Source organism: Cannabis sativa, chromosome 2 (genome assembly GCF_029168945.1).
Source record: "Cannabis sativa cultivar Pink pepper isolate KNU-18-1 chromosome 2, ASM2916894v1, whole genome shotgun sequence".
NCBI classification, from domain to species: domain Eukaryota; kingdom Viridiplantae; phylum Streptophyta; class Magnoliopsida; order Rosales; family Cannabaceae; genus Cannabis; species Cannabis sativa.
Window position 1 is genome coordinate 32,712,185 of NC_083602.1, and position 72,089 is coordinate 32,784,273.

Here is a 72,089-nt window from a genome sequence, read left to right on the forward strand (position 1 = left end):
TTCTGAAGAGAGAAATTTCTGTCAGAAAAGCTTGTGAAAACTTGTGTAATTTGACTGAGCCATCACTTTCTATTTATAGGCAACTACTAGGTTTAGGTGAGGAATTATTTGGCATTAAAATAATGAAAATATTAATTTGAAAAAGCATATTAAGTGGCCGGCCATGGTGTAGTAATGGGCCTCACTTAATTTTGCAATTTTATCAAATTTTATCTCTATTTTCTCAAAAATGCCAATTTTCTAATTCTAACCTTTTAAATGCCAAAACTAATTATTTAATAACTAAAATAGATTATTAAATAATATTGTCATTTAATTTAATTATTAATTAGACATATAAAGTCCATTAATAAATAAATAAACCTAGAAACTCTTTTCTTTACAATTTCACCCCCAAATAGTGAAAATTCATAAAATTAGACATAGTCTAACTTTAGAATTATAATTGATCAATCACGAATCAATTAATGAGTCTTACAAGCGGGAATGTTCTCAACTAGAATGGGGACCATGGATCTATATGCCGAGCTTCCAATAAGTGAACCAAATTTACCAAGTAAATTCCTACTTATTAATTCTTCGTTGAATCCACTCTTAGAACTTAGAATTGCACTCTCAGACTTATATAGAGCATATTGTATGTTCCACGATATCAATATACTATCTCATTTAACCATTGTTATAATCTTATTGTGATTTAAAGATCCTCTATATAGATGATTTACATCGAGATGGGATTTCTTTACCGTTCTCACCCCTCAATGTATTTTGCCCCTTAAAACACTTAGCTACCTGTAAATGGTGTTTAGTGATCTAATAATTAGTCGGATTAAACAAGAGTTCATCCATTTACTTCTATTTGCTAAGCTCGAAGGGAATCATCACTTGACTTCTATACACCAGTAGAAGCTATAGATTCCATATTTATGTTCAGCACTCCCACTCAATCATACTATCATGTTCTCGAAATATACGTATCACCCTGACCCGAAAGTAGGCTTAACTAATAAATCTAAGAACATGAATAGCACTCCTGAGTTGAGCCTAAGCATATCAGGATTTAGATTCTTTTAATCTTAAGATCAACTACTGATATTGACTTGGAAAGATATGTATAACGGTAAGTTTGTAATATCTTAACTTAGTTGCAATATCGGTCCAGTCCAATGTATACTCCATACATTCGAAACTAGTATACTTTACTAATGTCCTGGAAAGAACATAACACTTACTCCAAGTGTAAGTACACATCATCGCTGATTATCACATTAGTGTAAATCCAATAACAACGATGAAACGAGGGGACCAAAACTTTTGATTCATATGATCACAATCACATTCCACTGTGTTGACGATACTCTAATTGTGAATAAACATATGATCTGGATTTAACTGATTTTGTGTGTATGAATGTAATAAACATATTAAACATATTAAACCATTAGCATGTAAAATTCATGCAAACATCAATCACTTCGAATTTCTTATATTGATAACTAATCAGATTGTAAAGAGTTTTATTTAGGGCATAAAACCCAACAAATTCTAGATCTGCTTATTGGAAGTTCGGTTATATAGGCCCATGGTCCCAATACTAGTTGAGACAAACTGTTTGTAAGACTGAGTTAATTGATTTTAGTTAACCAAATTTAATTCTAAAATTAGACTATGTTTAGTTTGTGAATTTTCACTATGTTACGGCTTGATTGTGAAGAAAGAAAATTTTAGGATTAATTTATTAATTAAGAGACTTTGTGGAGTCTAATTAATAAATATTATCAATGACAATTTTATTTGATAATTATTTCAATTATTAAATAAATACTTTTGGCATTTATAGGGTTGAAATTCCAAAAAAAATGGTATTTGTGAAAAATAGACAAATGGTTGAGAAAATGGCAAAAATCTAACTAATGTTGGGCCCATTCATGGCCGGCCACTAGGTGGTAATTTTGGTCCGTTTTTTTTATCACTTTTTATTTTAAATAAATCAACCCTAACCCTAAGAGAAGTAGTATAAAACGAAAAGAAAGTCTCATTATCCAACTAATGCTTCAAAGGCAAGAAAACCTAGCTTTCTTTCTCTCTAGGTTTTGTGACTTTTTCTTCTTCCTTTCTTCTCTTGATTTTCGAAATCCTTAGCCTTTCTTCACAAAACAAAATTCAGTCATTAGTGATTGAGTACATGCCACACATATCAAGTGAGTCCTCAATCATAGTATGTAAGACTGTGACGAATCCAAACAACAAGAAGGAAAATCGGGCTCAGATCTTGGTGATACTCTGCGACAAAAATGATACAAGGGTTAGAGATCTGAGCAAAATGAGTCATTTAATTCTGCTACAACCACTGTAAGGTTTCTCATACCTTCTAAGTGTTTATAATTTTCATCGTTTTAGAAATTCATATTAGGATGTTAAAAATATACTTGTTAGTAAATCTAGATCGTGATAAAATATATTCCAGCAGTTTCATACTTTGTAAACCTTATTCTGAGTAGTCACTGTTAGAGTGATCGTTATTAAGAATAAAAGATTTATAATAATACTTATCTTTCGAGATTCTATGGTGTTAAATTGCAAATGAATGAAAATTTATTAGGAATGAATCTCATTAAAACAAGAACTATGTAAAACCAACAATAGAGATCAAATATCCTAAAACTAAAGCTCATTATTTTAAAACTGTATTTTTATTTTGATATCTATTTTAATTTATTTATTTTAATATTAATATATTTATTTAATTAAAATTAGTAATTTAGATAAACCTAAATACAAATTTTATTTTAGTATTTATAAATTATATACTTAGGTTGATCTAAAAATATCCTTAGTATTAATTTTCAATAAATATTATGAAAATTACTTAATTTAAGTTGGTCCAAAATTAATTAACATTAATTTTAAACTTAAATCTAATTTTCTATAAATATATATTATTAAATTAAAAATTCAATGTATTTAATAAAAATATATTTTCAAATTTCATATTAAAATAAAATAAAATAATTTTGAAAAAAATTATTCTAATTTATATTAATCTAAAATTAATTAAAAAAAATTAATTTTAACATAAATATAATTTTTCTAGTTAATTAAATTTCTTGAAAAATATTTAATATTTAAGTGTCTTGAATAAAATTAACTTAAACATTAATTTTCTATTTAATCAAATACATCTAGAAAAAAATATAAAATAGTCTACTTAGAAAATAACTATCTAAATATTTCATAAACTAATTGTTGATTTTCTAACTTAAAATATAATATATTTTAGCCTATTTATTTTAATTAATTATTAATAAAAATTACTTGATTTAAATTAATCTAAAACTAATTAATAAATTAATTTTCAACTTTAATCTAATTTTTAAGATAAATAAATAAAATTTTGAAATATCTACATTTAAAATTAAATATATTTCGAAATATATGTAACAAAAATTATCAAAATAAAATAAAAAATATTTTAAAAATTATTTTAATTTGAATTGATTTAAAATTGAAAAAATTCTAACTTAAATGTAATTTTCTATTTTATTAAATGTATTAAAATAGAAATAAATAATTAAATATCTTTAATAAAATTAACTTAATTATTAATTCTAGTTTAATATCTAAAAAAATATTCTAATTTAATGTGGTCCAAAATTTAAAAATTAATTTTCAACTTAAATATATTTTTCTATTTAATTAAATATTAAAAAAAAATATAAATTAATTACTAGAAATGTCTTATCTAGAATTTATTTTATTAACCTAAGTGTATTTTTTCTAAATTAATTTTAAAATAATCTAATAAAAAATTAATTTCATTTATTTTAGAATTAATTATGTTGCTAATCAATTTTTAATTAGTTTAAACTAATATAATTAGCCTAAAATAATTATATAAATAAGGGAAATGGGCCTTCACAATTGGGGTAGTTCATGTGAGGGGGACTGAGTTCAGTATATCGTACACACTACTATGGCCCCCTAACTCTCACACAAGGCCCAAAAGAGAGAAATTTAACCTTTAATTAAATAATTATTATTAATTGAATAAGCCAAATACTAATTAGGCATAAATAAAAGGGTAAATTGCGGTATAAATACCTAATGTTTCAAATTTTATACACTCAAATACCTAGTGTTTATTTTTAAAGGCAAAAATACCTAATGTTACAATTCTCTTACACCGTTACTACCACTTCCGTTAACTTATCATAAATATAGACACATGAAAGGTTCAAATGCATTACATTTATTTATTTTATTTTAAAATTTAATATTTCTAATATCAAAAACTAAATACTACTTGTTTATGAGTTAACAAAAATAGTAGTAACGGTGTAAGAGAATTGTAACATAAAGTATTTTTACCTCCAAAAATAAACATTAGGTATTTAAGTGTATAAAATCTAAAACATTAGGTATTTATGCCGCAATTTACCCTAAATAAAACTATCAAAGTGATTATTTTATTTTAGCAACCTAGTTTATTTAAATATCCAAAATAAATAGGCTTCTTATATGCATCTAGGCCCAATTACAAATATATGTGCTCATATTCATTGGACCACATCTAATATTTTTAGGCATATCCAGATCCGATCCAATTATATATTGGATGTTAGATTTTATCATCCGATCCGATCCAATTAATTTCAGTCATCTAATGATCCAACATCCATTGGATGCTGGATTGGATCGGTTCTATTCGTTGGATGTATTTCATATATAATTATTGGTTTGATTTGGGTTTATTCAATATTTTAGACCTAGTAGCTTTTAGATCGAATTGGATCCATCTAATATAATAGGTCTAGTATGTATTAGATTAGATTAGATCCATCCAATCTAATGTTAATTTTTATATATATATTACGTATAACAATATAAAATCTAATTACTCATCCAAACTAAATGAAAATACTAATTAGTTCGATTGGATGTTGGATGTATTGAATTTTTGGACACCCCATCCAACATCTGATCCGATCCAATTGGATATTCAAAAATTACATCCAATTCGATCCGATCACAATTAGATATCTAATATTTAACAAGTCGGTTGTAATTGGATCGGTTGGTTGTCATTGGATTGGATAGATTTATGCACACTTACTCATATAGACAATTGATTATGATAGTCCTTATCATGTTACTATGTTTATCGCAGATGAAAGCAAATTAGAAAAAATTACCTGTTACAAATCATTTATTTGATCTATTGACAATTAGACTATGATTAATTTAGATTATTAGATCTATCAACAAGTTAATCATAGTAATTTAGGTCAAATAAATAATAGATTTATTAAAAAAAATTTGAATCAAACAGTTAAATAAATAAATAAATAAACATGTAACAAGACATGAAAAGTTGGTTAAGATATTTCTATTTTAATAAATAAAATATTATTAAAAAATATCTTAATTTGAATTCAAATTAGGTAGTTAGAAAATATTTTAAAAAATATATAAAATCTAAAATATCTCAATTCAACTTTATATATCCAACTAATTTTAAAAAATCTAACTTATTTAAATCAATTAAATAATTAATAAGATAATATAATATAATATTTTTTATTTGAAAATCAAAATATTTCTAATATTATATTTTAAATCTTATAATTTAATAAATTAAACTTAATATAATAAATAAATTTGAAAATAAGATATTTATGGTTAGGATATTATCATTTTATATTTAAAACATAATAAAAAAATATATATAAAATAATAAAACTTATTTTCAAAAAATTTAGGGTTAGTAAACCCTAAATATCTATTCAAAAGAAATATGAATTAGCTATAAAAAAATATATGTTATTTAAATAAAATATAATTTAATAAAATAAATATCTAATAAGATAAAATGCCAAATAATATCATTTATCTAACTTTATAATTTAAATTAATAAAATATATTTAACAATAACAAATTTTTGAAAAATTCATATTTATGGTTAACAATTTAAAAATATCTAGATTATCTTTAAATTTAATTACTATTTTAATGTCAAAATAAGATCATTTCATATTTTATTAATTAAATAAACAAAATATGTAATATCTGATCTCATAATTAAAATTAATAAATAAAATAAAAATTAATCAAATTTCAAAATAGCCATAATAACAAATCTGCAGAAAAATCAAATTTTCAAATTTAAAGCCTACTAATATCTAAAATCAATTTAAATTAATAATAAAATTAACAAAAATTAATTTTAATCTAATAATTAGATTTTTGTTTGACAAATTAGATTCTACACAAAATTCTACCTAAATTTAAATTTTATTTCATTGAAAAATAATTTTTAAAAGTTGAAAAAATTGAAAAATTGGACAAAATAGGGGAGTATGCACCGGGCACAAGAGGTGTCATGGTTGAGGCTTAAGGCTGCACTTCAAGGCGCGTGTGTGGCATTTCTCGATCAGTAGGCAGTTCAGACAGGCCCCTATCTAAGAAATCTCGGACAGCCCTTGTCTGAAACTGTGTCTCGACCGAGTGAGACACTTGAATCCGCAAGCGTAAGGGGTAAAACCCTAGCCCGATATTTTTAAAAATTTCAAAAAAATCATAACTTTTTCAATTTTAATTTAAATTAAGTTCTGTAAAAGTCAAAATTAGTTAATTTTTCACCAAATTTCTAAATAAAATATTTTTAGAATGAAATTAAAATTATTTTTCATAGAAAATTTTGTAATACACAATCAACCAACATGAGCACATCCAAATCATCCAAACATTGTTTTACTAGGATCTAGATTTACTAACATGTTTGTTGATTATAAAACTATAATCTAACATCTAAATATGAATTTCCTAAAATAGTGAAAAAAAAATACATATAAAGTTATAGAAAACCTTACTTTGGTGGCAGCGGAATATAATGTCTCCTTTCTTTTAGATTTCTAACCCTTGATCCTTTCTTTCATAGAGTATTATCAAGATCTAAACATGAATCTTCTTTTGTTGATAGAATTCTACACAATTTTCCACAAAAGCCTGAGTATTGACTTGAATTGTCTGGGCAATTTCTCAGTTCACTAAATGGGTTTCGAAAATAAGAAGAAGAAAAGAGGAGGATTTCGAATTCTAAGAGGCTCTTTCTTTATTTTCTAAGTTGTCCAACAAAGTGAAAAACTAGTTTTTTTATTCTCTTAAAAAATAAGAGCATCTTATTCTATTTATAGAATTTTATCTTGGGTTAGGATTAGAATTATATGGAATTAAAAAAAAAACACAGAAAAAAAAAAGATAAAGTAATGGCTCTTAATTGAACACCTTGGCTGACCTTAATAGGCCATAAAAGATTTTAATTTTGCTATTTTATTTAACAACTTATCTTTTCTTTCACAAATACCATATTTTAATTCTAACTCTATAAATATCAAATCTATCTATTTAATAATAATTAATTATCAAATAAAATTACCATTTAACTTATTTATTAATTAGACTTTACAAAATCTCTTAATTAACAAATAAGCCCTAAATCTTCTCTTCTTCTCAAATAAGTCTTTGCTGTAAAAATTCACAAACAAGACATAGTCTTATTTAGAATTCTAATTGATTAATTAAAACCAATTAATTAAGTCTACAAGATAATATTATCCAGACAATGTGGGGACCATGGGCCTATGTAATCAAGCCCTCAATAAGTAGATTCAAAATTTATCAATTAAATTTCCTATCTTAATAATTTCTCCTAACTCCACTATAGATTCAAAATTGTACTCCTGATGATATAGAACACTCTACATGTTCCAAATATAGATACACTATGAATTATCCATCGTTTCAATCCAAATAGTCAAAGATCCTCTATAGATTATTTACATTGAGTAGAGACAAATTTACCGTTCTACCCCTCAATGTATTTTATCCATAAAACACTTAGCTTTCTATAAATAATATTTTAGTAAACTAATATAATTACTGAAATAAGAGCTCTTCCATTTATGTTTGTTAAGCCAAGCTCAAAGGAAATTATCATTTCACTTCTATATAAATATAAAAGCTATAGATTCCATATCTATGATTAGCGCTCCCACTCAATTGCACTACCATATTCTCAAGATGTAAGTATTGGATCGATCCATTGCTTAGCTCTAACAAACAAGTCAAGGAATACAAATAATATAGTTAAGTCATAGCCTAACCATCTCAGGATTAAGATCTATTAATCTAAGATCAACTAAGTGATATTGACTTAGAAAGATATAACGATAAGTTTATGATATCTTTTCTACTATCAATATCGGTCCAGTCCGATGTTTATTCCATACTGATTAGTGGTTAAAAATACACTTTTATTTATTTTAAATGATAAAATAAATTGAGTTTTAATTAATATTTTCATGAAATTATTGTAATATATTTTATAAATGAAAATATTTAATTTTGATTCAATTTATGTCTTTCTTGTATGAATTAAAGTGTGTTAACTCAAACTTTTCGATCTCCTTGTTTTGATGATTAACAAATATTTGATTATTATTTGTTACTAATGATTTATTGATTTTGTAGCAAATTTAAAAGAGAAAATAAATATTTTGGTATTTTTACCAAACTTTTGAAAGCAACACTAAATGGATTCAACAAGCATATAAAGAGCAAAAGATTCATCAAGGGATCAACAACTCAAGACCCTATTCAAAAGAGGTCTTCAAAAGCCCAAAGTCAAAAAGTCAACCCGAAAGTCAAAGTCAAAGTCAAAGTCAAGGTCAACTCTCGGGAAAATTCAACTTGGGATCAAAATCATGCAAATCAAGCTAGGAGGCTCTTCTACATCAAGACTACTCAAAATTAAATGGTATAAATCTACTTTAGTCTTGTTAAAGTGATTTGCATAGCACACTAAGTTTTATAAATTTGAATTTTGGCTCATTCACTAACTTGTGCAACAAGTTTTCTCACACGATAATTCAAAAAAAAATTTTATTGAATTTCTAAATTACATTTTGTTTAACTAAGAGAACAAATTTGGAATTTCTGAAATCGGATAATCGAGTAAGAAGTTATGCGCGTTTAAGTCCCGAAAAATGGCACTTTTGCCACTGGTCATCCATCCAACCGGAATTCCGGTTGTAATCAATCCGGAATTCCGGTTCCCATCCGGACTTCCGGTTCATGGCTGACCTCACCTCGGGAAACGTGCTAACGGCTATAAACGGCTAGTTTTTTATCAAACACTATATAAACTCGATTTTTCTTTCAAAAAATAAGTTGGTTGAGCATTTATTACATATATCTAACCTATCTAAGTGAGATTAAGGAACTTCTAAGTTTGAAATCCAAACCAACACTTTTCACACACTTTGAGCCAAAATTTGATTTTATTCATCTTAAGTGTGCTTGCTTTTCACTCTAGGTTTCCATTGTATCATCATATTTCTAGAGTGATTTTAGCTTGTATATCAAACACATTTCCATATTGTGATTGAGGTGAGGTTGGCACCGGTTTTGTAAACAACCCGGTAATAGTGAGATTGGCACTTTAACAATCCGAGAAAGAGGTTAATAGTCCTCGGGAGTGCGAAACTATTGTAAGAGGTTTGGAAATACCTTGGTGAAAATTTCCCGGTTGTAAGGGTTAGTCAAGCCCGTTAACTTGGCTCGATATTGGAACTCAAAGCTAGGTCCATAACTTTAAAGACCAAGGACGTAGGTGGCATAGTTCTACCGAACCTTGTAAAAATTGAGAGTTTGCATTTTCTAATCCTTAAACTCTTTACTTTACAAGTTTAATTATTTGTCTTAATATATTGCTGGCCATACTACTTGCTTTTACTTGATTAATTGACTAATTGCATAATTTTGTGTTAAAAGTTTTAATTTTCCGAAATTAGTTTAAATTTCCAATTCACCCGCCCCCCCCTCTTGGAAACATATCTTGGGCTAACAATTGGTATCAGATCAAGGGCTCAAATTATTTGATTAGATTTCACAATCTAGAGCATGGCGTTTCCAAGTAATTCACAAAATAACATGTTAGAAGATTTTAGCACAAATAGAGCACCATACTTCAATGGAGTAGATTTTCCTTATTGGAAAATTAGAATGGAAACTTACCTTTAATCTATTGACTATGATTTGTGGCATATTGTGTCTAGTGGTCCTTATGTTGCTAAACATGTCATAAATGGTGTTGAAGTAATTAAGACTTATGAAGCATATGATGAAAATGATAAGAAAATAATTTCTAAAAATGCTAAAGCTAAATATGCTCTTTTATGTGGTTTGGATAGAGATATTTTTAAAAATATTGAACAAGCCTCTACCGCTTATGATATGTGGAAAATGCTTGAAGTTACTCATCAAGGAACTAGTGCTATGAAGGAAACTAAAATTCAAATTTATTCCACTCAATATGAGAACTTTAAGATGAAATCGGATGAAACCATTGCTAATATGTATACTCGCTTCACTACAATTACTAATGGTTTGAACCCTCTTGGCAAGGTACTTACTCAAAAGGATATGGTGACCAAGATTTTGAGAAGTCTCACCAAGGCTTATCAAGGAAAGGTGGTTGCCATTCAAGAAGCCAAGGATCTCTCAACACTTCCCTTGGAAGAACTAATTGGCTCACTCATGAACCATGAAATTTTCATGAGTGCTCGAAGAAGAGGAAGTTGAGAAGAAAAAGAAGACTATTGCATTCAAGTCTTCCTCCTCCCATGCCATTCGTGAAGAAGATGAGGAAAGCTTATGTAGTGACATGGAGGACTTGGCACTCTTCTCTAAGAAATACAAAAAGTTCATGAAATTCAAAAAGAACTTTGGGAAGAAGCCACAAAGAGGGAGTGACTCAAAAGAAAGAAAAAGCAAAGATGATCCACCAATTTGCTTTGAGTGCAAGAAGCCCGGACATATGAAGATGGATTGTCCAATGAGAAAGAAGAACAAATACAAAGGAAGGGCAATGTTGGCGGATTGGCTCAATAGTGACGAAGAGGACTTCGAAGAAGAAGGAAAGAATGAAGTGGCAAACATGTGCATGATGGCACTTGATGATGGGGTAAGCATTTCTAACCAAAATGATTGTGATAGCGAAAATGATGATGATAACTTAGATATGTCATATGATGAGTTGTCTAATTCATTTAAGGAAATATTTGATGATTTTGGTAAATTGCTTGTTAAAAACCAAACCCTTAGAGAGAAGACCAACATGCTTTTAAAAGAAATTGAGATTTTAAAAATAAATGAAAAAGAACTTATAGCTAAATCTCAATGTGCTACATGTGCTTCACATAAGAAAGAAATTATTGATTTGAAAGCCCATGTGAGAAGCCTAAAAAATGACATATATACTTTCACTAGAGGTAAGGAAGGCTATGATCTCATGGTGGGAAACCAATCATGTGGTTTTTCAAAAAATGGTATTGGTTATGATCCTAGTAAGAAACAAAAAATTTTGAGAAACTTTTTTGTGAAATCATCTAGTCTACCTCACTTTACATGCACATATTGTAACCGAGATGGTCATACTATTTCCTATTGTCATGTAAAGAAATTTGCATATCTAGGCAAGACTAAATGGGTACCAAAGGGTTCTAGAACTAACATGAATGGACCCAAAGTTATATGGGTACCAAAAGCCAACAAATGAACTTGTTTTTGTAGGAATCAACAAGAAAGAGCCAAAGCTTATGGTTCTTGGATAGTGGATGTTCAAAGCATATGACCGGTGATCCATCAATATTTTCAAGCTTTAAAAGCAAGGAAAGTGGCTTTGTCACTTTTGGAGACAATTCAAAAGGAAAAATCTTGGGCATTGGTGATATCGGTAACATATACTCTCCATGTATTAAAAATGTGCTTCTTGTTGATAATCTTAAACATAACTTGCTTAGTATTAGTCAATTATGTGATATAGGTTTTCGTGTTGTGTTTGAATCCTCAAAATGCTCCATTGAAAATGTTTCAACCAATGAAGTTATTTTCCTTGGAGTAAGGAAGGATAATGTGTATGTTATTGATGTTGATTCTTTTGATAGTAAAAATAAATGTTTAACCGTTATGAATGATAATTCTTGGTTGTGGCATAGAAGATTAGGACATGCTAGTATGGATTCTATTTCAAAATTGGTTAGAAAAGATCTTGTGATTGGTTTGCCATCTATTCCGTTTGTTAAAGATAAACTTTGTGATGCATGCCAATTTGGAAAACAAATTAAAACATCTTTTCATTCCAAGAAAGAAATTTCAACTACTAGACCTTTGCAATTGCTTCATATTGATTTATTTGGTCCTTCTAGAATTGCTAGTCTTGGCGGTAAATACTATGCATTTGTAATTGTTAATGATTTTTCAAGATTTACTTGGGTTATTTTCTTGACTCTTAAAAGTGATGTTTTGGAAAACTTTGTCAAATTTTGTAAAAATGTGCAAAATGAAAAAGGATATTCTATTACCTCCGTTAGGAGTGACCATGGTGGTGAGTTTGACAATGATGCATTAGAATTGTTTTGTGATGATCATGGTTTTAACCATAACTTTTCGGCACCAAGAACTCCACAACAAAATGGAGTTGTCGAAAGGAAGAATAGAACAATTCAAGAAATGGCTAGGTCAATGCTAAATGAAATTTCATTACCAAAATATTTTTGGGCCGAGGCCGTCAATACCTCTTGCTATATTTTGAATCGTGTTTTCATTAGGCCCAACATGAATAAAACCCCTTATGGGCTTTGGAAAGGAAGAAAACCCAACATTGGCTATTTTAAAGTTTTTGGATGCAAATGTTACATTTTAAACACCAAGGACAACCTTGGAAAATTTGATGCTAAATCCGATGTTGGAATTTTTATAGGGTATTCAACACATAGTAAAGCTTATAGAATTTATAACAAAAGAACTAATGTTGTTGAAGAATCTATTCATGTTGCTTTTGATGAGACTAACCCGCCTACAAGCAAAAGTTTAGATGATGATGTTGTAGGTTTGGGAGATGAGGTTCAAAATCTCGAAATTGGAGAGACTTCCAATGCTCCTTCACAAACTCCCAAAGAGGAACCACCCGTGGAAAAGGTAAATGAAAGCCAAGGTATGAAATCTAACCTTCCACATGAGTGGAAATTCAAAAGTGCTCATCCTATAGACCAAATTCTAGGTGATCCTTCTCAAGGTGTCACTACTTTTAGAAACTCCCTTAGAAACTTGTGTAATTTCATTGCTTTTATTTCTCAAATTGAACCAAAGAATTTTAAAGAGGCCGAAGTTGATGAATTTTGGCTTCTAGCTATGCAAGAAGAAATAAATCAATTTATAAGAAATAATGTTTGGGAGTTAGTTCCAAGACCGTCACATCAATCGGTGATTGGAACAAAATGGGTCTATAGAAATAAGGTAGATGAGCATGGGGTCATTGTGCGTAACAAGGCTAGATTAGTGGCCCAAGGTTACAATCAAGAAGAAGGAATTGATTATGAGGAAACCTTTGCCCCGGTAGCAAGACTTGAGTCCATTAGAATGTTGTTAGCTTTTGCATGCCACAAGAATTTTATCTTGTATCAAATGGATGTAAAAAGCGCATTCTTAAATGGGTACATTATGGAAGAGGTTTATGTCTCTCAACCACCCGGTTTTCAAAATCATAAATACCCTAACCATGTTTACAAATTGAAAAAGGCTTTATATGGTTTAAAGCAAGCTCCTAGAGCTTGGTATGAAAGATTAAGCACTTTTCTTATTTCGAATGGTTTTTCAATGAGTAAAGCGGATAATACACTTTTTATAAAAAGAAAATCCAAAGACATTATTATAGTACAAATCTATGTTGATGATATTATTTTTGGTGCTACTAATGATGCTCTTTGTGAAGAATTTTCTAAGTGTATGCATAGTGAGTTTGAGATGAGCATGATGGGAGAACTCAACTCTTTTTTCTTGGACTTCAAATCAAGCAACAAAAGGATGGCATATTCATAGGTCAAAGTAAGTACATTAAGGATCTTCTTCAAAAGTTTGACTTGGCAAATGCAAAGTCCATGAATACACCCATGAGCACATCCATAAAGATGGACAAAGATGAAAGCGGCAAGAATGTAGACATCACCAAGTATCGAGGTATGATTGGCTCTTTATTATATTTAACCGCTAGTAGACCAGATATTTTGTTTAGTGTTGGTCTTTGTGCTAGGTACCAATCTTGTCCTAAAGAATCCCACTTGAGTGTCGTTAAAAGAATATTTAGATACTTGATAGGCACAATGAATCTAGGACTTTGGTACCCCAAGAACTCAAACTTTGAAATAGTTAGCTACTCGGATGCCGAGCTTTGCCGGTTGTAAGACGGATAGAAAAAGTACTAGTGGAACTTGTCACTTTCTAGGAAATTCCTTAGTGTCATGGTTTAGCAAGAAACAAAAGTCGGTAGCTCTATCCACAACCGAAGCCGAATATATAGCCGCGGGTAGTTGTTGTGCACAAATACTTTGGATGAAACAAACTCTTAAGGATTTTGATATTGATTTTGAATGTACACCCATAAAGTGTGATAACACTAGTGCCATTAACCTCTTTAAGAATCCAATATTGCATTCTAGAGCCAAGCATATTGACATAAGGCACCACTTCCTTAGAGATCATATCCAAAGAGGTGATATTATGCTAGACTTTGTAAGCACCGAATTCCAATTAGCGGATATATTCACCAAGCCTCTTAGTGATGAGAGATTTAGTTTCATTAGAAGAGAGCTAGGCATGACCAACTTAAATGAAATATAAGGTTGGTTAGCTATAAAAAATTTCATATCTCTTTACTTACTTATTTATGCATAATTGTTCCAAATATGATATTAATGAGATTTATATGCATATATGAGAAAGTTTATTGATACTTGACCTATATGAACCATACTTGTTGAAAACTCAAGATTATAGGTCATAATGTGGATTTTTGGTGAACTTTGGACTTGTCTTTAAACAAGTGAACATGTGAATTTTTGCATATTTGATTTTCTTATGTGTCTATATGCTTGAATATGTGAAATTGAATGTATTTAGTATGCCTATAGGTTTATCTTGATTGAAATATGCATGAAACAAATATTTGGTACCTCACTTGTTGAATTTTTAGATTTTTAGGCCTAAAAGAGTGTTTTTCGCCAAACTCTCTCATTTTTCAACATTTTTCGATTCCGTAAGTTTGTACACCTCACATTTTATTTTATAAAACTGCTGGAAAAAGAATTTTTCAATTTCGTTGCATAAAACTCATTTTTGGTACGATTCTAGTTTTCTTGGCAATTTTCGAAAAACTTACGAAGTAAATCGTCATTTTTCATTATTTTTCAGATTTTCTTGTTTGAGCAATTTTGTTTTATCATATTAAAGGTATTAGAATTGGTTTGGGGTCATTTGGGTCAAAATTGGATTTTTTAGCACGTTTTTAGGAGCTTTTTTTCTGGTCTGCTGCACCAACCGGAATTTCGGTTGTACCATCCGGAATTCCGGATGGCGCAGGACCAGCAAAAGGGGCTTTTTTGTCTTTTTAATGCGATTTTTTCCCTTTTTAAACCCTACCACCGAATTTTTCCATCCTCATTCAGTTTTCAACCCTAATACGGCAGCCCACTCCTCTCTTTTTCTCTAAAATTCTCTCTTTCAATTCTTCACTTTCATCTTCCAATAATTAAAAAAAAAGAGAAGTGTGTTCTTCAATGGCTTCCTCATCAAGAGCTCCAAGAGAATGGCTAGTGCAATTCAACAAAGGGAAATAAGGGCAAAAGCAAGGCAAGAGCCCACTCTCTTCTTCAATGATGAAGATCACAACAAGTTTGTCAATGATTTCTCTTCTAGGAAGATTCTCAAAGGTAAAATTTGTGATCTCCCTAGCCTTGATTGTGTTGATTTTAGTCATCATTTTGATACCCTAGGATGGACATCTTTTATTCAAATTAATACTCCATTGTATCCTAGGCTAGTCCAAGGTTTTTATGCTTGCATTAAACCTACCGTAGAACCTTTAGGTGTTAGAGGAACCCTTAGAGGAGTAGCTTTTGAACTCAATGTAGCATCTCTCAATGACATGTTAGGAGCACCAAATAGTGGCATATTACTTGAACCCAAACTTTCTCTAAAAAATGATGCCATTTTTAACTTTGATGAGTGTTCTAGGAATATTTGTGGTGATGGCCCTTTTATTATGAGACCAAAAAGACACCAACTCACTTTAGAGGCTAAAATTCTCCACAAATTTATTGTTGCAAATCTTGCTCCTAGAAGTGGCCACCAAGATGAGATCAATTCCATTGATCAATTACTCATGCATCTCATCATAGCCAAAACTACACCCATCAACCTAGGCTATCTTATTTTAAAATTCATAATTGATGTGGACAAGCCTAATATGATTAAGGCACTTCCCTTTGGTTTTCTTCTTAGCTACCTTTTTCCTCTCTTAGGAATTCCTACCCTACATGAAAAGAAAAATGATCCTACCTCTAGTGACATTCTAGGATCCAAAACTTGCAAGGCTATGGGTTACAAATTCCTTAACAATGAATGGGTGCTCACACCAAAGAGAGGGCAAAGAATGCAAATTGATTTGGAGAGTGATGATGAGGAAATTAATTTGCCCGCAAGTGAAAGTGAAGAAGAAGAAGAAGAAGAAGAAGAGATGCCTCCTCAAGCTCCTCCCATGCCTACTTTTCCCCAATTCAACCTTGAGGAAGCTTTTACTCGTCTTCACACTTCGGTTGACAACCAATTTCAAACCTTGAGGAATGATCTCAACTCACAACTCACCAACCTCAACAATGACATCAACACCATGAGGAGTGACATGGTTCATGGGTTTGCTAATGTGCAAGAGGAGATGGCACAATGGAGGGCATACATGGATCGCTTTGGCCCTCCACCAAACTAGTTCTTGCATAATTTTTTTTTTGGCATATTTAGTTTCTTTTTATTTTTATTTTATTTTTTTTGGTTGTGTGCAAAGGCTTCATGCCTCTTGACTTTGTGTTAGTTGGTCTTTTTTCTTTGTTTTATTTTGTTTTGTTGTGTTGAATGTTATTTTGGATGTTATGTTTTTTTTAATGCATTTGATTGTTGCTTTGTTTATTATTATTTTTTTTTTCTCTTTTCTTTTATATTTTGTGAATTCCTTGCCAGCCTTTTTGATGAATCAAAAGGGGGAGAACAACTATTGATTAATTTTTGGCATCACCTCAAATTTTTTTTTTTGGTATCTAATTCATTTATCATAAGTAAAAATTGAGGGGGAGTTTACAAATTCATGCAAGGTAAAATTAAAAAGGTAAATTTTTTTTTGCACACATTAAGGGAGAGCTAATCCAATTTACTTTGCTTAAATTTTTCTTTCCCCTTCAAAATAATCAAATATTTGATATCATCAAAAAGGGGGAGATTGTTAACTCAAACTTTTCGATCTCCTTGTTTTGATGATTAACAAATATTTGATTATTATTTGTTACTAATGATTTATTGATTTTGTAGCAAATTTAAAAGAGAAAATAAATATTTTGGTATTTTTACCAAACTTTTGAAAGCAACACTAAATGGATTCAACAAGCATATCAAGAGCAAAAGATTCATCAAGGGATCAACAACTCAAGACCCTATTCAAAAGAGGTCTTCAAAAGCCCAAAGTCAAAAAGTCAACCCGAAAGTCAAAGTCAAAGTCAAAGTCAAGGTCAACTCTCGGGAAAAGTCAACTTGGGATCAAAAACATGCAAATCAAGCTAGGAGGCTCTTCTACATCAAGACTACTCAAAATTAAATGGTATAAATCTACTTTAGTCTTGTTAAAGTGATTTGCATAGCACACTAAGTTTTATAAATTTGAATTTTGGCCCATTCACTAACTTGTGCAACAAGTTTTCTCACACGATAGTTCAAAAAAATTTTTGATTGAATTTCTAAATTACATTTTGTTTAACTAAGAGAACAAAGTTGGAATTTCTGAAATCGGATAATCGAGTAAGAAGTTATGCGCGTTTAAGTCCCGAAAAATGGCACTTTTGCCACTGGTTAGTCATCCGGAAGTCCGGATGGCAACCGGAATTCCGGTTGTAATCAATCCGGAATTCCGGTTCCCATCCGAACTTCCGGTTCATGGCTGACCTCACCTCGGGAAACGTGCTAACGGCTATAAACGACTAGTTTTTTATCAAACACTATATAAACTCGATTTTTCTTTCAAAAAATAAGTTGGTTGAGCATTTATTACATATATCTAACCTATCTAAGTGAGATTAAGGAGCTTCTAAGTTTGAAATCCAAACCAACACTTTTCACACACTTTGAGCCAAAATTTGATTTTATTCATCTTAAGTGTGCTTGCTTTTCACTCTAGGTTTCCATTGTATCATCATATTTCTAGAGTGATTTTAGCTTGTATATCAAACACATTTCCATATTGTGATTGAGGTGAGGTTGGCACCGCTTGTAAACAACCCGGTAATAGTGAGATTGGCACTTTAACAATCCGAGAAAGAGGTTAATAGTCCTCGGGGGTGCGAAACTATTGTAAGAGGTTTGGAAATACCTTGGTGAAAATTTCCCGGTTGTAAGGGTTAGTCAAGCCCGTTAACTTGGCTCGATATTGGAACTCAAAGCTAGGTCCATAGCTTTGAAGACCAAGGACGTAGGTGGCATAGTTCTACCGAACCTTGTAAAAATTGAGAGTTTGCATTTTCTAATCCCTAAACTCTTTACTTTACAAGTTTAATTATTTGTCTTAATATATTGCTTGCCATACTACTTGCTTTTACATGATTAATTGACTAATTGCATAATTTTGTGTTAAAAGTTTTAATTTTCCGAAATTCGTTTAAATTTCCAATTCACCCCCCCTCTTGGAAACATATCTTGGGCTAACAAAGTGTATTTTTGTTGAAAGAAAGAGGAAGGAGCAAAGTTGAAAAGAAATGAGGGAAAAAATAACATTTTTGTTGAAGTCCAAAGCAACCCAACCCAAAAAGGTCAAGCCTAGCTCATGAAGCTCATCATCAATTTTGTCTCTTCCAAAGCATGTGATGCAATGATGATAAGTTTAGGTCATCATCAACCCTATTTTCCTCTTCCACACTCAACCTTCATCCAAAGAGTAGAAGACAAAATTATAATGATAACAAAAATAATATTAATTTTATTTTTGATTTGAAATGTCAAATTTAATCTTAATATTTATTTTATAATCCCAAATTTTTATTTATTTATTTTTAGTCCTTTTATGGCTCTATAAATAGGAGCTCACTTAGTGTAATTTGGAGTCTAATTTTTAGTGTAGAAAAACTATAGCAAAATTCTCTCAACTTTTCTTCTCATCTTTTCTCTTTAGAAATTTTATGAGAATGATTAGCATAATGGCCTAATCTTCCTTAGAAGGTTAGGGATGATTTCATATGCAAAGTGAGGTTATTTTGTATCTTTGATTCACTTTTTGTTGTAATATTTATTTGAGTAATGCAAGTTCATATTCCACTTTTATTTTTATGTTCATCTTCCATCTATACTATCTATGCTATTATATACCAAATATATATATAGACTTAGTCATGCTCTTTATATATATTTTTATTTAGTGATTATAGTAATGGTAGTATTGCTCATTTCTATCTTTTATGTTCATTTTTATTTACTTTTTGTTAAATGATATATAGGTTTAGTCATGCTCTCCCTATGTGTCTAAAAATTAATAAAAGTAATATTAATGTTCATTTCCTTCACTATCACCTCCATCTCCATCTCTATCTCTTTGTCATTATTTTTACTAAAAATATATAGGATTAGTCATGCTCTTTCTATGTGTTACTATTTAGTAAAAATAATATTGATGTTTAGTTTTATATTTAATCTTTTATTGCATTATTGCTTGATGTATAATGTCATTTCTAGGTTCTACATAAGATTAAATTATTTCTTTTATTTTTAAGAACTTGTATACTCAAAATATAATAAACTTTAATGTTACATCATTTGTGTCAACTTAGTGAATCAAAGGTACAAAATAGCTAAACAAGCATATGGATGATTCTTGAAGCCTTTCTCTCTTTTACTATTGATTACACATCTATTTGCTTTCTTTTAATATTTATTATCAAATTAAAAATCACAAAATCATTGGTTACTATTATCACTTATTATTAACCTTTTGTTTTTATTTTTCTACTAACGCTTTTGTCCATAATCACCTTCCTGTGGAATCGACCGCCCGATCTTTACTACAACCACCGCTAGTGGAAGTCACATTTGGGCGTTAAACAAATTTTGGCGCCGTTGCCGGGGAGGTAATTTTTTAAAAAAGCTTAGTGAAATCTACAATCAAGAGGTTAGTAATTTTTTTTTTTGTTACATTTTATTTTCCTGTGAATATTAGCTTATGTTGTGTAAATATTTGTGAAGAAAAGAAAAAAAAATTATCAAGTAATTCAAAGTATGCTCTAAGGTTGCGGTTTTATCCGATCTTCCTTATCAGAAATGATTTCTTGATTAAAAAAACACACATATATATTTATATAATTTTTTTTATTTGCTTTTCCTAAAAAAAATTATTATTTAATTTTATAATAGCTATTGTTTAGTATTTTTTTTTTTTTACTTTTTTTTTTATTTTAGTACTTGTTATTGTTATAGTGTGATAGTTTATATTATTTTTTTACTTTTTTGTTTATTATTATTATTTTTTTAATTTAAAATTTCTTTTTTTTTTATTTTTGATCTAGATTTTAGCAACTCTAAAAAAAATCATAAAATACAAAAAATATATAAAAATCATAAAACACTTAGTATTTCTTACAACAATGTAATAATATATATGACACAAACCGAGTTTGTTCTGTCTAAGAAAGATTGGTTTTTAAATAAGGTTTGCGTTAGTGTACCCTCCACCTTACCTGGGAACTTCGGTTCTGTCTAGGAAAGGTCGGGACGAAGCGGTACCTTGGCAACCTTTCCAATCGGCCTGGGAGCATTCTTTTGTTAGTCTTTGTAATATTGCATTTTTGTACCCTATACTAAATTTTTTTTTTTAAAAAAAAAAAAACTATGAATAAAATAAAAGAGAAATGAATGAAGAAGAGAAGCAACGTTTTGAGTTTTATTTTCCAACATACTATGCTTCATGTAGAAATTTTGCAAATTATAGTACTACTGATGGTACCAATAATTTTAATGGTGCATTTCAACTTAGCGAAAGAGAAAAACTTCAAGCTCAAGTAAATTTATTAACTAAAAAATTAGATGTTTTGAAAGCTAAGTATGATGATACATATGAAGTTTATGATGAACCTTATTTTGACTACGAAGTAGTTGATAATAAGAATGATACTCATAACTGGAAAAATCTTATTGACTGTAGTTGGAAGTCTGAGTACAACTACAATGCACCCATTGATTTAGATTTTGCCGAGAAAGCTTATACGTTTTGTCATTCATCTCAATTTACCAATAGCAAATCTCTAGAGGAAAATAGTTCAACATTCTTTTCTAGTCTAGAGAATGAAAGAAAGATGAATGAAAATCAAAGTGCTTTGCTCACTCAATTAGTAGAGGAAAATATGGAATTCAATGAACAAATTTCAAACAATGTTCTTCCTCCACAAATTGAGATAATACCATCACCCTCTACCCCAATCTCTTGCAAACTCAATGGGGATGATGCTATTACTATTTGGAGTGACAATATTTCTCATCCTGAAATTTTTCCAACCCTTCCAAATGTCATTCCAAATGAAAACAAGTATTATCATACTGATGTGATAGACACAGTTGTGGAGAAAATTTGTAAAATTTTCTCAAGCAACCAAGCATACCATTTCCTCCATGATTTTGAGAACAAATACTTTCTTTATCCTGAAAATGTCACCAATGCATCAATTCTTGAGACGAAAGATAACAGAAAGTTCATTTTTGATACTGGATAGTACAAACATATAGTTGGTAGACTTACCTGAGGAGATCACTTCTGTCTACCAATGACTAATCAGGTTTTATCTTTATGTTTTTAGTAAGTTTATTTAAGTTATTTTATCTTTTTTTATTTTCTATGTTTGTTTTGGGTTACTGTTATCAGGTTATCTCCACTCTCACTCCGTGCATATTGTCGTCAATCAGGTGTACTCTTTTCCTTATTTTTTTTCATTTCATATTTTTTGTGACATTGAGGACACTGTCTAATTTTGAGTTGGGGTGGTGAGCTCTGGTGAGCGTTCATTTGGAAAATTATAATTGTTTTGTTGAATTTTTAAGTCAAATTCTTTTCAAAATTATCCAAGCATGATTGTAGAATTACAGTTTGAGTCAATATTTGCTATATTTTGTTACCAAGTTGTGATTTTCAGAGTTCTTTTGTGCACTTTCCAAACATGTGGTAAAATGGTTGCAAACACATATAGTTAAGAAAAATTTTGAGTGTAAAGTTTTTCATTTTTGGTGAGTTGTGAGAGTTGAGAAAACAACTTTTTAAACTTTTATTGATCATTTGAATTGGCAAAGTCAAATTTTTGGAATTTCAAACATGACATTTACTAGAGGGATTAATTTTATGTTAAAAGAGCCTTTGTATTTATGTCTTTGTAACTTTATTGTATTTCTTTATATCTTTATTTTTATATGTTGTCTCTTGTCAAAAAAAAAAAGGAAAAGAAGAAAAAAAAAAGTAAAAAAAAAAAGATCATCAAATCAAAAAAAAAAAAAAAAAATCATCAAAAAAATATATATAATGAAAAAAAAAGAACAAGAGCAACATTATTTTATTTTGATTTTCAAGTAGTCTCCATCTTTTTTTTTTTTTAGAAAAAAAAAATAAACAAAATAAAAATAGCAAAAGTAATATCATTTTATTTTTATTTTCCTCCATTCTTTCCATATCTAAAAAAAATCATGTTAGTTTATTTTAATTAAAAAAAAAGAGAAGCATCACATGTCTCTCTAAAGAAAAAAAAATGTTATTATATTTCTTTATTTATTAGTTAGTTAGTTGACTCTTTATTTTGTGAGTTTTTCATGTAAATCCCAAAAGTTGTTTGTCATTTGAATTCTATTGGTTTGATATGTCTATCTTGTGATCAATATTTGTTCAAATTGCTTGTCTTAAAAAGTTTATCCTCTCTTATTTGTGCATTAATTGTTACATTTCCAACTCCAAAGAGTGTCACCCTTCCAATATAAATACTTTTAATACCCGTGAAAAAAATTGGAGTTGAGACCTTTACACTTCTGAGATTTTTCGATACTATTTGTGTTAAGACTTGAAATAAAATAAATACAGTTTGGTGCACACACACACAACTCTGTTGTTACAACTGAAATAACATTGATAGCAATCTTTAACTCCCTACTAATATTTTGAAAATGTTTGGATATTTTTGCGTGATTTGACTTGTTTATTCAACTCGATTATTCTTTTTCTCCGCTTGAATTGCTAGGGACTAGCAATAAGCTAGTTGGGGGTTGTGATTAGTGGTTAAAAATACACTTTTATTTATTTTAAATGATAAAATAAATTGAGTTTTAATTAATATTTTCTTGAAATTATTGTAATATATTTTATAAATGAAAATATTTAATTTTGATTCAATTTATGTCTTTCTTGTAGGAATTAAAGTGTATTTTTGTTGAAAGAAAGAGGAAGGAGCAAAGTTGAAAAGAAATGAGGGAAAAAATAACATTTTTGTTGAAGTCCAAAGCAACCCAACCCAAAAAGGTCAAGCCTAGCTCATGAAGCTCATCATCAATTTTGTCTGTTCCAAAGCATGTGATGCAATGATGATAAGTCTAGGTCATCATCAACCCTATTTTCCTCTTCCACACTCAACCTTCATCCAAAGAGTAGAAGACAAAATTATAATGATAACAAAAATAATATTAATTTTATTTTTGATTTGAAATGTCAAATTTAATCTTAATATTTATTTTATAATCCCAAATTTTTATTTATTTATTTTTAGTCCTTTTATGGCTCTATAAATAGGAGCTCACTTAGTGTAATTTGGAGTCTAATTTTTAGTGTAGAAAAACTATAGCAAAATTCTCTTAACTTTTCTTCTCATCTTTTCTCTTTAGAAATTTTATGAGAATGATTAGCATAATGGCCTAATCTTCCTTAGAAGGTTAGGGATGATTCCATATGCAAAGTGAGGTTATTTTGTATCTTTGATTCACTTTTTGTTGTAATATTTATTTGAGTAATGCAAGTTCATATTCCACTTTTATTATTATGTTCTTCTTCCATCTATACTATCTATGCTATTATATACCAAATATATATATAGACTTAGTCATGCTCTTTTTATATATTTTTATTTAGTGATTATAGTAATGGTAGTATTGCTCATTTCTATCTTTTATGTTCATTTTTATTTACTTTTAGTTAAATGATATATAGGTTTAGTCATGCTCTCCCTATGTGTCTAAAAATTAATAAAAGTAATATTAATGTTCATTTCCTTCACTATCACCTCCATCTCCATCTCTATCTCTTTGTCATTATTTTTACTAAAAATATATAGGATTAGTCATGCTCTTTCTATGTGTTACTATTTAGTAAAAATAATATTGATGTTTAGTTTTATATTTAATCTTTTATTGCATTATTGCTTGATGTATAATGTCATTTCTAGGTTCTACATAAGATTAAATTATTTCTTTTATTTTTAAGAACTTGTATACTCAAAATATAATAAACTTTAATGTTACATCATTTGTATCAACTTAGTGAATCAAGGGTACAAAATAGCTAAACAAGCATATGGATGATTCTTGAAGCCTTTCTCTCTTTTACTATTGATTACACATCTATTTTCTTTCTTTTAATATTTATTATCAAATTAAAAATCACAAAATCATTGGTTACTATTATCACTTATTATTAACCTTTTGTTTTTATTTTTCTACTAACGCTTTTGTCCATAATCACCTTCCTGTGGAATCGACCGCCCGATCTATACTACAACCACCGCTAGTGGAAGTCACATTTGGGCGTTAAACACATACATCTGATGCTAGTATACTTTACTAATGCCTTGGAAAGGACATTCCACTTATATAAGTGTAAGTAAACTTTATCGCTAATTATAACATCAGTGTAAATCTAGTGCACTGATAAATCATGAGACTAAAAACTTTGAAGCATATAATCATAATTACTTTCTATTGTGATGACATCATTGTAATTTTGAATAACTATATATTTTGGATTTAACAGAAATTATATATTAGAACCACAAACATGAATCTTACATGTAAACATAAATGACTTTTAATCTTCTATTGATAGAAAATAAGATTATATTTAAATGAGTTTTATTTAGGGCATAAAATCCCAACATAGGGTTCTTGAACTTTGGCAAGAGCATTCTTATGTAAAAAAAATACTCTTTACCTTTTCAAGCTTAATAATTGACTCATGGACTAAAGCTCATTAATGCCCCAACGACATAAAATTCTTGTAGCATTATCCTTAATTTATTCTTCTTTAAGCTTAATCTATTTTTTAATCAATTTCAAAAAATCTCAGGAAATATTTTGGTGCTTTCATTAAGAACTTGAAGAAATTTTACCATAGTTGTCATTTACAACAATGGTTGCAACCCGAAAAGCAATGGTCAAACCACCTGCTCTATAAGGTAGAGATAATGCTGCCAACAACAATGAGAACCAGCTCCCCCGACAAATGTTGAGGCGGGTGCCGTAGGGGCAGGAAAGCATTAGAGGTAGGTAGTCATCCGCATCGTGGGGACCAACACAACAAACAACACGTTGATGATGACTCCATAGACAAAGATGAGTAGGAAGGTCATGAGAATGACCCTAGGAAAAATTACAACAAGGATTATGACTTTGTAAGATTTTTTAACAAGGGCCCAAGGTTTTATTAATTTGGAAGATGCTTATACTCAAGCTTTTGGGGTGGCTTCGACACCTTCAATCAATGTCAGTAATTTTGCATATGCACTGCATCTTTCGATTCCGTCTATCATACCTCGCAAAACCTAGTATACAACTCTAACTATCTATGGACCCGCTGCCTCATGGTATTCACCTTCACAGAAAAATTTCTCCAATTTTGGAGTGACATAAATCGGATGCAATGTCACTCCTGAATAGACACAGACAAACCAACAGTTGGTTTTTATGGTATTAAATCAGGTACACAATAGAAGAGTTCATATTATCTGATTATCATTATATCATAGCCAATAGATCTCTAGATGTGTATACATTAAATCTGAACATAAAATATAAGTTAAGAATATATGCCTCTTAGTGACTATTAGGGTATCCTCAAAACTTCTCATATGTTGTATTCTTTAATCCAAATAATAAGGATGATGCAAATTAACTCGCACCATTATCTTCCAAATTGATCCACCACACACATGGAATAGTGTGGGCAATTAGGATAAAGTGTATAATGCTTTCTTGTTAAAATTTGCAACACATTAATCAGAATAATTTTGAGAGAGAAAACTATTTTCTTTTTCTCATGTAATTTTGAAAATTCCTATTGAATATTATTATCTAATTTCTCAAATCAGACTTCTATTTGTAGTAGTTAAATCCTTATTAATTAAGTCATATTTAATTATTTAAATAAATATATATAACCAAATTTGGTTTACGACATTTATGAAGGAATCTCTCAATTACTTAAGAGAATATCTCAACTACTTTGAAATATTTTTAACTACTTTTCAAATTTATCTAATTAAATTAACTAATTAATTAATTAACCGAAAAAGATAAAACCAATAAGGACACCCTACAATAGAGGTAGACGCCTACAATGTCTTATTTAGGACAAGAGTGATGTCTTTTGTCATAACAACTTTTTTCTCAATAAATATTGTCTTGACAAATTTTATCTTAACAACTTTTGTCTTTTTCCTATTTAATTAATTTGAAAAATTATTTATTTATTACAAAAATAAATAATTACTATTTTGCTAACCGAACAACATTATACAACTCTTTATCCTTCCCTCGACATTGTTTCAAGGTGGTGATTTGAGGACCATGGACCTATAATTTTGAGCTCCAATGAACTAGATTATTTATTGAGTCTCATCAACCAAATAATTTTTGTTTATTAATTCCATGATTACTCCACTATAAATATGAAATTGAACTATTAGTAATTATAGAATTATATTTACTGAGTTTAACTGTAGTGTCCATCGATATAATCAATTCTAGTGATTAACCATCTATGTGTTGGTTCATAATTAGTTTTGGTCATTTTATTATTTTACCCTTATAATTACCTCTTTATCCTTTAGTACCATTAATTCACTAGTGGAAGTATAATTTAGATCCCATCTAAATTTGTGCACAACTTTACATTTCTAAAATTAACACTTAAAGAGAACTAACATTTGATCTGTTAGAAAGGTCAGGATTCTATAATTTTAGATCATGTTCCCAACCATCACATTATTAGATTCCTAAAAAAGAAGTTATAAGAATCATCTTCTCTAAGAAACTTCAACGAGTAAATTAAAGAAACTAATAACATGAACACGAATTCATGACTACTCAGGATTTAGGCCGATCTACTATTGATAATTGTTATGATATGAATTAGGTCTTCTAGTAAACAACATGTTAGATAAAGATAACTTCATTCATATCATTCCTTGTCATATATAATTTCCATTATATACAACACCTTCACTTCGATGTCATACTACATTAGTAATCTAAACCAAGATTACTTGAACCGAAGAACATGCATTAATGAACCGTACTAACAACCATTGATTAAAGATTTCATAACTTTAATATATTGCTGACTGTTTTATTCATAGCTAAGTGATCTTAGTTCTCTGTACAACTAGTCACAACCTCATATATAAATAATAAATATTTTGATATTTATATATAAATTATTCAATAATAAATATTAATAATTTAATATTCTTGCATAAATCAAAATTTTTACTCTTCATTAATAATCATAAATATCTTTATAGGCTTTTCAGGACATAAATTCTAACACCAACAAACAGAAGTTCTAAAGTCAGGCGTAAGGCAGTCTCGAGGCAAGAGAAGTGGAAAGAGTCAAAGTCGAAGTGAAGCTCCGAAGAAAGTAAGGAAAGGGTATGAAGCCCAGTATCCTGAACATACCAACCTAGTAGACATTCATGAGAATGTTTACCAAGCCAACTGATTGCTGCAACACGGTTCATTACAGGAAGTCACCTCAAATGTACAAAGGAGATAAAAACAAAAGAGATCCAAAAAAAGGTGTGAATACCATGGTGATGTCGGGCATACAAGAAATGAGTGTGATTGTTTGAAGGATGAAATGGAGAATTTGATCAAGAATGGACATCTCTCCGAATGAGTAAGGATCCTGATTATCTATACGGGATAGAGGGTAGCCTAGGGACAGTTGGAATATCTCAGACAGTGTAGAGCAATAAATCCTCCATAGGGTGGTTTACCAACAAGATCCAGGAATGCATGCCCCTCAGAGGGTCCTAAACGGCTAGACACCTAAAAATGCACAAGATCCCAGACTAGGGAATCCATATCCCCCAAGTGTCGCTCCACCTTAGGTGGATGGTCATGTTGCAACTATTTCCAGAGGGCAACATATTGTTGGAAGCACTAGGAACGCTCAAAAGAAGTATCTTAATGAGCTTGAGTAGGAAGGAGAAATGTGTGCTCTAGTACAGACACTAGCACAGAGGTTGTGGATGTTAAATCTGCCAATTACCTTCATAAAAGAAGATGTTAGACACGTGTACTTCTCCCACAATGACCCATTGGTGATCAAGGCTCAGGTCGCTAGCAAAAGAGTATCTCAGATTTTGGTGGATAATGGGAGTTCAGTCAACTTCCTATTTAAAATCGCTTTCCAGGCCATTGGGTTAATTAAAGCGAACCTCGTGCCTTACTCGATCCAGCTTCAAGACTTCAACAGAGATTCTCTACTACCCATGGAGAAGATCTAACTCTAAATTACTTTGAATGGTGATATAGTTGGAAGCAATACTTCCTCTACATTTAAATATTGCACATTTATCGTGGTGGATTATCCAACCACCTAAAATGCCATTATAGGATGACCCGTTCTGGTAGATTTCAAAGCAATAATTTCCATCCAGCACTTATAACCAAATCCCAAAGCACCTGTCTAGCCAGCACATGGGGTAGTCTGGGAAGAAGACGAATTGGATCCCTAAGTGGGAGTTGAGAGAATGATCTAGCCATTGGAGGATGTGGAAGAAGTCTGCATTAGAGAAATGGATCTCACTAAAGTCGTTAAAGTAGGAAGGAACCTGCCTCTAACAGTAAAAGAATAAATTGTGTCAAAAGTGACAAAGAACCAAGGTATCTTGGCATGGAGCCATGCATATATAATGGGAATCAGTCCCCATGTAATTGGCCATGCTTTGAACATAGACTTAGACACAAATCCAATCCGACAAAAGCGAAGACCAATAGATTTGGTACGCTTGAAAGTTGTAAAGGAACAAGTTGAGAAATTGACTTCTATGGAGTTCCTTAGGGAAGCTTTATATCTGGTATGACTTTCCAATCCAACTTTGGCTCCAAAGTTAAATGGGACCTGGAGGATGTGCATCAACTTTATAGACCTCAACAGGGCATGTCTAAAGGGCTGTTTTTTGCTTCCACAGATTGACCAAATGGTGGACGCCATATCTAGAAATGAACTTTTAAGTTAGATGGACACATACTTCGAATACAATCATATCAAATGCATGTACCGGATCAAGAACACACCAACTTTCAAACAAAAAAAGGTGTGTACTGATACCTGGTGATGCCCTTTGGGCTCAAAAATGCCAGAGCAACATATCAACGTTTAGTAAATAAAATGTTCAAAGATGTCTTGGGAAAAAACATGGAAGCTTATGTGGATGATATATTGGTAAAAGGATTCATGACACATACACGAATGAACCAAATGATTCATGACATGTGTAGTTTCCTTAGTGAAAATGAAGGGTTCGCATGTTTCCACAACATATTGCCTTGGAATTCCAAAGGACCAAACCCATTCAGGGTTCTACATTCATCACTGAATCCAGAAGGAAGCTGGAATCCTTCATGATTCTCAAGCCCCTAAGGATTGGGGGTAAATATTATCCATGTTTCTAGATTAATGACACGTGTACTTCCAAGACCTAAAATTAACCAAGACGTGCCCTTTTCATAGGTTTAATTAAGTTAATGGATTAACTAACAACAAAGTCGGGTTACTGCTCTAGCTTTGGATGCGGACACAAGTCCAAATTATAGGCATGTTAAAGTCAAACCATTTTGGTCTTGGAAGGACCATCTGTCTAGAAGATGAAAGGTCCATCTAAGTGAATATAGATTCCTTCATGAGATAATCCAGAATGGGCAAATGAAGAGATAATTGGAAACCTCTAAAAACCATCCTACGCGACATCTTCCAGACATAGGGTCCCACCATGTCAGAGGTTTGTCCCCTACATAAGACCTAAGGTGTGCGTGCACCATCAAAAAAAGCATGTCTTTTTGTCCAACGCCATATTCTCTGACATTATTGTACACTTTTAGCTATGCACGAAACCTATCACCATCAAAAGGGTCCCCACTCGTACGATGACCGTTATCTCGTAAAATAACTCTTACCTAACCAACCCAAAGTTAATATCAATTGTATTTTGCTCCATTAGTGGGTTTAGTTAACATATTTCAATTTTACCCATAAACCCGACTCAAGCCTATAAATATAACATTACCCCCTCATGTAAAGGGTTCTAAAATTATTTCACAACTTAAGGGCTAAAGATTAGAGTTCTTGAAGTTTGGCAAGAACATTCTCGTGTAAAAATACTCTCTAGCTTTTCAAGCTTAATAATATTGACTCGTGGACTGGATCATTAACGCCCCAACTACGTAAAAGTTCTTGTTGCATTATCTTTAATTTATTCTTCTTTAACCTTAATCTATTTCTTAATCGGCTTCTAAAGATCTCGGTAAACAACATCAAACTTTGAATATTTCTAACAAGTACCCTAAAATAGCTAAAAATGTAAAACAAACAATTTATTCTTTTATCTTGTTTAATTAATTACTTTTTGTTTATATAAACAATATTTATGTATATATTCAAAAATATAATATTTAAATAAGAAGTTTTTACATATTTAATCAAAAAATTGAAGAAAAAAATACAAAAATACGTTAATACAGATAAATTTTTATTTTTATGGTTTAACATTTTTCTTTATAAAAATACGGATTTTAGTAAACTGTTCGATATTCTTTTTTAGTTGTTTTATAGTTTATTTATAGTTGTCACGATGTTGGTTTTCTCGTTGTTTTGGTTGTTTTATAGTTTTTGTAAGGTTGGTTTTTTGTTGTTTTTGAGAAAATCGTATTGTTGTAATTTTAAAACTTTAAAATCATATTTTTGTAAATAAAAATTTGGGAAATTACCTCATATACTATATTTTAACTTCTTTTTTTTTTTTTTTCAAATTTACGGTTTGAATTTCTAAAGTGGTTGCAGCGCTAATTTCAATAGGAGTTTCTATACGATTTTTTGTTGCAATTTAGGTTGCAACACTAGTTATGATATGAGTTTTTATGTAGAATTTCGTAAAAATGCAAAAAATATTGTTTTAAAGTGTAAAAATAAAAAATCCCTAAAAATTTTAGGCTGTAAAATTATAAATAAAACATAGAAAAATTAAAAAATCTCTTTAATTAAATTAGTAAAAGAATTGATGTATGGAGATTTAAAAGTTTAAATTAAGAAAGAAAAAATAAAATTTTGATAATATAGCTTTTTAAACACGCCATTTTCAGATTTAAATGTAGGAATTACAGTAGTATATTGTCAAAGTTCAATAGAAAATATTTTAATAAATAAATAATATATACTGTTTGGATAAAATATTTGACTGTATCCATGGATATATTGTATATTCTAGTATATGCTTTTGAATTTAGAAATGGATGAAGCACGTAACATTGACTTTTAAACATTCGCGAAACCTGGGTGAGAGTTTGGACAACAGCTAATGGTTGTATTTGAATTTGTTTAGAAAAAAGACTAAAAGAGAAAATGAAAAAAAAAAAGACAACCAAACCAAACGTAACCATACAAAAATAGACATGCTCAAACTGAACTTGGATCAACATTCAAATATAATTATATATAGGTCATTCTTCTTCATATAAATATATACGAATTCAAAGTCTTCTAGATTCATGTGACCCCACTTCACTCACAAGATGAATGACTTAATACCAAACCTTTGAAAGTTCACTAACAAAACCCAAAAAAGGGTAAACATTATAAGAACAGAAAAGCCATGCACGCGCACAGTTGTAAGTACTGCTCCAAACCAATCCTACCTCATTGGATTCTCTATCCATATATAAAGTATATAAACTATCAATTCATACATGTATATGCTCCATTAGTCTTTCCAATAAAAGCTTTACCCTTTATCACATAAACCCATTTTGCCAGCTCCTCATTAAAGTCAAAAATAAAAATAAATGTCCTCTTTTACCGATTTGTTTATGCTCTTTATAATGATTACAAATGTACATGCTTATCTCTTTCCTAATAATGAAAAAAAAGAAAGAAAATAAAAAATGGCACTCCTGAACTTCATGAAGGAAAATTGTGATGGATTACATTTACAAAGCCAATCATCCCTGAAGATGGCTTAAGTTAGTTGAGCTATCTTCAAACAAAACATGGTTTTAAATAAGATTATACAAGATAAGAATTGCATTTAGGTTAAGTTAGTTGAACAATCCCCAATAACATAAGCATTTGATTTAAGTAGGTAATTCTTGTGTTTGATTCTCTAGTTTTGATTAACCCTTTTTTTTAAAAGGAATATAATAAAAAATTAACGTTGCCCATATTCTCACTGTAGTTGCTCTTAGACCATCACTAACAAACGCAACGTTAATTATAAGTTGCTATAGGGACCCGCTTAATATCTTAAACTAATCAAAAAAACTAAACATAACATCATTATATATGATTATATTAACAACAAAACGACCTTTATAAACCATAATGTAAAAATAGTAAAATATTTCACAGAAACATACAAATCAGATATAAGCAAGCGTTATATTTACTTTTTTGTTACTATACTAATCACGATCAACAATTAATAATAATAAATTAATTATGTTAGTCATCAGGCTGTTCAGTGGTAGGTGTAAATATCTGGCCAATTGCTTCAAGTGCAGAAACACTCCAACTCTCAGCATGCCTTACAATCTGTCAAGTAAATGAACATAAAGCAATCACTGATAAATTAATGATCAATACAGTAACATTGTATAACAGAAAAACAGTTTATGAAAATGTACTTTAAATTCGCCGTCTAATTCATAGACCGTACTTCCGTTGATGCTAATAAGAGGCCTCCATGGAAGCTTCAGGTAGGTCCTGCATAGCAGATAAGTTAGATTGTAGGCTGTAGCTATATCGAAGGCACAAGTACAATGTTCTATAGTAGAGACTAGAGTCTGCAGTGGCAGGCTCAATAGCATTTTCATTTGATTGGCAGAAATGGATTAGGACACACAAAAAAGCCTTCTTTATCCTCAATTTATTATAACTATTGTCGTTATTATCTTTTTGACAGTTTATCCTGGTGATATATAAATCATATGCTGCATTCAAACTTATTGTAATGTGTAAGTTAAAAGTAAAAATGAAAATAGACCAAGTTATAAGTACCTTAATTTCCACTTTGCTACCACAAATGTTGTTTCGGAGGAGAGATCCTGCAGTGATTAGCATTACAACAAATTAACAACAATCTACTACTATAATGTCTTGAAATTTGTTAGTTTGGTCGTGCAGCCATGCTGGCGCAGAAGCCTTGAGCAGCCACAGTGAGATCATGTTGTTGCTCGGTCATGCACCAGATTTGGTTAAGTCCCCTAAGGACTTGAAGTGGCCTGCTACTTTGATACCGTATGGACTATAAATAGCTCAATTGGTCAGTAGAGTGAGCAGAGTTTGGAAGTGCCAAAAGAGCAAAAAGAGTGCTTGAGCATCAATAGCAGGAGGTGAGTTGACAGCATCAACTACCCAGATGGACTTTTTCCTTAAAAAGATTATTTCTATGCCAAACTCTACATTTGATTTAAGGGAATGGTGCAAATTAAGGAAATTGAAACATGGGAAGAGTCTGATTGTCTTGTCTTTTCTATGTGAAGCAGCACATTGTTTCAGTCTCTGATGGACTAAGATTTAACAAATTAAGATCACTAGCTTGATTTCTTTCTGGTTGTGTTATGGCAAGAATATCAAAACTATACCAATTAGTAATATGATAATCAAGTGCAAACCTAAAAGGAGTGACTGACTACCTTCTCAATGTTTTCCAATCCAATAGATGGAGAGTCAAAGAAAGGAACAAGCAATTTCAAGTTGCGGGAATACAACTCCTTACCTGGAGAGAAAGCCATCAAAGACAATGTAGAATCAATTGATTGGCAAGTTTTAATTACTCATATTTATGTGATGCTAATGTTAATAAAGTCAAAATGAACTTTTCTTACCACGAAATCTAATAGTTGGATCTTCAAAGATACAGTCCTCAGCATAAATTGCAGAAGAAAAAATCCCTATGAAACTTAAAAATATAAGACAACTAATAAAAGAAAAATTTATATGTTTATATATAATTAAAAATTGTACCTGTAACGAAATAAGCATTCTGATAATCAGATTGGAGTATGGAGAGTACATCATCAACACTTGAAGCTGAAAACTCATCTATTTGTTTCTCGGTCACTCTGTAGTTAAAAATGCATAGATAAACGTTATGTTTGTATTGTAACTTTTTTTAAAAAAAAAAACGTGAATAAAGATAATTTGGAACTAATCTTGGATCCCATCTCCAAAGTTTTGTTCTTTTTCCTTGCATTTTCTCAAGAACCAATCAGAAAAAGTGTGTGGGTAAAGACAGGAAAAGTACCTAGAAGACTGTTGGGAAAAGGAGAGGAGTCTGAGAAGCTCCGTGACTCCACTGACCACAATTTTCAAAACTTGAGGGGTCTCAGTCTGAGTCTTGTAGGATTTACCAGTATTGTTATCTGGGTCACTTGAGAAACACCGGGTGCTGTGCTTAATCACACCAATTGGCTGCCATTACCAGCGAGATTAGAAAGAAGAAGAAGGTGATGATGAAAATAGAGAGCAGAAGATTGTGTACAGTAATAGTGTATACATTACCCGGGGTCTGGGGCTAAGCCTGAATTGTATGGTTGGAAGCGGAGATAGAGAAGCTTGTGGAGTGTATAAGAATGCCGCCATTTCCAATGGAGTTCCATTATTTCTCAATTATTTTCGTACCAATTTAATTACAATATATTATGGGATTTTTATTGAGCTAATAAAAAATATAGATATAATTTTGCACTACACTCTATCTTTACTGGTTTTTGCTATTTTGATCTGTAATTTTATAATTTTATTATTTTAATTATTAATTTACCAAATATGCATATTATCATCAACTTTCGTATAATTGTTGTTTAGTGTGCGTAATGAAAATCTTGAATTGAAATTTGATTTTAATTAGAGTGAGAATTATAGTACTATTTTTAATATAAGAAAAGTTAAATAACATTTTTTTTATAAAAATTACTAATTGCATTTTTTATATATATGTTTACAAAGTTTAATAATTTTAAATCAAAATTTTAATTTGGCATGATTTATGAGAAAAACCCTCTAATTAGCAAAGGTGGCACATTAATTAGAAACTCACTCTAGCGCGTCTAAGTATCAAGGCGTTACAAACATGGTTGATCCTGAACTCTGACAGATGACCCTGGGAATTCAAAGGCCGCCCGACATCATCATAAGAGCCGAAGGGATATCCCAAAACCATGGTACAAGTCTTGTACTGCCTCCTAGCACTACTTGGTCCAGCAGTAGGTTTAGCCTGCTCAATATCAAATTCACTATCATGATCGGTCGAGGTCTCCTCATCCTGGTCGGCCATGGGCTGCTCAGCCATAAGTTCCTTAATCTGGCCAGCCCCTAGCTGGTTAGCTTGAGGTTGTTCAACCTCTTCTACATGACAGACCCTCCCTCTCGTCATCAACTCAACAATGTGAGGGTCCCAAGGAGGTTCCCTAAGACACATCTATTTTGTCCTAGCCATCATGGGCTCTGTTGGGTTTTGTACCCTAAATAAAACTCATTTCAATATAATCAAATTTACTAATTAATAAAAGATCAGAAATCGATTTTATCCTGCATGGTTCACATAATTTATTTCATGATTATGTTTAATGTATAAATTCTATTAAGTCCAGAATTATATGTAAATATATGCATATATATTTGTTCATGATTATAGTGTCGTCAGCACAGTAGAATATAATCATGATTATATGTTCAAAAGTTTAATTCCCATGATTTGTCAGTTCACTAGATTTAGACTGGCATGATAATCAGGGATAAGGTATACTTACACCTTGGATAAGTGTTATATCCTTTCCAGGGCATTGACAAAGTTTACCAGTATCGGATGTATGGAGTATACATTGGAAGGAACCGATATTGATCTTGGATAAGATATCATAAATTTACCGTTATATCTTTCAAAGTCAATATCAATGGTTGATATTAGGTCTATGGATCTTAATCTTGATATGGTTACTGAAATGAGATCTCAATCATTTATCTTTATTCAGCCAAGCTCGAAGGAAATCATCGTTTCACTTCTATGTCCAGATAGAAATTATAGATTCCATATCTATGATTAGCGCTCCCACTCAATTGTACTATCATGTTCCCAAAATGTACGCATCACCCAGACCAAAAGGTGGGCTTAACTAACAAATCAAAGAACACAAATAACACTCTTGAGATCGAACCTAACCATGTCAGAATTAAGATCCATAGACCTAAGATCAACCATTGATATTGACTTAGAAAGATATAACGGCAAGTTTAGGATATCTTATCTAAGTTCAATATCGGTCCCTTCTAATGTATACTCCATACATCCGATACTGGTAAACTTTGCCAATGCCCTGGAAAGGACATAACACTTATCCAAGGTGTAAGTATACCTATCACTGATTATCATGCCAGTCTAAATCTAGTGAACTGACAAATCAAGAAATTAAACTTTTGAACATCTAATCATGATTATATTCCACTGTGCTGACGATACTATAATCATGAACAAATACATATGTTCTGGACTTAATAGAATTTATACATTAAACAATCATGAAATAAATCATCTGAACCATGCAACATAAAAAGTGATTTTTTATCTTTATTAATTAGTAAATCTGATTATATTGAAATAAATTTTATTTAGGGCACAAAACCCAACATTAACTGCTAGAGCCAGAGTTGAAAAATCCCTATCTGCACAGACGTCCACACTGGGACTTGGGGAGAAAATGTTATCTCAATTTTCACCCACATGACGTGTCATGTCCACGTAGGCAAGACTAAGGCCACGTGGAATATAGTGTGTCAATAGGTGAGCAAAGTTACCATGCATAACACATCAATTGACATGGGATCTAGATACTCAGGCAGGATCAAGTTACAGGAAAATGGCCAACCAGGGAGGTCTGGCCGGATCACACCGTGGCCGGCCAAGGTAGTTCATGTGTCGGCCAGCCCCTAGGAAAAGGGTAGGCAAGCCAACACGAGGAATGGGCATAAAAAGGGAGTTTGGGTTAAAAGGTGAGCTCCAGAGCCATCTTTCTAGACGGGTCACAACTCGGTTTCAGTTATATGACAGCTCCAACAACCCACTAAAGTAGGGATTCAACCCCAAATTGTCAACCTATCTTTTAGGGATATTAATTAGTTATTTTTGTAACTTTAATATATGATAAAAGAGTGGTTTTTCCTATTTTTAAGGAAAATTTACTTACTTGAATATAGATCTTTTGTAAGCCCTAAACTATATAAATGGCATTAGGCAAAGTGAAAAGGGACCTGAATTCTATGTCCCTCAAGCCCTAGAGCACTCTCTCTCTCTCTCTCTCTCTTTCTATCTCACACGCCACTTTCCATTTACTAGACACTTAGTTTATTTTCTCATCTCATTTGTTCAAAATCTGTCATACATCAGCTCCATTGTGACATTCAAGGAGAGTCATAGCTAAAAATAACGAGGTAAAAGCCTGTAATCTACGTGGTGTTATCTCTCGACTTGATACAACAAAAAAAGAGTAGGTCATTATCCGTAAAACAAGGGGGTCGAACCTCTATAAATTAATGTGTCGCCGTTATTATTTACTTTTACAATTTACACGTTATGATTGTCTGTCATTAATAAGGTTCCGCTGTCAGTTGATAAATTTGAGGTCAACATTATGTATGGAAGGAATAAGTTACAATGTCTTTCTATTTTAGATAAGTAACGAGGTAATCCCTGTTGTATTGATCGAACATGTTTTCCACATAAGAAATCATCCTGGATCAATTAGAGATTACTTTGTCCTTAAATAGTAAAGTTATCCAAAAGGTCAACATATCCGAGACTGTCCTTAGAAGAAAGGTTACTTCCTCTCAAGGCTTATCTATAGTTCGGGTTCACCATGTTCAGGACCAGGAAGCACTTGCCTCTTTTGGTCTTAGCCATAATCAAGCAATAGTATCAAACTTGCTCGGGGGATTTATGTGGACCTCATTTTATAATGGCTAATTAGTAATTTTTCTTCCCGAACTTTGACATGTACTAAATCGTGCCCCCTGAACTTTTTTGGCCGTTAAACATTCCCCCTGAATTATTGAGATTGTTAAATTTAAGGACTTTTGTCTAATTTCATTCAATTTTACTGTTTCAGTGATTGTTAATGTACTAAACCATGCTCCTCAGACTTTGATATCTACCAAATCATGCCCCTCAAACTTTGATATGTACTAAATCATGCCTCTTGAACTTTCATCCATGTTAGAATTTTTTTACTAAAATTAGACAAAAGTCTTTAAATTTAACAATCTCAATAGTTCGAGAGGAATTTTTAACATCAAAAAAAATTCAGGGCGCACGATTTAGTAATGTCAAAGTTGAAGGGGAAAAATTATCCATTAACCTTCTATAATTTTCCACGTCACCCATGTATCACGTATTTGGTAGTGACACGTGTCTTGCCAATTAGATGGACAACCTAAGTATACGTATAAATTTTTTGTAAATGTTACACATGTATCTATTACAATTATCCAAAATATAAATGTATATATAAGCGTTAGGTTTTAATGGAACAATTTTTATCAACCAATAGAACAAATCTTTATGAATTGTGTTATGAGATTTGCTAAAATACTAGTGTATGGTATTAGGAGGAATAAATACACACACTGTATATTATTTGATAATTTTGTGTGGTAGAGTATTAGATATTAAATGGTCCTAACAGGGGCTTAGGGAGATAATGTCCCAATAGGCCAATCATAGGTCCAAATTCATTTCGGCCAGCATCAACAAAAAAATAAAAGATCCTCGTATTCCTCGCTCACTCACTACCACTACCACTACCACTACTCACTCCCTCACTTCCAAGTTTCCAACCTCCTCCGACGCCGCTCCTATGGCCAATTCCACCGCCAAGACCCTCAAGATCATCACCGGTGCCGATTCCTTCGGCTGCGACCTCAAGGACGTCTTGGTCGCCCACCTCCAATCCCTCAACATCCAAGTTGAGGACCTCGGCACTTCTTCCTACTACTCCGTCGCCGCTGACGTCGGCCGCCGTATCTCCTCCGCCGTTACTGCGTCCTCCGATGATTCCAAAGCTGTCGAGACTCGTGGCCTTCTCGCATGCGGCACCGGTGTCGGCGTCGCCATCTTCGCCAACAAGTTCCCAGGCGTTATCGCCGCCACTTGCCTCACGCCTTCAGAGGCTCTTAACGCCCGATCAATCAACAACTCCAATGTCCTAGCTGTCTCCGGCATGTCGACTTCTCCGGAATCCGCTATCGAAATCCTTGACACGTGGCTCAAGACTCCCTTCGCATCGCCGTGCCCTGCCTCCGGGAACGAGCCCTGGCCGGAGGAGATTAAAACTTTTTTTGAAAATTCCCTGACGGAGATGCCAAAAATCGGTGCTGAACTCCCTAAAATTGAAGATTCCACTTGCTCTATTTGTAATTTGGTGAAGAGTCGGGTCCTTGGGCCGATCGACATGATACCCGGTGGGTCGATGAAGATCTTAAGAGAAACTCCTACTTCGGCGATAGTGAGGTTCAAAGCCGGGAGCGTTGAGCCTGCTCACCACCACACCTTTGGGCACGATTTGGTGGTGACCGAAGGAAAGAAGACTGTGTGGAATTTGACAAAGAAGGAAAGGTTTGATCTGACCATTGGGGATTACTTGTTCACTCCTGCTGGGGATGTTCATAGAGTCCAGTATCACGAAGAGACTGAGTTTTTCATCAAGTGGGATGGCCATTGGGACATGTTCTTCGATGAAGATCTTGAGACTGCAAAGAAAGCTATTGAAAAAGAATCTGAAAACGGGTCCAAATAAAACAATCCAAATATGCTACTATAAGTCTGTAAGTATAAGTTGGTTTCTTTTAAGGGTTTTAAAGTTTGTTTCTTTAAAGGGTTTTTGAGTATTTTGATGAAGCTGATGTTGTATAATGTATAATAAATAAACAAGTTATTATGAGTATTTTGGATGAATAAACAAGTTATTTGTCTTTGAATAACATCTGGTGCGTGTGCATTTTGTTGTACTATATTTGATCTTCTGATTAAGAAGGATATATCATAGAATGGTTCCATGACTCGAATGAGACTCTAAAACTTACATTTTTTTGCTATGTTACAAAATAATACATACAAGATGAACGAATGTATTGTAACTCTGTTGCCATATAACCACACCTAATCTTTGACAATATGAGGTGGGTGGGTTTGGCGTAATGCTCAAAGTTAATGAATAATCACTCATATGATGATTTAAACAAGACTAAGTTCGTCAGTAGTGTTGGAAGCTTCTTCAAGGAGATCGTCAAAATCAATGGAGAGCTTCTTCCGCAGTGCGACCAATTCTTCACCAGCGTTACATATGTACGCGGAAGCTTGTCTGCCAGACAATGTTGCTCCTTCCATACTGTCTATGTAATCCTGTATAAGATGGATGCAAGCATTTTTTTTTTTTTTTTTGTTAAAAAGAGTGTCATTTAAACCAATTTACTTGTTGTTATGAAATATATGCTGCTGCAATCAACCATTTTCAATGAAAGAGAAACTTGCCTGTTTTGTATACGAGCCTGCTAGGAAGAAATTTTGTATAGGGGTCTTCTGATCAGGTCTGAATGGATCTTTACCAGGGCCCTCTCGGTAAAGAGATTGCCCAATTTTGACAACTGATGACCAAATAATTTCTAACCCTTGGGATGATGGGAACAAAGTTAAAACCTGGAGTAAGGAAAATCATCAGTAAACAGATAACACTATGATGATTTGTAATAACCTAAACGAGACCAAATAAAAGTTTTTTAAAAGGGCAATAACCTGTTTTGCCACTCTTTCTATGATTTGTTCATTAGTTAAGGGCATGTAAGGATCGCCGGGCGTCAGAACACATCTGAAAGGTAAATCAGTCAGTCAAAGTTAAGCATGTCGTTGAATTACTTTAAATTTTGGGAAATTTAACTGCTAAAATAATATTAATGTTTTGCTTACTGGAGAAGTGAACCTTGTCCCTCAATGTAGTAGTCAGCTGGAGAAGCAAGTGCTAAGTCTGCAAAACACGAGAAATCTGCGTCTGGAGTATAAAGAAGGTTATCCAATCCCGCAGCTTTCTTTAGTTGCCTAAAAGTCAATAAGTAATTGGCTATAAAGAAACTAAACAAATCCTATGTCCTCTTATTCACAGGACTCAATGAAGTGAAAGAATCAGATATAGATGAGAAAAACACCTTGACCGTTCTAGATCTTGCAACTCTGTGACCCAGCCATTGTATCTAAGCTGCACCGTGACAACCGGAACTCCTACTAGCTCATAAATGTTATTGAAAAATTCTGATTCCCTCCATTGTTGTGGAAGTAATCTCTTGATTCCTGGGACATCACATGCTGAACGAAATAAACAGATTTAGAAAATATAATCACATGACATGAACAACATTATGAGCAGGGGTTAAGAGAGTAAAATACAAACCTGCAACATAAGCATCGGCTTTGATTATTTTCTTGTTAGTGGCCTAAGATAAGTAAAAGAACACATTTATTAAGGCTTAACAGTTAGCGGGAAGAAAAATAAAATCTTCAGAAAGAAGAGTTATTTTGCCTCAAGTTACTTGGCCAACACAGCACTTGTAAAGTAGGAGTTGTCAACTCTTAATCCAAACAATAAATCTTACAAAATGCCAAAGAGACACACAATGACATGATACCTTGGATAGGGCTAATCCTTTAACGTAGATTTCTCCATTAGCAGATTTATCATATAGTATCTCTCTACATCCCCACCTAAGATGAAACCTATACCAGTAGAAGACATGATTGAAATTCAGCAATAACCCCAAAAAGGCGAAAATATGATTAGAATCCATTTAAAGTTTTCTGGTGTTCAATATTACCTGCCCCCTCTGTCAGTAATATACTTTTTTATTGGACCACTCAGGTAAACATCTGGAGAGCCCTTGAGCATGCGCAACAAGGAAGCCTCTGTCTTAGTTGCAAATAATGAGAATATAGTGAGCATACAACGGGCACTGATGTTATCACAATCAATAAATCCAAGTGCATATGCCACAGGATCCCACATTCTTTGTATACTGGTACGCGTACCACCTTTGGACAAGAACCAATCAGAGAAGCTAATCTGTGAAAATAGATAATAAAGAATCAAAATACATAATTAAAGCACAAAGTGATGATAGCCAAAAACTGTGAGAACTACAGTAGTAATGAACTAAGGATCAAGTGGGTGAATACACACAACAAATGGAATAAAAGTAAGATGAATAGAGTTCTTACATTATCCAAATCTCGAATGTTCCTCATGGCTCCATCTGGATCAACAAGCGCCCTAACAACTGGACTTAAGGCAAGAGCCACAGCATTTCTAGCTTTGTCATATGTCTACATATAGAAAATGTTAAGAAAATAGGTTCATAGCAACTCAAAATGGTCTGATAAGTAAGACGGCATTGAACAGGTATAAGGAAATACCTTTAGCTGATTTGTAGTCAAAAATGCATTAATACCATGTAATGGTGCCCCAACCGGAAACCGAAAATCAAGTTCTGTTTTATCAAGAAATGAGAGATGTACATTTAGAATTAAGAGTGCATACAAGTGTACCATTTATATTCTTTTGAAAAAGCAAAAAATCTTGAGCACAAAAATTAGTCGGTAACAATTGTAAGGTAAGACTTGATAAAATAAGGTCGGGCACTTGAACTTACCACCTATTTCACCCCCTTTGTTCACAAACGTGTGAGTATGATCCTTTACAAGTAGATTTTTCTCTGCACCAACCTAAATTTAATTGGGCATCCAATAAAACTTTTAGAAGCCATAAATGCTTAAATTTAAGATTACTACACACAGGTAACTCCTTGCAACTTCTTTATTCACCTTTTTCATTAACCGGAAAAGATTGTTATAGCACCCGAAGAAAACGTGAAGTCCCATTTCAATGTGGTTCCCATGTTTATCAACAAAAGATCCTACTTTTCCACCTATAAATGACCTTGAATCGTATATATCCACCTGAAGAAACCCAACTACATTTATTACTACTGTACTTGCAATAAGAAAATCATATTACAGGAAAAAAAAATCATTCTGGAATAGTCAAAAGTCCAAACTTCCAATTATTTCAATTTGGGGGATAACATAGTGCTGTGAGAGCTATTGTATCCAAGTAATGAAGAGAAAAGGAAAAGACTTTAAAATAAAGTAGCACTGCAATGAGTTAAAAAGGGAAGTGAACCTCGTGGCCCTGATCCAAAAGCTCAACTGCTGTTGACATCCCTGCCAATCCAGCACCAATGATAGCCACTTTCAGCTTGGGGCCTCGATAGTGCTCGGGTTCAGGTGGAAACAACCCCTTTGGAGCTGGTTTTAAAGAACTCCAATCAGTAAAGCTAAACTAGAAATTTCAACAGTAAGTAAGTTTGTCCTAAACTAAAGATGCAGTCTTTACTTCTGTTTTATTATTGACACCACAACTACATGATCAAGTACTTATTAAATCACTAATCAATAAATGATAATAAACTCTATTATTTGATAAGTGATGTGAAACTGGATCGTATGACAAAGCCATTTTCAACAAAATTTATTCAAAGGAATTGCTTCCAAACCCGGAAAAAATTAAGAATAACTTATCAATTCATAGTGCAAACCGTCAAAAATTTCAGTGTGCACGTTCTAATAAAGGATGACATAACAAATAAAAATGAATAAAAACCCATTAATCTTAGAAGACAATATCCCCAAAAGAGAGAAAAGAATTACCATTTACACTCATGTCAGAAACATTAGTGTCCAATGAAGAGCGAACACAGAAGGACCCAGGAGACCTCAGCGAATTGACAAAAGAACGAGAAGAGGAAGCGAACCCAGCAACTTCCAAACGATTTCCAGTGAAGGATGAAGCCGGTAAAAGAACCCAAGAAGCCATAAGTGAAGCTTGAAGAGACCAAAAATTAGCCCTTTATAGCTACAGCTTACTGGGTTAGTGGGGCATCAGGCTCTGTAAACAAGAGGAAGAGAGAGGTTGGAAACAACGGAATCTAAACCCAATAAACGAGAGAGAGAGGGTATCTGAGTATATGAGGAGGAGAAGATGCTCAGGTTGGGAAATTTGTCAGCTAATTGGGAGCTTAGAGCGAGACACGTAATGCGATTAAGAAGGAGTGAGGTTTGGACTGCCCTTGAAAGTTAATAAATTATTGATTTTGGTACTTTCTTTAAAAAATAAAGATAAATTAAGTCAAACAAGGAAGAAAAATTAAGTGGTGACTCTGAGTGTGGTCGCTCTTTCTTTTTAGGAAGTGCGCCATTAAGGTTTGGGAGTGGATTATTTGATGCTACACTAGCAAATATGGATAAAATGTTACACCACTATTACAAACTTTCATACAGTTATTTATAGGGCTGTACATCGGTCGGTTTGGACGATTTATCCTATATATTTTCTAATTCAATTTAAAGTTTGGATTGTTAAAATTTAAGTGCAACCGGCTCAATTTAAAAAAAAAAAAAAATCTATTAACCGACTAATGATTTGGGCAGTTTGATCGAGTTAACCCGCCCAAACCGACCAATTTTTTTTTTGTTTCAGAGTCAAAGTCAATAAAAATTAAAAAGATAAATTAAAAATATTAGATTCTACCAAAGCACAACACAATATATATGACTTTAAAATTAACAGTTAAATATATAACTTTATATTATTGTATATTTAATCAATTATGTTATACATTATAAAAATTAAAAAGTTAAAAAAAAAAATCTAAAGTCGAGTTGGTCGGGTTTGTAAAGTCTTTTTTTGGCAAGTTAGTTGACAAAATAATTTTTCCTTTTATGGTAAGATTGTTGTGCATTCATATTCGATTTCTCGCCTTATAAATTCGGATTGTAGTTGCTCTTTTCCTTGTTTGGAAAGTTGCACTTTCAGCTGAACTTTCCTTTGTTGAAAACTTCTCAAAAGAGAAGGAATTCTCTTTTGGAAAGTTGTCTTTTTTAGGGAAACTTTGATTATTGCCTTTTCCTTATTAATTTCGGTTGTATCTTGATACAGTCAGAATATATAATCTGTTTTTGGAAGGGAATCAAGCATTGATAGAGGATCGGACCCGATTATAGCAAGTTTCCCGTTTCTGGTGTGATCTGCTGCGTCAGCATCCGAATCTGATGTAGCAGATCGTGTTTCTTTAGGAAAGTTCTTGTACAGCTGTAGATTCGAACTTGTGGTTGCCTCTAAGGTTTCTTTGTTCTATAAATAGAGCCTAGAGAGCAACCATTCGAATCACCTCTTCCATTATTCATTTTTTGCATTTATCTTCTGAGAGAAGAGAGTGTTTCTTTGTTTTTTGAGAGCCTAGTTGTTCATCTAGGTTCTTGTTGTTTATTTCTGTTCTTACTCTGTCCTAGAGGTTGTGAAGAACTACTTGACTGAACAAGAGATTGGTCTTCGGGAGAAGACTTGGTAAAGCCTTACTTCGGGAGGAAGTAAGCATTTGGTCTTCGGGAGAAGACTTGTTGAAGCCTTACTTCGGGAGGAAGTAAGCACTCACACTTCAAAGACGAAGGGAGTTCGGGCTTGAAGGTGTTTCAAGAAGTCAGATTCATAAAGTGGATTACAAAGGATTGCGGCAATACTTTAGAGGGAGTCTAAACTTGTTTAAGTCAATTGTCTTTGTAATTTTTGATACTTTATTAATTGATTTCATTCTCTGGGTGTGGCCCCGTGGACTAGGAGTGTTCGTGAGAACACTGATACCACGTATAAATCTCTTGTGTCAAGTTATTTATTTTTTTGCAAATATTTTATATTCTGCCTGTTCTGTTTTGTTGTAGCAGAATCACTTTGTGCTACTGCAAACGCTTAGAGTTTTTATATTTTCTTATATACAACTGACATTTGCAAAAACACGGTTTTTCAATTGGTATCAGAGCGGGACATTAAACTCTTATTGTGGTCCTATAACGTTTTTGTGTTAAAATGTCATTTTTTGCAGAAGGAAGTTCTATTTCTAGACCACCGTTGCTTAATGACTCTAACTATCCTTATTGGAAAGTTAGAATGAGGGCCTTCATCAAATCTCAAGATGAGAAAGCTTGGAGAATGGTTCTATCAGGTTGGTCTCTTCCAGTTGAGACAGATTCTTCAGGTAATACTACTATAAAATCTGAACTAGAATGGTCTATTGAAGATGATAAACTTTCTGCCTACAATAGCAAAGCCTTGCATGCTATCTTTAACGGTGTAGGTGAAGGTTACATTAAACTTATATCATCTTGTGTTTCTGCTAAGGAAGCTTGGGAGATCCTTCAAACTCAGTTTGAGGGAACTTCTGATGTGAAGAGATCTAGATTTATCATGCTTCAAACTAAATTTGATGAGCTTACAATGTCTGATAATGAAACCTTAACTGAATTCTATGAAAAATTATCTGATATTGCTAATGAATATTTTGCTCATGGTGAAAAGCTTGATGACTCTGTTCTTATGAGAAAAATTGTTAGAGTACTTCCAGAAAGGTTCGATACTAAACTTTTGGCAATGGAGGAAGCTAAAGATTTTAGCACAATGAAGGTGGAGGAATTGATGGGTTCCTTACGTACTTTTGAATTAAATCAACAGATTAAACAAAAGGACAAACCCAATCCATTGCTGATAAAGGTAAAAGTATTGCTTTGAAAGTTGTTGACAATGAAAATTCTGATAGTGAATGTGATGATGAGATTGCTTTATTAACTAAGAATTTTCAGAAATATATGAAAAAGATGGGCAATAAAAAGAATATTTCGAAAGGTTCAAAAGGTAATACTTTTATTAAACCATCTGTCTCTAACAAAAAGGGAATTCAGTGCAGGGAATGTGAAGGTTTTGGGCATATTCAAGCTGAGTGTGCAAACACCTTGAAAAAGAATTAGAAAAGTTTCAATGTCACTTGGAGTGATGATGAAACCGAAAGTGATGAAGATAATTCTGAAAATTTTGCCCTAACTTTTGTTATGACTAATGTGTTGTGTGATTCACAGGTGAAACCTAGATTGGTATGTTTGAATAATACCACCGATCAAGAGGAATCAGATTCAGATGAGTCTGAAATCTATGAAGAGTCTCTTGCTGAATCATACAAAGTCATGTATGAAAAATGGATTCAGGTTGCTTCTGAAAATAGAGAGTTGAATAAATTGAATAAAAAATTGTCTCATCAAATTGAAATGTGTGAATTGAAAATAAAAGAGTATGAGACAAGTGTTTGTGATAAAGATGAAAAAAACACTCTCTTAAAAAAGGAACTTGAAAATTTTAAGAAAAATGTTCAAATGCTTAACCCTGGATCTTCTATTTTTGAAAAAGCTCAGAATGCATGTCAAAGAGGTTTTGCAGGCATTGGATCAAAGGGGATGGAAAGTTCTGGAGTCACGAAGTTTGTAAAATCTAGTGTTCCAACGAACCACTCTGAGGCTACAAAGTCTGCTGCAACAGTTTCACAGCCTGTTGTAGCAAGAGTTGTTTCTGATGTTGCAAAATCTCCAGAATTTTCGAAAAGAGTAAGATCTCAGGTAAGAAGATTTGTTCCTACTTGTCATTTTTGTGGTAGAAAAGGATATATCAGACCTAAATATTTCACGTTGAAAAATCTGTTTAAAACAAATTATTTTGATAATTTGGAAAAATCTCAAAAGAAACATAAAGGTTTGAAACAAATATGGGTGAAAAAAAATTGTCTAGCTGGTTTTTCTGATAAAACTGCTGCATCTCAAATGTGGTATTTTGACAGTGGTTGTTCTAGACATATGACAGGTGACAAGGACTTTTTGACTAACATTCGGCCTATGCAATGTGGAGAAGTCACTTTTGGTAATGGCTTATCTGGAAAAGTTGTTGGTATGGGAACTCTAAATTTTGAAGGGTTACCTAGACTGAAAAATGTGATGTTAGTTGAAGGACTGAGGGCTAATTTACTTAGCATTAGTCAAATTTGTGACCAAGGGTTTACTGTTTCATTTGATAGTGATCATTGTTATGTTCTTAATGATGATAATGAATGTATCTTGCAAGGATTTCGATCCAATGATAACTGTTACACTCTAACCCCTGTGTTTACTTGTCATTTAGCTATCAACAACACCACAGATTTGTGGCATGCCAAGCTTGGGCATATTAATTATAAAAACCTGAAAAAAATTGTCAAATGCAGGTATTGTTCGAGGACTTCCCAAGCTTGGTAAGGAAAGTGTTGGTAAGTGTGAACCGTGTCAACTTGGGAAGCAATTAAAAATCACTCACAAGCCTGTGTCTGATATCAATACCTCAAAAGTATTGGAATTGCTTCACATGGATCTTATGGGTCCAATCCAAGTTGAAAGTTTGAATGGTAAACGATATATCTTTGTTTGTGTTGATGATTTCTCTCATTTTACTTGGGTAGATTTCTTAAGAGAAAAGTCTGACACTTTTGATGCCTTTAAAACTCTTTGTTTGAGATTAAGAGTTGAGAAAGGTTGTAATATTGGAAAAATTATTCGAATTTGAAGTGATCATGGTAAGGAGTTTGAAAATTCTGTGTATGATGATTTTTGCAAGTCTACAGGTATAACTCATGAATTTTCTGCTCCCAAAACTCCTCAACAAAATGGAGTTGTTGAGAGGAAGAATCGAACATTGAAGGAAATGGCAAGGGTGATGTTAAATAGCAAGAAGTTGACAAAGCGCCTATGGGCTGAAGCAATTAACACAGCTTGCTATATAATAAACAGAGTGTTTATTCGTCCAGGTACCTCAAAAACATCTTATGAAATCTGGAAAGGTAAACGCCCCAATGTAAGTTATTTTCATGTTTTTGGATGTGTGTGTTATGTTTATAGAGATCGTGAGCATATTGGTGAATTTGATGCTAAAAGTGATGTTGGTGTGTTTATTGGATATTCCTTAAACAGTAGAGCTTATCGTGTTTATTGTTGGGAATTATTTTACCAGGATCTTAGATCTACTCACAAGTATGTTTATTAACATCCTAAATATGAACTTTCTAAAAACGATAAAATAAACGCATATAAAGTTAAGAAAACCTTACATTGATGCAGCGGAATAAATGTCTCCTTCCACTCAGATCTCTAACCCTTGATTCCTTTCTGTAGCAGAGTATAATCAAGATCTGAGCCCGAATCTCCTTCTTCTTCAAGCTTTGATCCTTCACAGTCTTCCAATCTATGATTGAGTTGCGCTTCTTGTGTGTGGGCACTTACTCTTTCACTAGGGTCACGAAAAAGATGAAGGAAAAGAGGGAGAGAGGTTTCGGCCAAGGTAGAGAGTGAGGAAGGCTCAGTTTTCTGAAGAGAGAAATTTCTGTCAGAAAGGCTTATTGAAAACTTGTATTTTGACTGAGCCATCACTTTCTATTTATAGGCAACTTACTAGGTTTAAGTTTAGAATTATTTGGCATTAAAATAATGAAAATAATAATTTGAAAAAGCCGTATAAGTGGCCGGCCATAGGTGTTGTAATGGGCCCCACTTAATTTTGCAATTTTATCAAATTTTATCTCTATTTTCTCAAAAATGCCAATTTTCTAATTCTAACCTTTTAAATGCCAAAACTAATTATTTAATAATTAAAATACATTATTGAATAATATTGTCATTTAATTTAATTATTAATCAGACATATAAAGTCTATTAATAAATAAATAAACCTAGAAAACTCTTTTCCTTACAATTTCACCCCTGCTTAGTGAAAATTCATAAAATCAGACATAGTCTAACTTTAGAATTATAATTGATCAATCACGAATCAATTAATGAGTCTTACAAGCAGAATGTTCTCAACTAGAATGGGGACCATGGATCTATATGCTGAGCTTCCAATAAGTGAACCAAATTTACCAAGTAAATTCTTACTTATTAATTCTTCGTTGAATCCACTCTTAGAACTTAGAATTGCACTCTCAGACTTATATAGAGCATATTGTATGTTTCACGATACCAATATACTATCTCATTTAACCATTGTTATAATCTTATTGTGATTTAAAGATCCTCTATATAGATGATTTACATCGAGATGGGATTTCTTTACCGTTCTCACCCCTCAATGTATTTTGCCCCTTAAAACACTTAGCTACCTGTAAATGGTGTTTAGTGATCTAATAATTAGTCAGTTAAACAAGAGCTCATCCATTTACTTCTATTTGCTAAGCTCGAAGGGAATCATCACTTAACTTCTATACACCAGTAGAAGCTATAGATTCCATATTTATGTTCAGCACTCCCACTCAATCATACTATCATGTTCCCAAAATATACGTATCACCCTGACCCAAAAGTAGGCTTAACTAATAAATCAAAGAACATGAATAGCACTCCTGAGTTGAGCCCAAGCATATCAGGATTTAGATTCTTTTCAATCTTAAGATCAACTACTGATATTGACTTGGAAAGATATGTATAACGGTAAGTTTGTAATATCTTAACTTAGTTGCAATATCGGTCCAGTCCAATGTATACTCCATACATTCGAAACTAGTATACTATACTAATGTCCTGGAAAGAACATAACACTTACTCCAAGTGTAAGTACACATCATCGCTGATTATCACATTAGTGTAAATCCAATAACACTGATGAAACAGGGACCAAAACTTTTGATTCATATGATCACAATCACATTCCACTGTGTTGACGATACTGTAATTGTGAATAAACATATGATCTGGATTTAACTGATTTTGTGTGTATGAATGTAATAAACATATTAAACATATTAAACCATTAGCATGTAAAATTCATGCAAACATCAATCACTTCAAATTTCTTATATTGATAACTAATCAGATTGTAAAGAGTTTTATTTAGGGCATAAAACCTAACAGTTTATAACATGAGAACTCAAACTGTTTTGGAATCAGCTAATGTGGTTGTTGATGATTTTAAAGATTTTTCAGAGTTTTCCACAGAAGCCAAGATAGATAGTCTCATGGATGCTCCTCCGAAGCGGCAGCGGATACGATGCAGCACAACCCATTTCTGATGTTGCAAATGATGAATCTGCTGTTGCAACTGAGACAGGAGAAACAGAACCGTCTATCTTGACTCATCCAAACATCATCACTGACTCTATCCAGAAAGAACCAAGCACCAGAGTCAAATTGAATCATCCAAAAGATCTCATTCTTGGAAATCTTGAAGAAAGCATGGTAACTCGCAGAAGGTATGTTAATCTGATCATCTTTCTTTGTTTTGTTTCTCAATATGAACCGAAAAATGTGAAGGAAGCCATGAACTTTGAGGAATGGCTCAACGCAATGCAAGAGGAACTCAACCAATTTGTTCGCAACAAGGTATGGATTTTGGTTCGAAGACCAAAAGGTATAAATATAATTGGAACAAAGTGGATTTTTAAAAATAAAAGTGATGAGTTCGGTACAATTGTGAGAAACAAGGCCAGATTGGTGGCGCAAGGATACACATAGGTTGAAGGAATTGATTTTGATGACACTTTTGCTCCTGTTGCAAGATTAGAATCAATTCGTTTACTTTTGTGTATTGCATGCATTTTGGATATTAAATTGTTTCAAATGGATGTAAAATCTGCCTTTCTCAATGGTATTTTAAGTGAGGAAGTTTATGTTGAGCAACCAAAAGGATTTGAAGATCCTCAATTTCCAGACCATGTGTACAAACTTGAAAAAGCTTTGTATGGTCTGAAACAAGCCCCACGAGCTTGGTATGAAAGGTTGACTCAATTTTTACTTTCTCATGATTATCAAAGAGGTAGTGTTGATAAAACTCTTTTCATCAAGCATATAAAATCTGATTTTATCATTGCTCAAATTTATGTTGATGATATAATTTTTGGTTCTACATCTAACCATGAAGTGCAGGTTTTTGTTGATTAAATGAAGAATGAATTTGAAATGAGCATGGTTGGTGAGCTTACTTTCTTTTTGGGTCTTCAAGTGAGACAAATGGAAGGAGGTATATTTATATCTCAAAGTAAGTATGCTAAGAACCTTGTCAAGAAATTTGGTCTTGAATCGGCAAAGCAGGTAAGTACTCCAATGAGCACCACATTGAAATTGACAAAAGATGAGAATGGAGTAAAGGTAAACACTACACTTTATCGTAGCATGATTGGAAGTCTCTTGTATTTAACTGCTAGTCGTCCTGATATTTGTTACAGTGTGGGAGTTTGTGCTAGATATCAAAGTAATCCTATGGAATCTCATGTATCAGCTGTAAAAAGGATTATTCGATATGTTAATAACACTCTTGATTATGGAATTTGGTACTCGAAAGATACTAATTCTAATCTTGCTTGTTTTAGTGATGCAGATTGGGCAGGCAATGCTGATGATCGAAAGAGCACAAGTGGAGGTTGTTTCTTTCTTGGGAATAATCTAGTATCGTGGCATAGCAAGAAACAAAATTCCATTTCCTTGTCCACTGCCGAAGCTGAGTACATAGCTGCTGGCAGTTGTTGTACTCAACTGTTATGGTTGAAACAAATGTTGATTGATTATGGATTTGAATTGGGTGTTTTGACTATCTTTTGTGATAACACTAGTGCCATAAATATTTCCAAAAATCCTGTTCAACATTCTAGAACAAAGCACGTTGATATAAGGCATCACTTTATCAGGGAACTTGTTGAAAATAAATCCTTGCAATTAGAATATGTTGATACTGAAAAACAATTAGCTGATATTTTCACAAAGGCCCTAGATTCAAGTCGCTTTGACTCCCTCAGAAAGTCTTTGGGAGTTTGCATTGTTTAAATCTCTCTTGTTCATATTTTTGTACAAGATTGTTATGTGATTCTTCTCTAGCTTTTAATCTTCTTTCATTGTATTTTGACAAATCATGTTTATGCTTTTGGATTATAATTAGTTAGGATCTCATTCTTATCATACTTTGTGATGTTATGTTAAAAAGTTCATATTACTCTTTATTTGTGTCTAGGATTAACTAATGTACTTATACAGAGTTGAGCAATTTTTGTTTCAGACTTGTCAGGCCCCTTGCTGGAATAGAGCTACCCATACTGAGGTGTGAAAGTCATCTTTTGAGTAAGCTGGAATATTGTAATTAGCAACTATGATGAGGATGCACTACCATAGAAAAGGGCTACCTTCAGTATGGTGTGATAGCATCCAGTTGCGGGATCAAATTGAAAAAGGCGAAAATGAAAAATCTTGCCAAGGACAATGATCCTATTTTCACTGCACACACTTATGTCTGACAAGTGTGTTCAAATTTGTAAGTCTCCTCTACTAAATTAAATTGATAATCCTGGTTCACAATTTTTAGTAACATGCATATCTTTTTCCTCAACATCAATTAAGTATGATTTTTTCCTGAGATACTAATTAGTTATTTTCTTTAAAAGCATAACATGTATTTTTTTTTGTCAATTTTCAATGATATTTGATTAAATTGCTTGTTTAGAATCTCATATATTTATTGAACACATTGTATTTTATTTTCGGTTCTTTAAAATTAAAAAATAAAAAAAATATATAAAGAGAGGGAGGAGTTGGTGACTTGATTCATGGGCTAAAGGAACTTTGTGCTTAATTGGTAAGTATCAATATTTATTCTTTCTTGATTTATTTTGATATGTTTCTATTTAAAAATTGATCTCTTATATGGTAATGTGTTTTAATCTTGAAAGGTTGACTTAAATAGGATATTTTTGGAAATAATATTGGTATTTCTAGTTTCCCTTTATTTTTTTTTTTAAAAAAAAGGGAAAGGAGGAATTTTTTTTGCAAGATAGTGGGGCGGTTTCCTTTTGTGTTCTTGGGCTGGTAATTTCTCTTTTTAAGTTGGTTTCCTCTTTTGATCCTCTCTCACATGATTATATAAACCAACTTCCTTTGTCTTTTATTTTCATACCTAGCTACCCAATTCCTATTTCTCTGTGTTCTTGCTTCTTTGTTTCTCATTCTTACTTTCAGGAATTCATGGCTAAAACTAAGAACCTAGGGCATCCAAAAAATGGTGTAATTCGAACAAGCCTCCTCAATTGCTCCTTTTCTTTGCTCCAATCGTCTTGCTGCCATGGTGGAGGTTCAGCAAGAGATGTCCAAGCAGCTGTCCTCATTGATCAAGCTTTATGGAGCATAAGTTTTCTTTCTTTTTGTTTTTGTTGGACATATTTCTATATTTTCAATTCTTTTTGTCTTTGGCCCGTATAGATAAACAAAAAGGGGGAGTAATTGAGTTTTTAATTGTATACTCAACTATCTAGGGAGAGTTGAGGTTTGTGTTTGTGTTTGTGTTTCTCTTTGGTCAAAGTTAGCTTTTTATTTTGGTTTAATGTTGTGCTTCTCAGGGGAAGTTTTTATGTTTGTTTCGCTAACTTTGTTTTGTAGGTGTTTGTTAATTAATAATATTTTGATTATCTAAAGTGCCAAAGGGGGAGATTGTTAGGTCCTTTTTTGGCAATTTAGTTGTCAAAATATTTTTTAATTAATGTGCATTTTATTGAGCATTCAATTTATTTTTATCAACTCTGGACCTTTTTTCCAGGGGGAGTTGTGTTTGGTACTTGTGAACCTATTTGGATTAAAAGTTAGCATGTTGTTTTGTTGTTTTACAATTTCGAGTGTGTTACTTAGAGGGAGTTGTTATTTGTTCTTGCTAACTTTAACTTGTAGGTACTTTGAGTTAAAAATTATTTTGTTCATCTAAAGTGCCAAAGGGGGAGATTGTAAAGTCTTTTTTTTGGCAAGTTAGTTGACAAAATAATTTTTCCTTTTATGGTAAGATTGTTGTGCATTTATATTCGATTTCTTGCCTTATAAATTCAGATTGTAGTTGCTCTTTTCCTTGTTTGGAAAGTTGCACTTTCAGCTGAATTTTCCTTTGTTGAAAACTTCTCAAAAGAGAAGGAATTCTCTTTTGGAAAGTTGTCTTTTTTAGGGAAACTTTGATTATTGCCTTTTCCTTATTAATTTCGGTTGTATCTTGATACAATCAGAATATCTAATCTGTTTTTGGAAGGGAATCAAGCATTGATAGAGGATCGGACCCGATTATAGCAAGTTTCTCGTTTCTGGTGTGATCTGCTGCGTCAGCATCCGAATCTGATGCAGCAGATCGTGTTTCTTTAGGAAAGTTCTTGTACAACTGTAGATTCGAACTTGTGGTTGCCTCTAAGGTTTCTATGTTCTATAAATAGAGCCTAGAGAGCAACCATTCGAATCACCTCTTCCATTATTCATTTTTTGCATTTATCTTCTGAGAGAAGAGAGTGTTTCTTTGTTTTGTGAGAGCCTAGTTGTTCATCTAGGTTCTAGTTGTTTATTTCTGTTCTTACTCTGTCCTAGAGGTTGTGAAGAACTACTTGACTGAACAAGAGATTGTTCTTCGGGAGAAGACTTGGTAAAGCCTTACTTCGGGAGGAAGTAAGCATTTGGTCTTCGGGAGAAGACTTGTTGAAGCCTTACTTCGGGAGGAAGTAAGCACTCACACTTCAAAGACGAAGGGAGTTCGGGCTTGAAGGTGTTTCAAGAAGTCAGATTCATAAAGTGGATTACAAAGGATTGCGGCAATACTTTAGAGGGAGTCTCAACTTGTTTAAGTCAATTGTCTTTGTAATTTTTGATACTTTATTAATTGATTTCATTCTCTGGGCGTGGCCCCGTGGACTAGGAGTGTTCGTGATAACATCGATACCACGTATAAATCTCTTGTGTCAAGTTATTTATTTTTCTCGCAAATATTTTATATTACGCTCGTTCTTTTGTAGCAGAATCACTTTCTGCTACTGCAAACGCTTACAGTTTTTATATTTTCTTATATACAACTGACATTTGTAAAAACACGATTTTTCAGGGTTATTCGGTTTAATTGGGTGGGTTGTACCTATTTTCAACTCCCGCCCAATTAACAGATTGGGCAGTTTGTAATTTTTTCGGGTTATTTCGGTTTGTAATTTTTATTGGTTTTTTCGGTTTGGTTTTGGCGGGTTATTCAGTTTGGGCAGTTTATGAATTTTTTTGTACTACCGTAATTATTTGTAACTAAGCGTGCTATTAGAATATTTTTGGAATAAAATAAAGAATTAATTTTGAGATAAATAAATTTTTATATTTATTGAATTTGGACAAAATTAAAATTAATTAGGTTGTATTCTATATATGGTCATATTTTGATATTCATTACTCGATTTGATTTCTTGAATTAATTGTCAAAATATTATCACAATTAATGTGCCGCACATACTCATGAAGTATCTCACCTATAAATATAGGGTCTCGGTCCCAAGTTCTTCTCTCATTCTGTGCAAACAGTAAAATTCTATCTAAAGAGAATTGAGAAAGCGAGGAAGCCCGAATTCCTATACTGACGCTATCACAGGGATTAAAGCTCAAACATCAAGGGTAGACGTGTTTCGGTCCTTTCATTGCATATAAGATTTCGATATGTCTGTAGTTATTTCACTTTACATAACGTTCATATATGCTTCATTTTCATATGATTTTTTGTCTAAAACTTAGCATCAGAACCGTTTTAATCTCTGTCTTGATTTATATTTGAGTTTCATTTGTATATATATTATGTATACACGGTGTGTCTGATATTTTTGTTTATGATTTAAATTCTATAAATATGGGCGCATTCTTAATGGGTATTACCCATGAATGGGTAATACTAGAAAATTTTGAGTTTTTATGATTAATTTTTCTATTTAATTAGAAAAATTTCTCATTTTTTACATTTTATGGGTTGGGATTGACCCATCAGCTGGAAAAAAAAATAAAAAAAAGCTTTCGGCAAAAAAGTGATAAAAAAAGTTAAATTTGACTTAAATATTTTTCATATAAATATAATATAGTGTAAAAACTAAAAGAGTTAGTTTTTGATAATTTTTTTTAATTAAGTAGCTAAGTTGAGCATAGAAATTCAAATTTCTTTTTTATTATTCCCTATCGGACCAAAATCTAATGGTTTAATATTTTTAAAATTAATATTTATAGTTAAATTTGTTCAATACCCATTAATAGATAATACTTATTCAGAATTATTCTATTTATATATATTCATATTCAAATAATCTCTTTATATATATACTTTTATATTTATTCATATTATATATATACATTTAGAATATATATATTTTCTTATATATATTTATACATTATATTCATTTCATTATTAATTTTATTCTATATAATTGATTATTATAATTTATTATATATATTTATAATATTTTTATATAGTTTAATATGTATATACGAATATATATATAAATATAAAAGTTTAGTTTTTGGTTCGTTAGTTGAATTTTTTGATTTTTATTTTGTGGTGTTTATTTCGAAACTTATATACATCACCACGTTTATATGACACTGGATATCAATCTAAGCATGAGAAAACTTTTTGAAAAACTTAGAAATGTAAAAAATTCTCTATAAAACTTTTTTCGGACCCATCTTAATTTTATGAAAGTAAAGTCCCCTTTTTTCGTATCTTTGTTGCATAAAATCTATATGGATCTCTTTATTATTGTATATAGAAAATTTTAGATTTAAAAAACATGCAATTTCGTCGTCAAAATTCTTTTTTACGATTGGGTTTTGGGTCGGGCCCGTCGGAACCACGGGAGAAAATTGGATCATTTTCGACCTGGCTGGAGGTTGTTGAAGGCTCATAAACGAGGTGTCATTTTTTATTGTTTTAAAACAGTCTTCTCCTCATGAAAAACGACATGTCGTTTAAGGCGGTGAAATTTTTCAAAAAAAAATAAAAGAAAAAAATTCTAATTTTTTTGTAAAAATTTTATTTATTTGATATATTAATTATATTCTTAATTTGTGTTATTTTAGTCAATAAATTACATGTATTCAATTTTTCTATTTTTATTTAATACATATATTTAGAATTTATATGTTATTTGGTATAAATTAAATGTGAAATTTTTTTAATTTGATAGTTTATTACATGATTTCTTTAGGCATGTAATAATCGTACTAATTTTTATAATTGTGGATTTATTATATATTATCAAATTTATGTAATTTATTGTCTAAATTAATAAATTTTAAGAAATCTTCCATTAATTACATATTTAGGAATTTGCATTTAATTAATTTTATTTGACAAATTTATTATTAGTACAGTTAATTTAGATTTGTATGATTTATATGCTATACATAAATTTCATATATAGTGCTAGAATTTTTTAAGAAAAATATTCAAACATTAAGATAGGTTAAATATTTTATTTAGCACATTAAGTTTCATAAAACTTCATAAAATTATTCATAAAATATGAATAAAACGTAAATAATTTTGTGGTTTGACATAAGAAAACATGAACCTGTGACAAATGCTCATATCTAGAACGGTTTTTTATGATCTTCGAATGACTACACTAGGAGCATTAATCTCAATGATTGTCTATTATGTTAATAACGAAATTACTTTTAGGTAGAGCCCAATACCTAATGTCTAAGTAAAAATATAATTTTAAATAATTAGGGAGTAGACATAACATCTTTAATTATATAAAATTATATATTAATTAAAATTCACTTTAATGGACATAACTTGTAATTAATTATATAGGTATAATATTTTACCCTACAAAGATTTTATTATATTTATATAATTAATTAGGATAATATATAATATTAAATTCACTTAATTTGCCCCACGTGGAGTTATGATGATTTAATTTAATAGTGTTATCACAAATTTTAATTTAGATAAATTTATTTCCTCATTTTCCTAAATAAAATATTTTATTAAATCTATCGTAAAGTTCATGTAATTTTATTAGATTTAAAATTTAACCCACAGAAAATTTTAGATTTAGTAAAATTTTTATTTTCATCATGTTTCTACATTGATAAAACATGAATTCATTAAAGCCTCAATTTTTATAACATCTAAATTTGTAATCCTATTCTTACAACTATTTCATCCAACTCTAAATACGCTGAAATCACTAGCAAAATTTTTGAGCTTAGGAGTGACAATTTCAAAATCTGGAAGGAACGAGTTCTTCTCCACCTTGCTTGCATTGACACGGACTATGGAATAAGGAAAGCCAAACCAGCTGTTGTCACTGAAACTAGCACTACTGCTGAGATTGCACTACGTGAAAAGTGAGAACAATCCAATCGTCTCTGCATCATGTTCATCATGTCTAAAATTCTTTTGGGAATGTGTGGGTCGGCGGACACACCTAAAAAGGTCAAAGATTTTATCAAAGTGATGGATGAGCAATTTGACACTTCGGATAAATCTTTATTCAACAACCTCATCCAAGAGTTCTCATCCACAAAACTCACCGGTGTTAAAGGAGTTTGAGAACACATTTCAAAGATGAGGGATATCACTGCTCATTTGAAGAAGCTTGATGTTATCATTCTTGATACCTTCCTGGTTCATTACATTCTTCACAATCTTCCTCCATAATATGGGCATTTCAAAATTTTCTACAACACACATAAGGAAAAATGGAGCATCAATGAATTGATGACCATGTGTGCTTAAGAGGAAGCTATGCTCCTACAAGAGCAAGGAGAAAGTGCTCACCTGACCACTCAACCCAAGAAATGCAAACTATTCAAGAAGAATAAGGGAAAAAAGCACATGGCTCCCCAGGCTGCCATAAAGAAGAAATGCAAACTATCAAATGTTTCTTTTGTAAACAAAATGGACATGCAAAAAAGGAGTGCGACCAGTTCAAGAAATGGATGGACGGTAAAGGTAATCTAATTTCCTTAGTATGTTATTAATCTAATATGGCTAATGTTAATCTTAACACATGGTGAATTGACTCCGATTCAACAATTCACATACAAATTCCTTGCAAGATATTCAAAACCTAAGGAAGCTAGTGGCAAGTGAGCAAAACATCTTATTTGGAAACAAGATGGGCTCACGAGTGGAAGCTATTGGAACATGCAATTTAATTTTAAGTAATGGTTTTATTTTGGAATTAGAAATGACTTCTATGTACCAAGTTTCTCTAGAAACTTGATTTCAGTTTCAAGACTTATACTCTTTGGTTTATCCTTTACATTTTTAGACAAATATTTTAAATTATATAATAAATCTGAATGTGTTTGGAAATGGTATTTTGTCTGATGGTCTTTACTGCATTAATTTACAAAATTATACCACTAATAATGTTATGCATGTTCACGCTGGCTGTAACACCCTAACTAATATAGGTGTGTTAGCGTAATTTTTAACGTACTGTGCAGCTCGTTGCTAATCAACGAGGTTATTGAAAATAGTGAATAATTAAAATTTGCTTATTTAATTAAAAATATAAAGTAATACATTATAAAATCTCGGGATCCCATTTACAAAATACATTTATAAAAGTTTGCTATTCATATACAAAAGTTTTGTCGCCAAGTGAATATACAGCAAAAGCCTCAATGTCCTAAAGATCGTACGCTCCAGGCCTAACCGCCTCGACATGTACAATCTTCACCTGCTCGTTCTCACGGCTCCTCAACTTTAGCCTTGCCCTTACCTACACATGGAAATAGCACTGTGAGTCGACAGACCCAGTAAGAAAAGCATAACATAAAACACACTAATATCGCGGGTTATAACCAGGCACCCAGACACCCAACCATAACCCTAACTGAGTAAGGATCGTTCTCGACAAAGTATGACTAAGTACGAATCCAGCCTATACTCAGTACTCTAGTCGTACCAATGTGGTAGCAGATAACTCATACTATCTGATAGCCTAGCATATATCTGTTGGCATCTCGGTGCAACTCTATGTACACCTCACCGATGCCTTGATATGCTAATCTGATGGCTATAGATTTGCCTAACATATATCTGTTGGTATCTCGGTGCAACTCTATGTACACTTCACTGATACCCTGATATGTTATTCTGACGGCAACTAACATGTACGCTAAACATGTAATCACATATGCATAACACTATACTAATCTTACCTCAATTCCGAATTCAGGTGTGCCGGTCAACCTGAGTGGAACAACTACTCGGTGAGTTACAGGCTCCTAAATCACATCGATAACAACATGGATAAGTGACTCGCTAAATCACAACCGGGACTTAGGTTTTAAATCAAAAACCTATCTACTGCAACTTAATATGGCAATAAACTAGCAAGGAATCAACCAACCAGAAACCTGAAACTAGGATGAATTGACTAGCTGAATTTTTTGGGGAACCCTGCTGCAAAAATCAGTTACTTGGTTTTACAGGCACCTGTAAAACCGGTTAGCCGGTTTTCCCCAGAAAAACCAAACAAATTCAAAGCTCAACCAAATCGATTCCAAACCAAATCAAACCTTCCAGACTTGCATATTATACCCCCAATAAACCATTTACAAGCAACAAAACAACTATCCAAGCTCATAATTGAAAAACACCATTAAAGCTCTAAGTTTGAGTTCTAAAACTCAAAACTTGGTTAAATCTCCTAACAACCACCAATTCAAGCTTAAATCAACATAATCTAACATAAATAAATCTTTGAAACCAAAACTAAACACCAGTAGCAACAACAGCAGCCAATTCTCAAAAACATGCATAAAACCTATCTAAAAACTTAAGAAAACAAGAAGGAAAAGCTTGAGGGGTTTATACCTTGAATTGAAATGCTAGGATCTTGCTAGAAATCTGAGTTGAAACTAGAAAAACCCCAATACTTGCTGGTTCTAGAGTGCTTCGAGAAAGAGAGAGAGCTTTGGAGAGAGAGAGAGAGCGAGTTCTTTTCTTAATTTCTATCTTTTTTATAAAATATCAAATGAATAAAAGGTTTTATGAATTAATAACATATTAACCTTCAGCATATTAAGTTCTCCATAGTCCACTAAAGGACAAAAAGCTTATGGAAAAAAATGACCATTTTGCCTTTCCCCCACTAAAAGGGCATAAAAGGAACTTAGGGGTATTTTGGGAAATTCTAAAATCCTGACTATTCCCGACATTTTTAATGTCTAATTTTATTGTCCCGTTATACTAAAAATACTAGGATGTGATTCTAATAGCCAAACACCGCGTTCCAATGTTGTCGGACACAAAATATGCAAATTTATGAAATTTCTATATATGACATATTAAATGTATTCTGAATTCAAATAAATCATCATAAATTAATAATTCAAAATTAATAAATAATTTCCATAATTAAATCCTAATTATCTGCTAATTTCTAAATTAAAGCTAAGCGGTCTTTACACTGGCACTAATAGATTTGTTATGAAAGAGAATTCTTGTACATTATGGCACCGGAGATTAGGACATATCTCCATTGATAGAACTAAAGATGGGGTACTCAATACCTTTGATTTTACTGACTTTGATACTTGTGTGGATTTCACTAAAGGAAAGCAAATCTCCAAATCTGTCAAAACTGGTGTCCATAGGAGTTTTGAAATATTAGAAATTATACATACTGATATATGTAGTCTAGAAATGAACTCACATAGTCAGAAATACTTCATCTCATTCATAGATGATTGCTCACGCTACATGTATATCTACTTTCTTCATAACAAAAGTGAAGCATTAGATGTCTTTAAGATATTTAAAGCTGAAGTAGAGAAACAATGCAACAAGCAAATTAAGATAGTGAGATCAGATAGAGGAGGTGAGTATTATAGTAAATACACCAAAGATGTACAAGCACTGCTCTATTTGTAAAGTTTTTAAAGAAAATGGGATTGTTGCCCATTACACCTTGCCCTGTACACTCGAGCAAAATGGTGTTACAAAAAGGAGAAATCAAACATTAATGAACATGGTGTGGAGTATGCTTAGCAGAACTCTAATCTTCCTAAATCCTTGTGGACTGAAGCTTTAAAGACATCCGTATACATATTAAACTGAGTTCCAACAAAGGCAGTCTCAAAAACTCCTTTTGAATTATTATAAGTTGGAAACCAAGTTTAAACCATGTACGTATTTGGGGATGTCCATCTGAAGTCAAAATATATAATCCATAAGAGAAGAAATTGGACCCAAGGACCATAAGTGGATTCTTTATAGGATACGCTGAAAAGTCTAAAGGTTCCAAGTTTTATTGTCCGTCTCACAGCACAAGAATTTTGGAATCAAGGAATGCAAAATTTCTTGAAAATGGCTTGATCAGTGGGAATGATCAATCAAAGGGCTTAGGTCCTAAGAAATATCCTTCAGAACCTTCCACTTCAAGAGCAAGATTGATAATGGTCAACACCCATGTAGTTCAAACAGATGTTGAACAATCATTACCAATCATTGAAGATCCACAAGTTGGTAATGATACTCTAGTAGATCAAGATGTTCAAGAGTTGCCTGTAACTATTGAACAACCTGCTGAACCTACTGAACCAGCTGCTGCTCCCCAAGAGCCTGTTATTGAAGTCATAAGAAGATCTACTAGACCTATCAAACCAAAGATTTACAAAGGCTATGTTGTGTATATATTAGAATCTGATATTGGAGTTAAAAATGATCTAGAAACGTTTTTACAAGCTATGAACAGTAGAGAATCAAAACTGTGGTACAATGTCATGGATGATGAAATGAATTCTATGAAGTGCAATAAAGTCTGGGAACTTGTAAAGTTACCTGATGGGGCGAGAGCCATTGGATGTAAATAGGTCTATAAAACTAAAAATGACTCATTAGGCAACACTGAGAGATACAAAGCGAGACTTGTTGCTAAAGGATTCACTCAAGAAGAAGGAATTGACTATACAAAGACCTTTTCTCCTGTATCAAAGAAAGATTCCCTCAGAGTCATCTTGGCATCAGTTGCTCATTTTGATTTAGAGCTGGAACAGATGGATGTAAAAACTATTTTTTTGAATGGTGATCTAGAGGAGGAGGTATACATGAAACAACCAGAAGGATTCTCCTCTACTGACAGTCAGGAATGGTATGCAAGCTTAAGAAGTCCATCTATGGATTAAAACAAGCATCCCGCCAATGGTATTTAAAATTTCATGATGTCATCTCTTCCTTTGGATTCGAAGAGAATGTCATGGATCAATGCATATACCTGAAGGAAAGTGGAAGTAAGATTTGTTTTCTTCTTTTATATGTAGACGATATTCTTCTTGCATCCAATGATAAAGGGTTGCTACGTGAAGTGAAATAATTTCTTTCAAAGAACTTTGAGATGAAAGACATGGGTGAAGCATCCTATGTCATAGGCATTGAGATTCATAGAGATAGATACCGAGGTATCTTAGGTTTATCTCAAGAGGCCTACATCAATAGAGTTTCAAAAAGATTTTGGATAAAAGATTGTTCACCAAGCGTTACTCCAATATTGAAGGGTGATAAATTGAATTTAAGCCAGTGTCCAAAGAATGATTTTAAAAGAGAAGAAATGAAGAACATTCCTTATGCTTCTGCTGTTGGAAGCTTAATGTATGCTCAGGTGTGCACAAGACCTAACATTGCTAATTTTGTTAAAGTGTTAGGAAGATTTTAGAGTAACCCGGGTGTAGACCACTGGAAAGCTAGAAAGATGGTAATAAGGTATCTTTAGGGTATATTGAAGGGTGATAATTTAAGCCAGTGTCAAAAGAAAGATTTTAAAAGAGAAGAAATAAAGAACAATCCTTATGCTTCTGCTATCGGAAGCTTAATGTATGCTCAGGTGTGCACAAGACCTAACATTGCTTATTTTGTCAGAGTGTTAGGAAGATTTTAGAGTAACCTAGGGATAGACCACTAGAAAGCTGGAAAGAAGGTAATAAGGTATCTTTAGGGTACAAAGGATTACAAACTGATGTTCAAACAAACTAATAATCTAGAAGTAGTTGGCTACTCAGATTCATATTTCATTGGTTGTACTGATTCATGTAAATCAACTTCTGGTTACGTGTTTATGTTTGCTAGAGGAGCTGTATCCTGGAGGAGTAACAAACAAACTTTGACTGCTACTTCTACTATGGAAGTCGAGTTCGTTTATTGTTTTCAGGCTACATCATATGGTGTATGGCTAAAGAGTTTCATTTCAGGCTCTAAAGTTGTTGATTCCATAGCAACGCCGTTAAAAATATTTTGTGATAATTCAGTTGCTGTTTTCATGGCTAAGAACAAAAAAAGTGGAAAGTACTTAGCTTGTAACGCCCTACTGCTAAGGCACGCTACAGTGCTTTTTCAATTACAGTGTAAACTTTGCTAATCAAAGAATTTTCTTGAAAAACGTGTCAAATTAAAACTTTTGTATAAATTAATAAACTTTATAATATAATAAAAATATTTACAAGTGCCGGGATCCCGTTTTTAAACTTTTTAAACTCAGTATTCCAAAATACATAATTTACAAGTCGCTCAGCGACTACAAAATATAATTCCCAGATGTCCCGAGACCGAACACTCCAGGTCGCGCCGCTTTGACATGTACAATCTCACCCTAGCTGAGGTTCACTCCTGTTCAGCCTTTGCCTTTCCTTTACCTACACAAGGAAATAGAACTGTGAGTCGAAAGACTCAGTAAGAAAAGCATACAACATATCATATAATTTCTGACTTGTACCTAGGCGCCCATACACCTATTTACAAGGCTTAACAGATGAGTACGAACGTTCCATACTAGGGTATAGCCACTATACCACATACACTACGTACCTCAATGTACGAGTGTTGGTAGGGTTTGTTCATACCACTAAGTACCCACGAGTGATATACCACGCATTCCTAGTACCTCTCCGTACTTATGCTGGTATCACGGTACTCTCAGATAACATTCACTATACCAATGCACTCTATTCTATAACCGTATAAGTGTTGGTAGTGCGAATAACATTTTAAGCATGCATATACACATAACATATACATACACTCAGATATTCGTATCACATATTATATACAGTTTTTACCTTCTTTCCGAATTCAAGTGTCTTTGGCCAGGCACGAACGAAATTCTCGCGCTAGATGGATGCCCTAATCACAATAATTGTAACACAGATGAGTGACTCGCTAAATCACTTTCCGGGGACTTAAACTTGAAACTTAAAGTTTCCCTATCAATAAATAACATGGCATTACCCTAAATCTCTTTAAAATGGGAAAAACTAGGGTTCCAAAAATTCCCCCAACCGGCAGACCGGTTCCCAACCGGAAGTCCAGTTCTGGGACACCAACCGGTCGGCCAAGTTGTTACGAAGTCCCCAGGCGGAATTCCGATTATCTTCAGGAACCAAAATAATGTCCCCATGAACTCAAAATCCAACCAAACTCTACCAAACTCTCCAGTATATGTGTACAATGCATTTACAACCTAAATCAACCAGAAAATCACAGAACAAACCAATAAATTCCAACTTGCCATTAATGACCTAAACTTGAGTTTCAAAGCTCAAGCTTACCCAATTCTGTTTCCACCTTTCAAAACTAATAACCAGAGCTTACAACAACTCAAAACTAACCTAGAAATCAGATTACACAAGCTTTAAATCTTAATAGCCCCTATTCTCAAAAATCACATGCTCAACTAAAGAAAAAAGCTTCAAAACACATAACCAAGAGTTCTAGGGTTTACCTCTACTTCAAGAACACTTAATCCTTAGCTTAATTCCAGAAAATTGAGGAGGAGAAGTTGACTTTCCTCTGGTTTTTGCCTCAGCCGAAAGAGAGAGAGAGAACTTCAAGGGAAGAAAATGGTATTTTCTTCAAATTTTCTCTTTGATTTCATTAATTGGAAAAAGGAGTTTAATTAATCCTTTGCTGTCCAAATAATGCTAGGTGTCACAACCACAACTAGCCACATAACTCTCCCCTTAATAAATGACTAAAATACCCTTAAGCCTATAACTTAAGCATTTTAAAACTAGGGGTAAAATGGTCAATTACCATAACCCTGTCTAATCTCGGTATTTTATTTTTCTCAAAAATATTTCCCACTAAGAAATAAGGTTCTAAACTTACCCATGTGATCAAACTAGCCATCCATCGCATTTTTCGTTGTCGCCGAGCAAAAATTACAAAAATAGCATATTTCACATATAAGCTAAATAATACCCCTAGAGTTTAATAAAATCTCCGGAATTAAGAAATTATAACTCTAATATTCATTTCTAAATATTAGGGTCCACAAATAATTAATTCATAAATAATTATAAAATAATAGAAATTAGTGCTAATTGCTTTTTTCTAATCCAATTTACTAAAGCGGTTATTACAATTATTCCCCCGTTAAAAGGATTTCGTCCTCAAAATCTAACCTGAATAGCTCTGGATGTTGAGTCCTCATATCAGAATCCAATTCCCAGGTGGCTTCTTCCACCTTGCTGTTCTTCCAGAGCACTTTAACTAGAGCAATAGTCTTGTTCCGAAGAACCTTTTCTTTTCTATCAAGAATCTGCACAGGCTGCTCTTCATAGGATAAGTTTGATTGCAGTTCAAGGGCTTCATAACTCAAGATATGAGTCGGGTCTGACACGTATTTCCTCAACATGGAAATGTGAAATACGTCATGAACAGTTGATAATGCTGGTGGTAAGGCTAGTCGATATGCTACCTGCCCGACCTTCTCAAGTATCTAAAATGGCCCAATGAACCTAGGGCTCAACTTACCCTTCTTCCCGAAGCGCCTAATACCCTTCATGGGTGATACCCGCAGGAAAACATGTTCCCCTGCCTGAAATGTGACATCTCTGCGCTTCGGATCAGCATAACTTTTCTGCCTGCTTTGAGAAGGAAGCATCCGAACCTTGATCTTATCAATAGCCTCATTAGTCTTCTGTACTAACTCTAGACCCAAGTACTTCCTTTCTCTAGTTTCGTCCCAATGAATAGGGGAACGACACTTCCTACCATATAACATCTCATAGGGAGCCATCCCTATTGTACTCTGGTAGCTATTATTGTAGGAGAACTCAATTAGAGGCAAGTACTTACTCCACGAACCCTAAAAGTCCATAACACAGGCTCGCAGTAGGTCTTCCAGTATCTGAATAGTTCTGTCTGATTGACCATCAGTCTGAGGGTGAAAGGCTGTACTAAACTTCAACTTGGTACCCATAGCCTTTTGAAGACTCACCCAGAACTTTGATGTAAACTTTGGATCCCTGTCTGACACAATAGATTTAGGGGCTCCATGGAGACGAACTATCTCCTTTACATACAGTTCAGCGTACTGATCCACTGAATATGTAACTTTCACTGGTAGAAAGTGAGCTGATTTTGTGAATCTGTCCACTATGACCCATACCGAATCATACATTCCTATGGTTTTAGGCAACCCAGTTACAAAGTCCATTGCAATGTCCTCCCACTTCCACTCAGGAAGAACTAAAGGTTGCAATAACCATGCCGGCCTTTGATGGTCATCTTTGATTTGCTGTCAAGTTAAGAATTTGGACACGTAGTCCACCACATCACTTTTCATCCCATACCACCAAAAGTAAGGTTTCAAATCCTGATACATTTTGGTGGTCCCCGGATGCATTGAATAAGGTGTTGTGTGAGCTTCATCAAGTATCTCTTTCTTGAGTTCATTAACATCAGGAACACAAACTCGAGTCTTATACAACAACATTCCACTGTTTGAGACTGAAAAATCCTTAGGCCGACCAGCCATAACCTCGTCTCAAACCTTAACTAGCTCGGGATCACCTAGTTGTGCCTTTCTGACTCTCTCTAACAGATCAGATTGAAGTGTCAAATTGTGTAATTTTCCAACTACGAACTCAATCCCTGCGCTAACCATTTCAGAGGCTAGTTGAGGGGCTATCAGAACCGTAGTACAAACTCGACCGGGACCCTTTCTACTCAAAGCATCAGCCACAACATTGGCCTTCCCGGGGTGATATAAAATTTCACAGACGTAGTCCTTAACCAATTCCAGCCATCTCCTCTGTCTCATGTTCAGATCCTTTTGGGTGAAAAAGTATTTGAGACTCTTATGATCAGTATAAATCTCGCACTTCTCACCGTAAAGATAATGTCGCCATATCTTTAGAGCAAAAACCACAGCAGCAAGCTCTAAGTCATGAGTTGGATAGCGCTGCTCATAATCTTTCAATTGACGAGAGGCATAAGCTATGACTCTGTCACCTTGCATCAGAACACATCCCAGACCTTGTCTGGATGCATCACAATAAACCACGAATTTCTCTTGATCTGATGGCAAAGCTAACACCGGAGCTGTTATCAAACGTTGCTTCAACTCCTGGAAACTTGTTTCACACTTATCTGACCACACAAATCTCTGATTTTTCTTGGTCAATTCGGTTAGGGGCATAGAGATTTTTGAGAATCCTTCGACGAAACATCGATAATACCCTGCTAAACTGAGAAAACTTCGAACCTCCGTCACAGACTTGGGCCTCGGCCAATTCTTCACTGATTCCACCTTGTTTGGATCAACCATAATCCCATTCTTCCCAACAATATGACCCAGAAAGGACACCTCAGACAACCAGAATTTGCACTTTTTAAACTTTGCATACAACTTGTGGTCCCTAAGTCGCTGCAATACTATTCGAAGATGATGCTCGTGCTCCTATTCTGATTGAGAGTATACAAGATTGTCGTCGATCAACACTATGACGCAGTTATCGAGGAAATCCTTAAATACCCTATTCATGATATCCATAAAGGCTGCAGGAGCATTAGTCAATCCGAATGACATTACCAGGAACTCATAGTGCCCATATCTGGTTCTAAAAGCAGTCTTCGCTATGTCCTCCTCTCGAATTCTAAGTTGATGATAACCAGATCGCAAATCAATCTTCAAAAACACTGTCTTTCCCTGGAGCTGATCGAACAGATCATCAATTCTGGGCAACGGGTACTTATTCTTAATCGTCAGCTTGTTTAGTTCTCAATAATCAATACACATTCTGAGGGAACTAAGATTTAGAATTTATTCGCTCAAGTATATTTTCACATAAAGTACATTGCTATATAGTAAATATATTGTAATACCTGGAAGATAATACTCAATACATAATGAGGACATATCGATATGCTTCATATGTTTATTATATAATGAAAAACATTGGGTTTGAATGTTTTAGTCTAAATACTAACCAAGTGGGAGAATATTAGAATATTTTCTAATTATGGAATAAAATAAAGAATTGATTTTGAGATCAATGATTTTTTTTATATTCATTGAATATGGACAAAATTAATTAGGTGATATTCTATATATGGTCAGATTTCGATATTCATAACCTGATTTGATTTCCCAAATTAATTATCAAAATATTTTAACAATTAATGTGGCGTAGATACTGATGGAGTATCTCACCTATAAATATAGGGTCTCGGTCTCCAAGTTCTTCACTCATTCCGTGCAAACGAGAAAAATTCTATCTAAAGAGAGTTCGGAGAGCGAGGAAGCTGAATTCCCATGCGACGCTATCACGGGGATTGAAGCTCAAACATCAATGGTGGAGGTATTTCGGTCCTTTTATTGCATATAAGATTTTGATATGTCTGTAGTTATTCCGCTTTACATATCGTTCATATATACTTTATTTTCATATTATTTTTAGTCTAACACGTGCTACATAATATATAAATTAAAAGTGAAAAATTAAATCATTATAGTTGTTGTCTTTATACGTGTTCATCAAACTGCTCATACTATATAAATTACTCATACCACACCATACTGCATAGAAAAAATATAGTTTGAAATTTTTTATAGTAAAGTTACAATTTGTATTTTTGCCAAACTGTGTGGTGTGGTATAGTTTGCGGTTTTGAATTTAATAATCGCAGTTCAAGGTGTCCTTGAGGGTCTTATTCATAGCTTCTACCTACCCATTTGCTTGAGGATGGTCCATGGCAGAGAAGCTTTTGATGATGTCATGTCTGTTGTAGAAATCAGTGAACATGTCACTGTCAAACTGCTTTCTATTGTTTGACATAATCTTCTATGGTATTTCAAACCGACCTATGATGTTCTTGACAACAAAATCAAGGAATTTCTTGGAAGTTATTGTTGTTAGGGGTTTAGCTTCTACCCACTTGGTAAAGTAGTCTACAATGACTACGGCATACTGCACCCCTCCTTTTCCCTTTGGGAGTTGACCAATTAAGTATATTCCCGATAAAGCAAAAGGTTAAGGAGACTGTATCTTTGTGAGCTTATTGGGTGGAGCTCTAGATATCTTTGAGAATATTTGGCACTTGTCATATTTTTGACAAAGTCCATCGAATCCTCGATCATTGTTGGCCAAAAGTACCCCTATTAGAGTATCTCTTTGGATAGGCTTTGCCCCTAGCATGATTGACGTAGAAGCCTTCATGCACTTCTATCATTAAACGCTCAGCTTCTATCTTAGTGACACACCTTAAGAGCGACATTAAGAAGCTTTGTCTGTACATTACTTTTTTTTAGGATTAGATACCTAGCATCTTTTCTTCTGATCTTTTTTGCCTCGGTTTTGTTATTAGGAAAGGCTCCACTTTGGAGTTAAGTTGTAATAGGTGTCATCTAGGTTGG

General features: G+C 32.7%; 3 protein-coding genes across 3 annotated transcripts; 1 reads left to right on the plus strand and 2 right to left on the minus strand.

Annotated features, from left to right (window-relative positions):
• Positions 1-32,988: 32,988 nt before the first annotated feature.
• On the minus strand, positions 32,989-35,350 carry LOC115718684 (uncharacterized). The gene is made up of 8 exons (XM_030647506.2): positions 35,208-35,350; positions 34,951-35,117; positions 34,671-34,768; positions 34,532-34,597; positions 34,340-34,422; positions 33,702-33,748; positions 33,329-33,407; positions 32,989-33,236 (listed from the first exon to the last, which is right to left on the minus strand). Exons 1-8 carry the CDS (start codon positions 35,286-35,288, stop codon positions 33,147-33,149), a joined length of 711 nt encoding a protein of 236 aa, XP_030503366.1. The 5' UTR covers positions 35,289-35,350; the 3' UTR covers positions 32,989-33,146.
• A 4,137-nt stretch (positions 35,351-39,487) lies between these two features.
• Positions 39,488-44,945, minus strand: LOC115721277 (zeta-carotene desaturase, chloroplastic/chromoplastic). Its single transcript, XM_030650544.2, has 14 exons — positions 44,446-44,945; positions 43,919-44,043; positions 43,561-43,695; positions 43,389-43,461; positions 43,153-43,226; positions 42,958-43,062; positions 42,558-42,802; positions 42,372-42,459; positions 42,137-42,179; positions 41,895-42,051; positions 41,659-41,787; positions 41,488-41,560; positions 41,227-41,391; positions 39,488-41,097 (listed from the first exon to the last, which is right to left on the minus strand). The coding sequence occupies exons 1-14, from the start codon at positions 44,609-44,611 to the stop codon at positions 40,930-40,932; spliced, it is 1,746 nt and encodes a 581-aa protein (XP_030506404.1). The 5' UTR covers positions 44,612-44,945; the 3' UTR covers positions 39,488-40,929.
• Positions 39,554-40,676, plus strand: LOC133029075 (DNA damage-repair/toleration protein DRT102-like). The gene has a single exon (XM_061110488.1). It carries the CDS (start codon positions 39,554-39,556, stop codon positions 40,490-40,492), a length of 939 nt encoding a protein of 312 aa, XP_060966471.1. The 3' UTR covers positions 40,493-40,676.
• Positions 44,946-72,089: the final 27,144 nt, after the last annotated feature.

Coding starts and splice junctions, on each gene's coding strand:
- LOC115721277 (XM_030650544.2), bottom strand. CDS start 44,611: ATGGCTTCTTGGGTTCTTTTACCGGCTTCATCCTTCACTGGAAATCGT. Junction 43,063..43,152: donor TGACTACAAATCAGCTAAAG/GTATTTCCTTAT, acceptor TTCTATATGTAG/ACATATGACAAAGCTAGAAA. Junction 41,098..41,226: donor CAGGCTCGTATACAAAACAG/GCAAGTTTCTCT, acceptor CATCTTATACAG/GATTACATAGACAGTATGGA.
- LOC115718684 (XM_030647506.2), bottom strand. CDS start 35,288: ATGGCGGCATTCTTATACACTCCACAAGCTTCTCTATCTCCGCTTCCA. Junction 33,408..33,701: donor GTAGCAAAGTGGAAATTAAG/GTACTTATAACT, acceptor TCTGCTATGCAG/GACCTACCTGAAGCTTCCAT. Junction 33,237..33,328: donor AATTAGACGGCGAATTTAAA/GTACATTTTCAT, acceptor TTTACTTGACAG/ATTGTAAGGCATGCTGAGAG.
- LOC133029075 (XM_061110488.1), top strand. CDS start 39,554: ATGGCCAATTCCACCGCCAAGACCCTCAAGATCATCACCGGTGCCGAT.